Genomic DNA, 72,089 nt, shown 5'->3' on the forward strand with positions numbered 1-72,089 from the left:
GAGACCAACGCCTATAAATACTTGAAGACCCTCCAGAATTAAGAGTGCAGACAATTAGAAGCTCCATACTCTCTGTAAATTTGTAGACTTAGTTTTAGTTTGTACAACCTGTGCCAAGGTGTAAGACGATCGAAGGAACTGAAAACCACCACCACCGCCAGCTAGGGAGTGGAGAAAGTTATTCTTGAGAAAGATACTCTGTCCTCGGCTCTTTAACGTGATTGTACACAACAAGATTGCGCCAAATAACTATAAGAGATTGTATTCTTTGGCTTGACTCAGTCTCTTTCTTAATATCATTTTCATTTCATTTTGATTGAATATAGTTCTTTGTAAAGACTCATTGATCCTTTATAAAATTCATATATTTGATCATCACTTTTGCTATTGTTTATCTTCTGTTTATGTTGAAAGCATTAGTACTTCATGCATAATTCTATTCCAATGCCTAAACCAAATTGACAATTTGGTGAAAGCTTCTTTACTTAGTTGTTCGAAAGAATAGCTAAGTCGCATTAAGTAGAACGCCTAGTACAGCTAGAGATAGACTTACTGGTGTTTCTTACATTCTAGGTTAGACGCATGTACTCTAGAGATAGGCTTGTATGTTATTCGCATTGAGAAGTGTTGAATGATGTCTAACGCATGAACAGAAAGATAAGCAACCCATCCAATTTCATCCACAATACATTAGTTGTGTGCAATTATCTTTAACCGGTGCGTCCACCTACTTAAATTCCATTTTCACATGATCCTTCATTTTCCACTCAACTCTTTTGTATTGTCTTGCACGGGCATAGCATGTTAGTGTAAATAATACATTTTTCACATTTATTTAGGAAAAACCTCCTACTACAAGTACAATGCATAATCTGTGTTAGGGAAACTGAATTCCTGTGATCGACCCTGGACTTGCCAGGAACCTAGATTAGATTTATACTTGGGTTTAATCTAGGAAAACTTGAACGTTATTATAAGAAGTTGTGTGCCTTCTGTGCATAATACTAACGCCCCAACGCGTTGCATTCATTTAAACGTATCAAGGCAGAACGCAGCACTTAGACTTTAGTCTTCCAATCTATTTTACTTTATACACTTCTAAAGCATCTCACGATAGCAAGTGAACAGCAGCGCATATTGCTAGCCTCAGAGCAATTTGAAAAAGAGATGAGAGAAGAAGAAGAAGAAGAAAAGAAGAAAAAGGAGGAGAAGGAGAAACGGCAATGTGCAGCACATAAGAGAGAAAAAAAGAAAAGAAGTTGTGGAATGGAAAAGGGAAGAAGAAGAGCAGTGCAAGGAACGAGAACGCAAACAAAGACAACAGTCCTGCCTTGCATTAGCTCAAGATAAGGACAAAGAAAAAGTTGGAAGCAATGAACTTGCATCGACCAGAAGGCACCCATCAACAAAGAAAGAGAATGATGATATGATGATGGAGATGGGTTTCTTTCCTGCGTCAACGCCACTACCAGATTTGATTACAAGTGTTATGCTGGAGCATGGGTGGGAGACTTTCTGCCAATGCCCATCCATCATAATTCCTACGGTAGTGAGGGCCTTTTATCATGGTCGGCTCCATGACACCAAAGATGTGGTGATCATGAAAGGGTGGACAGTGTCATTCAGTACAAGGGGCATCAACGAATTATATAAGATGAAGGACATCCCGGATGCACCGGGTAACAAAATAATCGATGATCCCGATGAAGCACAAATGGAGGATGCGCTGAGAGAATTAACGCAATCGGGCACTCAGTGGTCGGTATCTTTGAAAGGCATTAAGACCCTTGCGTCCAACAAACTGCTTCCAGAGGCGCGTCTTTGGGTTTACTTGGTGAAACGGTGACTCATCCCAGCATCGCATGATAAAATAGTTTCAAGGGATCGAGTGATGGCCGCATATTGCATAGCGCGCGGTATTCCGATTGACATAGGCCAATTGATTGCGAAGCAAATTCGAGACTTTGTAGGCCGTGTGTGAGGCCAGTACTTCTTTCCTTGGACGATTTCGAGCTTATGCCTCTCTGTGGGTGTAGGCATTGACGAGGAGCCCATGCCAGAAGTCCACGATCTCATTCATGCGAAGATCTTGAGAATGCTTCTCAAAGACTCCCCTCTCTGTCCCGAGCTTCCACCTAAACGGCCCCTCATTGATCTGAATGCGCCGCAACAACCGAAACCAAAGAAACAGTGCAAAGATGATAAAGGCAAGGAAAAAGTCCAAGACCAATCAACACAAGACCAAATACCCTTGGACCCCTTACCTTTAATCATTCGCCTCCAAGCCCTCCAATGGAACCCCTTTCCCCCCTTTCGGAACACATTACCAATCTCCTCCTCACTCCCGATTCAACCAACGCATCCCTAGCAGCATCTTCACCTCATCCATCACCACCGCATTTTCTCCTCCATCGCCGCATGTTGACGACCCACACGGTTTGGGAGAAGGCACTTCCGCTCAACCTCAAACCGTTGCTGGTGAAACATCGCAGGCGCATCCCACCATCGCAACCCTTGCTGTTGAACTAGCAGAGATGCGGTCTCTTCTCTCTCAACAACAAAATTTATTTTGCTAGAAAATAACGGAGCTACAAGAGAGCAATGTAGAGTTGCAACACAGTCATGCGATGACACGACAGGTGTTGATTAATATTCAACGCAACATTTTCACCATCCACCTGAACCAGAGACAAATGGCAGAACGCAACCATGAATACTTTAACTTTTTAACAGCCTATTTACATGGTCCCATGGTGCTTCCCCATCTCCAGCAACTTCTTCATTTTGAAGAAGCGCCTCAAGTTCCTCTGCAAAATCCTCCTCCAGATCCCCCACCGTAACTCTAAATTTGGGGGTGTGCCACCATCTCCGCAATTCTGCAATTTTTCGTTTTCGGCCATTCTTTCTTTCATTCATTATTTTTTTTTATGTATAGAAGCTATTCCTTGATTTCTTTGTACATGCTTAAAATTTTGTGTTGCGATGATTGTAATTCTTTGTATACTTATTAAATTTTATACAACTGAGTGACTATTCTTTCCATATGCGTTAGCCTCTTTACTTATCATCCTTTGTCAATTATTGCATTAATTCTTGTCTTTTATTTTGCATTGTTAATTGCGCTGCCATGATGAGTAATATGCATACCCTTAGCAATATTTCTTATACATTGCACTTTCTGACTAACACTTGGACAATTCATCGCAATAGCGCTGTTTTACCTTTTCTATTTCAAGACTCTGCTCAAACCTTCTTTTCAAAATTTTGACTAAGTGTTTTGTCTTTTCTGTCCAAAACAACACAATGAGGACCTTGCGCATCTCTAAATTTGGGGGTGGGGAAGGTCTGAGCAGATGCGATCTAGGGGATGCGGTCATTATCAGGAAAATGCGTTCATTATTTATTATAAAAAAAAAACATAAAAACTCCAATGTCAACGCAAGGGGAAATCCCAACCTGATAAGAGTTAAGTCGTGAAAGAAACCTGCTCGTAGTTGGATGTTCGCATGTCACCCATGGGAGCAAGTCAAAACGAAGGTAGGTTTCCAAGATCGGTGCAATATGAAAAGAAAAAAAAAGAGAGAGAATAAGAAAATAAAAGAGACAACTCCTCTAACCAGCAAAAGTAAAACTTGGCTGAGAATCAAGAGTTGAAGTTGAGATTGGTACACAACCGTAGTTGGATGCTCCCATGACACCCGCGGGAGCAAGCTAAAACGAAGGGTGTAACCTGACCAACAGTCTCTAATAAGATAACGCAAACCAGGCCACCGCATAAAGACGCACCTGGTTGTTTTTGTAAGAAAAGGTAAACATTCTTCTCAAAACAAGAAGGGAATTTTGGGTAGAGGTTTGTTGTAGAAAAGAATAAAGTAGAGCATGCGATGAAATGTTAAAGGATAGAAGGAACTTGCGTTGTCAAGTAATTTTGTAGAGGTGGAGCATTCGGAGTAGCCGATCAACGCAAAGTTAGGAAAGGAATTAAGTGAACTTGCCTTAGTTGAAGATATGCTTGAGGACAAGCATATATCTAAATTTGGGGGTGTGATAACTTGTAGAAATACAAGTTATTTATGCTATTTTATTAAGATATTGCGACAAAAAGAAGGGAAATTTGCGTCGATAGTATAAGAATTGGCTGAGAAATATGAAAATTATAAAATGTCATGAACGCATCCACTAACCCCATTGCGATGGCGAAATAGAATGTTCCAGTCTCTGTTTTGCAAGAAATAGGTCACCGCATGCGTTAATGGCTCGAAGAAAAAATGTACAACGTATCTACATCACATGCGCCAATCGATCAAGAACAAAGAAATGAACAACGCAATGATGGTGCATGCGACGATTGATCAAGGGTTATAGAGATCAATGCATATCAACCACATGCAGTAATCAAAACATCAACACCGCATGCAGAGATCGATCAAAGATGTGAAGAGCAACGCGTTCGCGGGCGATTATGACAAGTGTACAGCTTTTTGTTGGACGATTCTGACAGATTGATCGTGGAGTAGAGAGGAATTTTCCATTATGCCATGGCAGGAATTATCAGAATTATACATGGGACCACCAATTCAAAGAGCCAAGGTTTTGTCTATAAATAACTTCCTTGAATTCATTGCAAAGGAAGCTATTCTGAAGAGTTTTATAGAGAAAATTCGGGAGAACGACGAGACAAGGCTGAAAAGTGAGTCTCCGAGCAAGGAATTCTTCTGGTTCCCGAAGCTGAAGCTCTATGCAAAAGGGTCACTTCTACCAGGAAAGCAAGCCTGAGAGGGAAGCTTTCATCTCCACTTCATCCAAACACCGACAAGCAAAAAGTCTCCGATCGGGATCTGTGTCAAGAAGTTAACATGTTTTCCGTATTTGTTTCTATTCTTTTAATTCATCTTCTGTGTTCATCTTCTTTAATCTCTCATTCACAATCATGTATCAAACGCTTATCTTTAGATTTAAATACTATTATCGTCATCATTATCATCTCTCTGTTCCTTTCCATACATTTATCATCCATTTTCTCCATCATGTGTTCTTAATTCCCTGGGTAAAAAGGAAGAATTAAGCGAGTGAGTTAATCTGTGTTAAGGTAATTGACTAAGTTTAGCTAAAGCATGCTTGATGGCATCTTCACTTGTGAGAGCAGAAGTGAAGATGTTATTCTGCCTATCGAGAGAGGGTTGGAAGAATGCGTTAACTAAAGCGAGAAGTATTTCCAAAGATGGAAACAACCTTGCGTTCATTACGTTCATCTCTGTTTCACCATAGACATATGGGAATGCGGCCGATCACTGAAAGGTGTAAGCCAAGGGAAAGCGGAACCTTAGTTATGTCCTTAACGAGATTGACAAACTTGCGATGTCCTTTTTCTCTACTCATCCTCTCTCTACCTCATTCACAAGACTTGCCATCGCATTCATTAGATTCTTTTGTACAACTTCACAGCCAGTCCTCAACCCTGTATCATAGTAGTTTAGACATTTACTTTATCAACGCATTTTATTTACAACGCATTTTATTTTCAACACAATTTACATTTCTGTCAAACCAAATTCTTTATTCTTTATAAAAACCAGTCGCATTTACCACATTAGTATCGCATCTAACGACAACAATCCCCGTGTTCAACCTTGGATCATTCTGAGAAACTTGCATTGGAATTATACTTGGTTTCAGCGCAAGGAAACTTGTGACACACACTACATCATCGCATACTACAAGCATATTATCATCAACGCATACACTTAGAACGTAGTATCGCAAAATATCTTTATCGCAAAACACTTAAGTGCATAGCACATCATTACATTCATTCATCAGAGCAATAGATAAAGATAGATTAATTGTTACCGTTACAGTGGCTTTTGTCCTAAACCTTTGAAGTGTCCTTGCGAAACTAGATGTCACACGGGGTTCATGTTAGTTTTACTAAACCTTATTGGATGTTGTATGTTTGTTTTTCAATGGGTATTTGCTTAAAACTTAACGTAGGTCAATGTGTTTTTGTTTTCATCAACTTGTTAGTATTTCCGTTTAATGCCTCAAATTTGACCAATTACATATAGTGGAAAGATTTGTGTAAAACGTATTTCGTGGTAAACGACCTCGAATTTTTCATGGTTGAGGAATGTCCTCAAGTCCCAACCCTTGATGCACCACAAAGTGTTCGCAATGCATATGAGTTTTGGATAAAGGCTAATTCATTGGCCCGACTTCACATTTTGGCTAGCATACCTGATGTTTTGGCCAAAAGGGTTGAGAACATGGACATTGCACGCGAGATCATGGACTCGTTGCAAGATTTGTTTAAACTTCAGTTCTTACTTTTCGAGCACAAAGGGATGGATGACAAAACCAATAGTGTCAGTTCTCAAGTTAAACTCAAGGAAGAGAAAGCAAGTGTTGTTGACTCTATTGAGGTTCATGGAAGAGAAGTGTTCTATGAAATGCAACTTGGAGCTTATTTAGGTTCTGATACAGATCCCACTACTCTCCAAAAGAGGAGGATGTCTAAAGACAGTAAATGTGATTTATATGTCTTGGAGACGTGTTTGGTAGAGAATGATGATTCTGCTTGGATCCTAGATTCGGGTGCTACCAACCATGTCAGTTCCTCTTACCAAGGATTCAGTTCTTGGGAAACGTTGCCATAGGGAGAGATGACTCTAGGAGTCGATAATGGTGAGGTTGTTTCAGCTGTTGTTGTAGGCAGACTGAAGTTATTTTTGGACAAGAAACATTATCTGTTACTGGATAATGTTTTCGTAGTTCCTCATATTAAGAGGAACTTAATCTCCATTTCTTGTCTCATGAATAAGAGTATATCGTCTCCTTTTTTAAGAATAAAGTGTTTATTTTCAAGAATGAAATGGAGATTGGTTTTGGTTCGATGGAAAGTAACTTATATGTACTAATGCCGTTAGTCATAAAAGCCTTGTTTAACACTGAAATGCTCAGTACAACAACACTAGTTAAAAGACCAACTAAAGAAAATGCCTATCTTTGGCATCTCAGGTTAGGTCACATCAACCTCAATAGGTTGAACAATTGGTGAAAAGTGGACTTCTAAAGAGTTTAGAAGAAAACTCCTTGCTGGTGTGTGAATCATGCCTCGAAGGCAAGTTGACCAAATGTCCTTTTACTAGCAAATGTTATAGAGCCAAGGACGCCTTAGAGCTTGTACATTCAGAGCTCTATGGTTTGATGAGTGTTAGGGCTCGAGGTGGGCATGAATATTTCATCTCTTTCATAGATGATTATTCAAGGTACGGGTATCTCTACCTACTGCAAGAGATGCGGCCTGCTTCATTATTCATCGGCTCATGCAAATGTTTGTCAATGCATCATCTTATGGTATCAAAATCTAGTGCCAGTCTCTCAAACAACAATTTGTTCCTTGCCTCCCAAATTTGTCAAGCAATGATAATAGCTTAGCCTATCTCTTGCACTGAACACCTCTCAAGGAGCCAATGCCAATGGTCTTGATTACTGTTGGGTTATACTATCTTTTCTAGGCCCAATTAATCAAGATCAATCCTGAGATGGTGAAGAAATGACTGAGGAAGGCTCTATTAAATCCTCGATGTGTAGATACTCCTTACTCGATGAGTTTCTACTCATTACTCGATGGAATTTTCCTTTTATCCTCGATGAGTTTTTGTTCTTCACTCGATGGAACTCGACTAGTGTTGATCGTTACTAGATCCTACTCGATGAGTATTAATCTTTACTCGAAGATGGAAATTCTTGACTCGATGCTACTCAATACTCTGAAAATGTTATGATTTGATAATAAGATCGTGTTTTTGTTGATTTGCAGAGAAACATATGAAGATTGAAAGAAGATAAATAGAATAAGAAGAAACACGTAGAATTACGTGGTTCGGCTAATAAGCCTACGTCCATGGGAAGATTCACTTTCTTTCTCACGATTCACTTTCTTTCTCACTTGAAGATTGCTTACAATAGTTGTTGTTTACAGAAAAATAGGAAGTACGATGTTCATTTTTTTGTGTTCTAATTAGTGGTATTTATAACACATACCATCTGACCGTTACAAGATAAAGTTAGTTATGTAAACTAAACTAGCTGAAGTGGTATTTGAGTCATGGTTTTCACAAATTCTCCACCTTGACTCTAATGCCTACAATCTTCTGATCTTCCCGATTCTGACCATTCTATTTACCCTGTGTCTGGAAGTTCGAAACCAACTTGTTCTAGACATTTGACCAATTTAAGTTTTGATATTGGTTTTGTCAACATGTATGTTGCGTTCTCTGATGTATGAACTTTTAAAATTTCTATTTCCCCTATCTCAACTTTGTCTCTGATGAAATGATACTTTATATCAATGTGTTTTGTTCTAGTGTGGTATTGTGGATTTTGGGATAAATGTATAGCACTTTGGTTGTCACAGTAGAGTCTTACCACTGTTTGACTTAATCCACAATCTTTTAGCAATCCCTTAAGCCACAATGCCTCTTTAATTGCTTCAGTTAATGCCATATACTCAGCTTTTGTTGTAGATAAAGCCATTGTAGGTTGTAATGTGGCTTTCCATCTGATTAGATTAGGACCATAAAGGAATAGATAGCCTGTTAGGGACCTTCTTTTGTCTAAATCACCAGTATAGTCAGCATCTACATCCATATAGTTCTAAGTTTGTTTCAAATGATTTTTGGTAGACTAGTCTTGAGTTTTTTGACCAAACTAAGTATCTTAGGATCCATTTAGTGGCCTCCCAGTGTCTCTTACCTGGATTAGACATATATCAACTAACAAGGCTAGTTGAGTATGAGAGATCAAGTCTAGTAGAAATCATTAAATACATTAGGCTTTCGACTGCCTGACTATAGGGTATAATAGACATCTGTTTTTGATGTTCTAAGTCAGAATCTTTAGGATTTGGTTGAGGATAACTTGAAGAGTTGAGCAATAGGCAAGCTTACAAGTTTAGCATCACTTAGGCTGAACCTTTTAAGGATCTTCTCACAATAGTTAAATTGGTTGATGCTTAAGATAGACCTCTTTCTGTTTCTTAAGATCTCAATCCCTAGAACTTTGCTTGCTTCTCCCCAGTCCTTCATGTCAAACTCTCTTTTAAAGAGGTTTTTAACATGAATTAAGTCTTCCTTGGACCTACCAACAAGTAACATATCATCCATATATATGGGTAAGCAAACCTTGTCCTTGAAGGAACTTGTATTTACATAAACATATATATATCAAAGGAACTTCTTTTGAATACAATGTGAGAGATATAATCATTGAACCTTCTATACTAGCACCCAGGTGATTGTTTTAGCCCATAGATTGACTTCTTGAGTAAGCAATAGAGATTCTCTTTTCCTTTAACTTCAAATCCCTTAGGTTGCAATATGTAGATTGTCTCTTCTAGATGTCCATGAAGGAAGGCAATTTTCACATCTAATTGATACAATTCTAAGTTATTTTGAGTAACCAAGGATAAGAGAAGTCTTATAGAAGTTTGTTTGACAACTTGAGAGAAAATCTGAGTAGTCTATTCCTTCCCTTTGTGTAAATGATGCGTTATTTTATGTGATGAAATTATGGAATGAGATGTGGTGATAGAAATGAGTTGAGAAACAAGTTTTCTTAGCGGAATCCAAGTATAAACCCCACTGAGTTTCCTGGTAAGTCCAGGGTCGAATCAGGGACTAGGGAAAACAGTATGCGGTGATAATTTCTAAGAAGACTTTGCGGTAACCAAATAAATCAAATAGTTGTTTGGGTTGTTGTTTGCGGTATAAAAACAAATGTATGTGGCGGATTTGAGAAAAGATCGATTATGTGGTAGATGCACTGAGTATGCGGAGGAACGGGTTGAGAAGGTTCTTAGCTAGCGTTTCCCAGGAATGCGTCAAACTATGCGATCATGATACACTCATGTGACAACAAGTCATTTTCCAATGCAAATGCGATGCTCCTAGTTCTAGGACGCATGTGTTGAATGCAAAAATATCCATAGAGCTTATTCCTAAGTCTCTACTCTTTTCCTATGTGATGATGCAAGATGCACACAAAGACAAGGTAACTACACAAAATCATATCCTATCTCTAGGATGCATGCGATGTGTTCATAGCAAACAGTGCTTATTCTTAAGCTCCTATCTCTTGATTATGCGTTCTAATCTGACTCTCCCGAGCCTAGATTCTAACCTAACTTTTCCAAGCCTAGATTCTGCCCTTAGACTACCCTCCCGAGTATCTCTAATGAACGAATGATGCATATATAATACAAGATAATTGCATGGAGTGAATATCCCCAGTTATGCTAGCTAAGTACTTCTCAACCCATTCGATAGATTTAGCTACTCATGCATAATAAACAGAGAATGAACAGATATAAAGAAGTAAGTTCCATTTCTATAGATGAGTTTAAGTACAAATTGACAATGGAAGATAAGGATAGAGAGCCTAGCAATAATCCCTTGCTTCCCAAGGCTTTTACACTGTCAACTCTATTCTGTTTAAAAGATATTTCTGCTTCCGCAGGAGTTGGCCCTCTCTTTGATCTCGACGCTTCCGGCACTCTCCCAAGTTCATTGGAACGATCTATCGACACAATCTCGCTTCTCTCGCTTCCACCTTAAATAAAAGAAAATCTAAGAGCAAGGCTAATCTGTCTAAGGGAAAATTCTCTAACTATCCGAACTCCTCTTCTGAAGATCGCCTTTGGTATTTATAGAGCTTCGGGGTGAAAGGCGTCTTCTCTCTTATGATTGCACTGATGGGATGGCTTTAATTCCCTGTCTGATGCGCCAAATATTTGTTACCAAAAAGCTCAGTGTACTTGCTATCGTTAGCGGTTTGTCAACTTAATTCAAACTCGACCGTCATCAGCTTTCTGTCCTATCGTGATTAATTATGCTTTTCACCCAGATGCGCCCACTAATTTATGCCGGCTCTATGCGGCAATCTTTCTTGAGCAGATGTTTACGAGTACAAATCACCGCAAAGCCTTGCGGTGACGCTGCGCTCGACCGTTGATTTCTTGTGATCGCATTTTCCACCTTGCGTCAACGCATATTCTGCACAAAAATACACAAGTTAACTGTTTCTATGCGATGAACACATGTGACTACAATGTTACGAACTTAATGCTTTTTGGATGCATTCTTACATATTTTATCAACGCGAACCTTCATTTTTTAATAACTTAGCACTGTAATAATGTGCATTTCTGCCCGTTATCACACCCCCAAATTTAAACAATACTTGTCCTCAAGCATAAGCTAAAGATTTCCTTGAAAGTCGACTGCAATCTCTTTTCCTGGATTTCTCCAGGATACTTCATTCAAATCTAACATACCAAAATTTCCTTAATTCTTGTTCAAGTCTCTTCTTAAAATATTTCTAAGACCTAGGAACCACAAGTTTAACCTTCAAAAAGGACTTTACTAGATTCCAGGACATCGCATGATTTATTTCAAAAAAACTTTTTCACTGGGGTGTTAATTGATTTTTATCCTTGCATATTTTTGACATTGTTAATTTTCTCTGACCTTGCACTGATCCAAGTGCCTCGCCTTCGTTTTGGCTTACTCCCATGTGTGTCATGCGAACATCCAACTACGAGCAAGGCACTCTTTCTCAGTCTAAACTCATACCTACTTGGCAGCAGAGTTGCGGTCATTTATTTATGTGTTGATCCTGGCGACTTACTTTCGTTTTGGCTTGCCTCCACGTGTGTCATGCAGACATTGATAACTTATAGAAATACAAGTTATTGTGGCTCAAAAGTTGGAACAATTAGGGTCTTTAATGATAAAATCTCATTATTTTTAGAAAAAACGCATGGAATTACTCGAACACTATCAAACTCATGCAAAAGAATGTTTATTGCTAAAATACTGCGACACTAACGCATGATATTGCAGGATCTCAAAAAAAGGTTAACGCGTGATTAAGAAAAGTGCCACAGGTAAAGTCTAACGCATGGGGCATGCGTCGGAGGGATTCAACGCAAGGAAGATTCATTGATTCAGGCTATTTGTGTCAAATCACCACTTGCAAGAATGGGCATCTGCGGTGGGCGACGTCTGAAAAGCATCTGAATGTCAGGCGGCTGACCAGGGTATGGAATTTAATGCTGCCCATCATCAAGTTGGAGAAGACCGACGCCTATAAATAGAAGAAATCCCACTAGATGGAAGGAGTTTTTTATCCGAGTTTTAGTCTTAGTTCGGAAGCTTGATCTTAGTTTAGAATCTTAGATCTTTAGAGCTGTGCTATGGTGCCGAGAAGAACAAGAGGGAAGAGAACCACCACCATCGCAAATCAAGAAGTAGAGGAAGCTGAGCTCGAGAGAGACATTTCTTCCAATTCATCCACAAGTGGTTGTACACGACTAGAATCGAGCCAAAGAGGACAAGAGATTGTACTCTGCGGCTTGACTCCTTTCATTTCAACTTACTTATCGCTTTCATCTTCTCATTTGATTAAGTATTGGTTTTGTAAAGACAATCAGTTTCTTTATAAATTCACATATTTGATCTATCATACTTTGCCATTGTTTATTTCTTGTTTATGTTGGATGCATCTATAACTTCATGCAAAATTCCATTTCGAATGCTTAAGCCAACTAAATCAATTGGTAAAAGCATCTTTAGCTTAAACTATTCGAGAGAGTAAGTAAGCCAGCATCAAGTTAGAAATGCTTAGTACATCTAGAGATAGACACACTGGTGTTTTATTGCATCCTGTGTTTGACGCATACATCCTAGAGATAGGTATTGTATGATATTCGCATTGAGAAGTGTCGAATAGAGTCTAACGCATAAATGGAGATAAACAAGTCATCTCATTCGCATCATATTCTTGTTTGTGTACATCCAACTTAGATCGACACATATCACTTGCATTAAACTCCATTTTCACACGACCCATCATTCTCTACTCGACCCTTTTGTATCTTCTTGCACACACACACACAACAGCTTAGTGTAAATAACTCACTTCTACATACACTTAGGATATCTCTACAACAGTTACAACGAAGGTCTGCGTTAGCTTTAATCTGAATCCCTGAGTTCGACCCTGGACTTACCAGGAACCTGAGTTAGATTTATACTTGGATCTGATTCAGGAAAACTTGAACGTCAATAGAGGAGTGTCATGTGTCCTGTTGCACATCACTAACGCATAAACACGTTACTAATGCATCATAAACGCATCAACGCATCATTCATATTTACACTTATTCATCCAATTATTTTATACAATACACTCCTAAGCTCGAATCACGAAATCAACGAACAAGTTTTTGGCGTCGTTGCCGGGGATTTAGCAAAAAAACTAACCAGAAATTTTGCTTGTATCTTTTGTAGGAAAACTTCAACTGAGAGAGTATTACGAGCTAAGCCAAAGCTTGTAAACGTTTATGAGCAGGGAAAGCACTCCTGAACTTGTATACGACCCCGAAGTTGAAAGGACCTTTCGACGAAGAAATCGATCTAATCGTCACCGTAGGTTAAGGCAACAACTGCTCAGACAACAAACCAGGCAACAACAAATGGCGGACGAACCGAATCAAAACTTAGCTCAACAGCTAGCCCACGCTATGCAAAATCCTATCATAATGGCAAACAGTAGTACGCGTCCCATGAGGGAGTATGCATCTCCTGTATTGTATGATTTCTCACCAGGGATCATATATCCAATGCCAGATGGGACAAGATTTGAGTTGAAATCTATGATGTTACAAATGCTCCAAATAGCTGGACAATTTGGGGGTGCTCAGGGAGAAGACCCTCACGCCCACATGAAACGTTTCCTGGAGACGTGCAACTCGTTTGTGATTCCTGGAATCACTCCAAAAGCTATCAGGCTATCTTTATTCCCATATTCTCTGCGTGATGATGCAAAGCAATGGGTAAGTCTGAAGCCTGGAGAGATCACGACCTAGGAAAAGTTGGTGGAGAAATTCATGCAGAAATTCTTCCCACCCACCACAAATGCAAGGAGGCGGAGAGTGATCATGAACTTCGAGCAGGAAGAATTTGAAACCTTGAGTGCCGCATGGGAGAGCTTCAAAGGATTAGTCAAGAATTGCCCCTCACAGATTACCATTAACTATCTAGATGGAGACCTTCTATAGCGGATTAAATAGAGCATCTCAAATGGTAGCCAACGCAGCTGCAATTGGCAGTATCATGGACAAATCTTATACTAAAGCTAAGGAAATACTGGATTACATAGCCAAGCATAATATGGAATGAGTGGATGACACTTAAGATGCAAAAGCAGAAAGGAAGAGGAGATCTCAGAATGTGAATTCTATTGACTCTAACGCAATAGCTACGCTCTCTGCACAAGTGGCTACTATGACAAACCTTTTGCAGAATATGTCACTGGGGAACGCATCAAACTCGCAAAAGGTAAATCAGGTAGAAACATTCGTATAGCCCATGGTTAGCTGTGTGGGCTATGAAGACCCCCACTCCTACTCTGATTGTCCACAAAATCCGTAATCGGTATGCTTTATTAAAAATAACCCATTCTTAAACACATATAATCCCAGATGAAGGAACCATCCAAATTTCTCTTGGGTAGGTAATCAACAGAAGCCACACCGCCTAGGGGTGAACCAGCAGCAAAGGTAAGGACCGCCGCCTGGATTCTAGCCAACGTAGCAGCCACACCAACAATCCTTTAATAGAGGAGGTTATGCGTCGAGTTCAACATCTTCACTTGAAAACCTAATCTGGAGATGCAGGTGGGGCAGATTGCCAGTGAGTTAAAGAATCGGCAGCCAGGAGTCTTGCCTAGCAACACGGAAACCCTAGGGAATAACAATCGAAAAGAGCAATGTCATGCGGTGACATTGTGAAGTGGCAAAGCTCTTGAAGAAAGAACCATGAACACAAGAACCAACAATCCTTCAAAAGAACTCAACACACGCCCAACGACGTTAGAAGATCAAGAAGAAAGGACGCCTGAATCCAGAAGCCATTCGGAGCCAAGCACGTCTAACGCAGGAAACCTACGGTGCAGCTGAACGCACCATTCCCTAGACGCTTGATGAAGAAGAATGATGAACAACAATTTAAGCATTTTCTTGAACTCCTGAGGCAACTGCACATCAATATTCAACTTGTAGAAGCCTTGGAACAAATGCCAAAATACGTCAAATTTTTTAAGGATATTTTGACAAAGAAAAGGAGAATTAGCGAGACAGAAGTAATTACACTAATGCAGGAGTGCAATGCGTTAGTTAGCAACAGACTACCCAAGAAATAGAAGGACCCGGGAAGCTTCACAGTCCCATGCTCAACTGGAGGGTTGGACGTGGGACATGTGTTGTGTGATCTGGGAGCAAGCATTAACCTCATGCCACTCTCAATCTTCAAGAAATTGGGAATTGTGAAGCACAACCCACTTTTGTAACTCTTCAACTCACTAACAAGACGATCACGTACCCTGAAGGAAAGATTGAAGATGTTCTAGTAAAAGTTGACAACTTCATATTCCCAGCAGATTTCATCATCCTAGACTATGAAGCAGACAGGGATGTACCAATTATTCTTGGACGACCCTTTCTAGCCACTGGGAAAGTGTTAATAGACGTGCACAAGGGAGAATTGACCATGCACGTAGACAATCAGGAAGTGAAGTTTAATGTGTTAAACGCATTAAAGTTCCCAGATAATGAAGAATGTCGACTGAACAAAATAGAGTTGTCTGAAGAGGAAGCGACCCAAGTTTGTGAAGTCCTCGCGTTGGAAGAAAACATGAAAGAACTCGAGCCGCCAAGTCTGAGTGAGCGACGGACAAAACCAACGAAAGAACCTAGACTTGAGATCATGCGATCATCTTGTCTTATGTATGCACCTATCACCCTTTAGAGATACTTGAGAGAGTAGTCTAAAGAAAGAACCTAGACTTGAGAGAGTTAGGTTAGAATCTAGGCTTGGGAAAGTCAGGTTAGAACCGCATAAGCAAGAGATAGAAACTTAGAGATAAGTTCTATTTTTCTATCATGCATCGCATGCACCCTAGAGATAGGATATGATAGTATGCGGTCACCTTGTGTATGTGTGCATCATTCATCATCACATAGACAAGAATAGAGACTTAGGAATAAGTCCTATCGACATCATCGTATATATCGCATGCGTCCTAGAAATAGGAACTATGGCATTTGCATTGGAAGATGATTTGTTGTTGTTGTGTGTGTAGCATGATCGCATAGCTTGAACGCAATCTTAGAAAATGTTAGCTAAATCCCTTCTCAACCTGTTCCCCGCATACTCATTATAACTTTCTCTGGTATCAACTCTTTCCTTAATTCCACCGCATAGGATTTATATTTTAAATAACATACCAACCAACTTATTGTTTTTGTTACCACAAAGGAATCATAACTTACTGACACATATTGTCTCAGTAGTCCCTGTGTTCGACCCTGGATTTACCAGGCAACCTAGTAGGATTTATACTTGGATTTTACTAGGAAAACTTACATGTGCAACGCATACACCACCATCGCAATATACATCATTATTTCATCATATTCACAATGCATCACTTATCGCCTACACGTTCTGTTCTTCCTCCTTCCTCTACCAAATTCACCAAAGACCACGCTTTGGGTTCTCACTCCGAGAATACCTGGGGCTTTTTTCTGGTGGTGTCGTCCCCACGGCATTCATGTTCGTGCAGTTGTTCAGGCATTGGTTGATCAGGTAGAGGTTTTCGCTGCATTGAGTTTCGAAGTTTGAAGAACGTCTTCAACTGGTATGGCATCTCTCTCCCTCGTGTATTTTGTTTAAAGCATGCCTTTAATTGACTGTTTGTTTGTATAACTGTGTGTTTGAATGTACATTGTGTATTTTGGTCACTGTGAAATTAGAGCAATCTGAACGCGCTCATGGAACTCTTCGGTAAGAGATCCTTCAAGGATAACATCAGAAAGCAAACATCTTACCCTTTCCATTATAGTTCTGTTTAACCTCTCAGCAACCCTATTTTGTTGAGGTGTGTACCTCACAGTCCTATGCCTAGTTATACCATTCTCACTACAGTATCTGTCAAAATCTTCATTACAAAATTCAAACCCATTGTTAGTTCTAAAGTATTTTAACCTTTTAGATGTTTGTGTTTCTATCATAGTTTTCCATTCTTTAAACTTCCTAAATACTTCGTCCTTAGTTTTAAGGAAGTATATCCAACTCTTCCTAGAAAAAATCATCTATTAAGGTTAGAAAATACCTTGAACCACTGAGACTTGGTGTAGGAGATGGTCCTCATAGGTCAGAATGAACATAGTCCAATATTTCTTTGGTGGTATACTGAGATTTTGTGAAGCTCTGTCTGGTAGCTTTCACTAAAATACAGTGTTCACAGAAGGAAAGATACTTACTGGTCTCTGTGGGTAGTATACCATGTTTAGACAGTGCTTGCATCCCTTTTGCACTGATATGGGATAGTCTTTTGTGCCATAAGTCTGCCTCTGTCAAGTTTGCTATTGAAATAGTGTAGGAATTAGTCATCATCTCTACTCCTCTTACTATATAGAGATCATTAACTTTTTCACCAACCAACACTACCTTAGAATCCTAAATCGCTTCTAGGACTCCATTCTTTCCTCTGCACTCACACCCACTGAAGTCAAGCATACCCAGAGATATCAAATTTCTTTCGAGTAAAGATACATGTCTTACATTTTTTAGAAGCTTGATTGATCCATCCTTTAGCTTTAAGGATACTGAACCAACCCCTTTGATTTTGCAAGCTTTATTGTTCCCCATGTACACAAATTCTCCATCCACATCCTTGTAGGTATTAAACCAAAGTCTAAAGGGTGTCATATGATGGATACAACCAGAGTCAAGTACCCAGTCATACTTCTCAAGAGGACTTATTTGGTTGGTTTTGTTTTTAGTAGAAGCTAAAACATCATAATAGAAATAGGACCCTTCAGCCACTGAGGCTTCTACATGTTATCCTTTCTGATCCTTCTCTTTTTCCTGATTTTTCCGTTTTAAGCTATAGCAATCCCTCATTAAGTGTCCTTTCTTCTTACAGTAATTACATCTCAGTTTGGTTTTTGGTTAATGCTCTTCACCATACTGTTTTTTAGTCCATTCAGAATGATTCTGCTTGTTTTTACCCTTGATAAATAGCCCTTTTGCACCAGGCCATTCCTTTTTTATTGTATGAAGCTCCAACTCCCTAGTTCTTAATGCTAAAATAATGGCATCAGTGGTGGCTGACTCTCTGCCATATTTCAAGGCATTCTTTATCTCCTTATAGGCTTGGGGTAGAGAGTTCAACAAAATAAAGGCTTCATTCTCATCGCCAATCTTTTCGCCAAGGCTCTTGAACGTAGAAACTATCCTTTTAAACTCATCTAGATTGTTTAATAGTATTTTAGCAGAATCCATCTTAAATGTGAAGAACTTTTCCCTTAAAAACATCTTGTTAGGTAGATCCTTAGTTGCTTAGAGACCTTCCAGCTTGACCCACATTTTGTAAGTCGTGTCTTGATCGATCACCTGTCTCAAGATGCATATCTTCCTTTTCTTGAGTTGTTAACATAGGTGGTTGAGTCGATGGGTCTAAAAAGGCTTTATGAGCTTTCTGTTGTCCAAGAATAACCTTGATTTTGACCTTCCATAGACCAAAATCACCCTTTCCATCAAACTTTTCTATCTCAAATCTAGCAACAACCATCACTGACTTAGAAAGAAGTCAAGAACAATTTTGTTGAGTATCTTGATGCTTCAAGAATGTTGATCTTGATGATCTTCAAACGCTCTGATACCAAATTTTGTTGGGTTATACTACCTTTTATAGGCCCAATTAATCAAGATCAATCCTGAGATGGTGAAGAAATGGCTGAGGAAGGCTCTGTTAAATCCTCGATGTGTAGATACTCATTACTCGATGAGTTTCTGCTCGTTACTCTATGGAATTTTCCTTCTATCCTCGATTTGGTTCTGTTCTTCGCTCGATGGAACTTGACAAGTGTTGATCGTTACTCGATCCTACTCGATGAGTATTAATCTTTACTCGAAGCAACTCGAAGATGGAAAATCTTGACTCGATGCTACTTGATACTCTGAAAACGTTATGATTTGATAACAAGTTCGTGTTTTCGTTGATTTGCAGAGAAACAAATGAAGATTGAAAGAAGATGAAGAGAAGAAGAAGAAACATATAGAGTTACATAGTTTGGCCAATAAGCCTACGTCCATGGGAATATATACTTTTTTTCTCACTTGAAGATTGCTTACAGCAATTGTTGTTTACAGAAAAATAGAAAGTACGATGGTCCTTTTTTTGTGTTCTGATCAGTGGTATTTATAACGCATACCATTTTACCATTACAAGATAAAGTTAGTTATGTAAACTAAACTAGCTGAAGTGGTATTTGAGTCACGGTTTTTTCAATTATTCCACATCGTCCTAACATCACATAGAGTATTAATATTAGTTTAAAGAAAGAAAAGCCATGGATCCCTTATAACTTGACATTTTCATATCAGATGGGTAGATGATTCCTAGTGCTTCCGACAAAAAGGACACTAATGATCAGTATGGATAGTTATAGTTATAAAAATAACAAAGCATAAAAAATGTAATCAAATTATTTTCTTTGATTGAAGTATAAAAAATGTAATTACATAAAAGAAATAATGGTTGAAAAAACCTAAACACTAAAATAATCTACACTCCAAACACAATATTATAACTAAAATTAAAATAGTTGCACCTTAAACAACTTTGAAAGGTTGGTTACTAACACTCCTATGCCAATTGAACTGTATTTTGACCCTAAGTCTACGTTTGGATTCAAGAAAGTTTAAGAAACGATTTTAAATCCTGTGATTTAAAATTTGAGAAATGATTTTAAATCAATTACTTTGTTTTAAACGAGAAATATTTGAAATGAATGTATTTAAAATTTTGTGTTTAGATGGTAACTGAAAATGAAAAAAAATTATGAATTTACTAATATAGGTTTTTAACTATGATGTGTTAATTGAAAATTAGAACTTGACAAGATTAATTAAGTAATTTACTTTCAAATCCGACGAAATCCTGTAAAATCTGAGCATTTTAGTCAAAAAAGTTTTTTTCTTTCGAATTTTAAAATCATTCAATTTCTTGTAATACCAAATAATTGACTTCATTTTTTAAATCTATTATAAATTGAAATTTCTCATAAGGAGCTATTTTTAATTATAAGAAAATTAATCAAAATATTTATAAATAATAACCCAAAAAAAAAAAAATGTTTTCCTCTACCGGTTTTGATTTGAGTTTGACTCGAAAAGAAAAGAAATATATATCTGAAAACTTTTTTCTCTTTCTCGAGAAGTCAGCCGTTCGTCCGTCAGCTACCGCGCACGTTTGACGCCGAGCCTAGCCAACCGCCGTCGATCGCTACGCCTCGTCGCCGGCTACCGATCGTCTCACCGTGCCGTTTCCGTCCGCCGCCGGTGAAGCCCCTCTTCCATTCGTCTCCATCATAGTTACCATTCGTTCAGCGCCTGCCAGCCACCCCCCGACGCTGTGCCGCTGCCTTCCCCTGAGTTCGCAGTCTTCAGTGCCGCCGTCGCCGGAATCAGTGTTTTGGGTGAGTTTTTGGGTGTTTTGGATTGTTTTTAAGTAGATCTTGATCACCAATTAGATTTTGGACTGAATATTGTTTTACTGTCCAGCAACGGAAACGGGTCGTTTGGACGTTTTTGGTAAATTCTAAGGCTTCGAAACCCTTTTGGATTGGTTTAATGTTGCTTGAAATAGAGTTTATAACCCTTTGTGGTTTGTGTTTAGGTTGGAATTTTGTTTTAAGTTTTGGGGTGGATTTGGATTAAGCCGACTTTTAGAATGAATTTATGTTTTGAATTGGGCCTAGAGGTTAGTTTAATTTTTGGTTCATGTTTAGGGTTGATTCAAGATTTCTCTAAGCCAGTAAAGGTTTTTTTTTTTAATAATTTAATAATTTAATAATTTTAATTGTTGTTATTATTATTATTATTTTTTTTTTGAGAAACATTATAAGAATTTCATTGATGGTATGAAATTACAAAAGGAAAAAATGCAGTGACTGATTACATAATGCTATTCCAATGTTTAATGAGAGAGGTAAGGTTGTAATCACAAAAAAGAGGGAGTGAATTTACTTCAAGTGAGCGATGTATACAAAAGGTGATCAAAGAAGTGAGTAAAATTAGACTCTTTATCTTCAAAGATACAATGATTCTGCTCATTCCAAATGAGCCAAAAGTAGGCTTTGGTGATAAAGGTCCAGAAGAACGCTTTCTTATCTTTGATCGGATGGCCCATAAGGGGTCGTTTGGGAAAACCACATGATAATTGAAGCATGCTAGAATTTTCTCCCAAAAAGATTGGGCATAATCACAAATAATCAATAGGTGCATAATGGACTCGCCACAATGTCGACATAAAACACACTAGTTAGGGGCCGAAGTTATCCAAGGAGCCTGTTTAATAAGAACATCCACAAGATAAATTTGTTTGTTACTAGTAAGTGACTCTATTATTGAAATGTCCTTGAGCCAAGTAAAGGGATAAATTTGTTTGTTACTAGTAAATGACTCTATATTGGAATGTCCTCGACCAAGGAAAATTGATGTGATAATGTCTGTGTAGTTGACTTGTTGATTAAGCAAGCCCTTTTATGTGATTGATTACGTCAGATGCAACCATGTATACTAATTTAGCATGAATTGTGATTTTATGTGGGATCCATATGTGTGTTACATGGAATTTCAAACTTGATAAACTTTATGTCTAGATTGACAAAGTTTTAGTTTGGAATGACACATGACACAACTAGTCTGGAACGATAGTTCTGGCCTGGATTGACACATGACACAATTTTGGTTGGTGTTGGCTATGTGTGTTAGATCCCATTAGTTTTAATAATTTTCAAACTCATGATTGTATGTGATTGCATAGTTCCACCTTATAGTGGGGATCTGATAGGACTCGGTTTATATATTCACAATTTGGGCTAAATAGCCAAAGAAGTCGAGGCTCACTCCCTTCTACAAGAGCTATTCTCAATAAAAAGCCAAAAAAGATGATCAACCCCCCTTCCCCCTCTTTTAAGGAAAGGAAAAAACCTAATCCTAATTACAAAAAGATCCCTGGTCCCCACATAATCCCCCATTCATACTCTCATTTAACAACTTTGCTCATTCATTAAGTATTCCATCATTTTCTCCATTATGCCCTTTACTATACTTATTCTTCTTTTGGACGTACACCTTCTTGATCGGGGGTCTATCACTACCCGCCCCTAAAGAATCACCTTGTCCTCAAGGTGAAAATCAGGGAATTGCTCAGCAATGAACGTGTCATTTTCCTAAGTAGCCTCTTCTGTAGACATGCCATCCCACTGGATTAAAACCTCAAGTGGGAGAGACCACAGTGGTGCCAACCTTTCGAATGCCCAACATTGCGACTGGTTGAGGGTGTAGGGATTCGTTGTGTTGCCATGTTTTGGGGGCGATGATCCTCGGTAGTACTGACCCCATTGCCTTCTGTAATTGAGACACATGGAAAATTGGGTGGATATTCACGTGAGCTGGTAGATCAAGCTTATATGCCATGGGACCGATTTGTGCACTGATCTGGAAAGGGCCGATGAAGTGAGGGGCCAGTTTTGGGTGTTTATGAATGAACAAAGTGCTTTGTCAATATGTCCTGAGCTTAATATATACCCACTCATTAACTTAAAATTCCACCTCACGTCGTTTGGCATCCACATACGATTTCATCCGTTGTTGTGTACGTTCAAGCGTGGCCTTTAAGTGTTTTAACATGTCGTCCCTTTCCTTCAAAAGAGCATTAACCTCACCAACTACTGCAGTTCTAGCTTCATATGAAATCAATGAGGGTATCGGTCGTCTGTATACTACCTCAAAGGGTGATTTTTTTTATGAAGTATGGTAGGATGTGTTGTAATTATATTTGGCCCAAGCTAACCATTTTGACCATTTAACCTGAGTGTCCATTGTAAAACACCATAGGTACGTCTCCAATCCTCGATCGACGACCTTTGTTTGGCCATCGGTTTGTGGGTGATACGAAGTGCTCTGTTTTAGTGTCCTCGTTAGCTTAAACAATTCTTCCCAAAATAAGCTCGTAAAGACCTCGTCTCCATTTGAAACGATGCTTCGAGGTTTTCCATGCAATCGAACTATCACTCGAAGAAATATTCCAGCCAATGTAGTTGCTGGGAAAGGGTGTCGTAGGGTGATGAAATGAGCATACTTTGATAACAATCTACCACAACCATTATTGAATTATGCCCTTCTGATCTTGGTAAGACATCAATAAAGTCCATGCTAATGTCAACCCAAATCATCTTAGGTATGGGTAAGGGTTGCAAAAGCCTTGCGGGTGCCAATGATAGATATTTAGCTTGCTGACAAACCAAGCAATCTCCCATGAAGGACCGTACATTTGCTTTCATCCCCTTCCAGAAAAACTCCTTCTTGAGATGTTGATACATTCTGACTGTCCCATTTTGTGCCCCCACTAAATTATTATGGAAATCTTGAAATACAAGAGGAATTGTAGGTGAAGTTGAAGGCAACACTATTATGTTTTTGTAAAGCAGTAAGTCCTCTTTCACGGATAGCCATTTTGGAAATGGTTCGCCGGCCATAATCGCCCCTTAATTGTCCTTAATTCCTCGTCTTGGTTGATTTGACTATGAAAAACTGTTGGATTAACATTGTCTACACAATTCAACGCTGCCAACTCTATGGCTGTTGGTACTCGAGACAAAGCATCAACAGCTGAATTCTCTAATCCCTTCTTGTATTCAATTACGACATAGTAGCCAATTAGCTTTGCCACCCATTTCTGGTATTCACCCGCGATTACCTATTATTCTAATAAGAATTTGAGACTCTCCTAGTTTGTGCGTACTGTAAGTCAATGCTCCAACAAGGTTGCCACTTCTGAACAACCAACATAATGGCAATTAATTCACGTCATAAACAACCTTCAACTGATGCGTTAGGGGTAGAGCATGACTGAAGAAAGCGAGTGGCCGACCTTGTTGCATTAGTATAGCTCGTACTCCCACGCTGGATGCATTCCCTCTCATGCGACAGCTTAAAAAAGACAAGTTTCTGTGGACTGCGGAGGCACAAAAGTCTTTTGAGGCTTTAAAGAAAGCCATGACCAAGATTTCTGTTTTAGGCCTTTCGGACTTCACACAACCGTTTGTGGTTGAGATGGATGTAATGGAACTGTAGTTAAGCACGAACTTTCGATAATACCCTATTAATCCAAGGAAGTCCCTCAATTGTTTTACTAACGTTGGAACTAGCCACGGGACCATAGCTTCAATCTTTGATGGGTCAATTGCCACCCCCTTAGCCGATATCACATGACCAAGGTATTCGATTCTCGAGGTTGCAAACGTACACTTTTTAAAATTGGCCACCAGTGGATTCTCAGTCGACTTGTAGCAACACAGACAGGTGATTTGTATGCTCATGAACAGAAGTGCTACATATCAAAATGTCATCAAAGAAAACCAATACAAATTTGCGCAAAAAAGGGTGTAAAATGTCATTCATCATCGATTGGAATGTGGAAGGAGCATTTCGAAGACCAAATGGCATTACCAAGACCTCGTAGTGCTCCTCATGCATTCTAAAGGATCCTGTTGTGCAACTCGTATTTGATGATAATAAGACTTAAGATCGATCTTCGAAAATATTACTGTCCCTTTGAGCTCATCAAGTAGTTCATCCACAACTGGAATAGGGTAGTTATCAGGGACTGTTGCTTGATTCAGTGCTCGGTAATCAATGCAGAACCTCCAACTACCATCTTTCTTCTTAACCAATAAAATCGGATTGGAGAAGGGGCTGGTACATGGTTGTATAATGCCTGCTGTCAAAGACCTGGCTTAAGGTAGAATCCTTGGCCACTTTCAAACTTGGTAATGGCAGCCGAATTGCTTTCTGGTTAGATCCATGGGAAGGATCTTCCCCCTCCAGTACCCATTTTCCAAGCCTATTCAGAATCACCATGTTTCCCAATGGTTCAGTTGCTGATCATTGGGACAACCGCTTAGCTTCTTGGTCCATTTCCTTCTGAAGACTGCTTAAAGATGAAGAAGTGCTGGCCTTTCAAGAGTTGATGGGGAAAATTGCAAGTAGAAGTCCTTCTCACTCTTTTGATAAAAGGGTATGGTCTATTTCAGCCACTGGTTTTTATACAGTTAGCTCCCTTAAAGTGCACCTCTCCCCTTTCCCCCCTTTGGATAAGTCCCTTTACTCGGCCATTTGAAAGACAAAAAGCCCTAGAAGAGTCAATATTCTCATATGGATTATGCTTTTCGGATAGCTGAATGTAGCTGAAGTTCTTCAAAGAAAGCAGCCAACAACCTCCCTTTCACCCTCAATCCACCCGTTTTGTCTCCAACACAATGAGGACTCCCTTCACTTCTTTTTCACCTGCCTTTATTCAGCTTGGTGCTGGAAAAAACTGCTGTGCTTCTTCAACTTTTCATGGATTATGTGCAACGACTTCAAAGGCAATGTGCTACAACTTCTAACTGGCCCTAATCTCCACAACCCCATCCGTCTTCTCTGGTGTAATGCAATAAAAGCCTTCTTGGCAGACCTTTGGTTTGAAAGAAATCAAAGGATTTTTCACAACAAAGCTCTTGGATGCCAAGACCGCCTTGATGCCGCCCGCCGTCAAGCTTCCTCTTGGTACATACTCTCCGAACCTTTCAAACCGGACATCTGTTTTCACTTATTCTAGTTCTTCCCCCCTAGTATCTTTGAACTCTTTAATTATTTCCCTCTGTTTTAGGCCACTGTTTTGGCTTGATTTTCGGTTATTGTTTCCTTGAGTTGTACTCTTTTTAGTGTCTTTTCTCCCCTCTGTGGTTACATTGGATGTGATGAGGGTGCTAAGGGGGTGTCAACCTAGTTGAGACGCCCGAGTGCACCTCCTGATCCTAAAAGAAGTCCTATATTTTCGTTTTTGCTCATTGTATAACCCTCTTATACTCTGAGCCTTGACTCTTCTCTATATATTAATATAATGACCCGTTTCCTTTAAAAAAAAAACATCTCCACCACCAGTCGCTCAATTTCGTCCTTCTGAAACTGAGGATATCGATATGGGTGAACATTGATCGGTCCCTCCCCCGGTTTTAGCTCAATAACATGGTCGTGATGTTGTGTCGGCGGTAGCCCCACAATTGGTTTAAACACCGATTGCTATTGTTGCAAAACTTCCTGAATTTCAGGATACTCGTTGATCAAATCACAAATAGGAAATTCTTCTTCGGGTAGAACCCCCACTGCATTTAACTCGAGGAGGATCCCTTCGCCTTCCTCCATCATATGTTTCATCATGGACTTCAAGGAAATTTGGGATTTTACCAAGCTTCAGTCTCCCTTCAGATGTACCTTCCATCCATCCACTTGGAAGTCCATCTCCAATGCGCTCCAGTCACATTCAACACGCCCCAAGGTCATAAGCCATTGGACGCTTAACACCACATCGGCACCTCAAAGGTATAGGAAAAAAGTTGTTGATTATAGTCAAATTTGGAAGATTAAGGATCAGACCTTTACAAATGTTGTTTGTTTGAACGGATTTTCCCATGTCGAGCATAATTCCGCAGCTGGAAGTCGGTGAGCGAGGAAGGTTGAATGTGCTAACTAGCTTTTCGTCAATAAAATTGTGGGATGCCCTATTGTCAATTAACACTACCACATCCTTGTCCCCTAAGGTGCCAATTTTACCCTTTTTGGAGAATCAAGCCCTGCTAAGGAATTCAGTGATAATTCAGCGACTTTCGCTTCCATGGGGTCTAGCACCATATTTTCTAATGTAGCCGGGGGTACTTCTTCAGTATCCTCTGTTCCTGTGCTTTCTTTGACTGCGATTTCTTCCTCTTCATCAGGATGGATTAACAGGTTCAACTCTCTCTTTTTGTAGTGGTGGCCCGAGTTGTATCGTTCTTCGCACCGGTAACAAAGCCCCTTGTCTCTGCGGCTTCGCATCTCACTATCAGACAATCGTTTATAGGTGTTGACAGGAAATGTTTTGTTGTTCACGTCTCGCAAGGGCACTGAATTTGAGGAGGCTGTTGTGTTGCGACTAGGGTCAAGAGAGATTGTCCGGGTTGTGGGTGTATTATTTGAATTGGTTTGACTCGATGTTGAATCCGTACCCGAAGTCGCTGTGGATACGGTTGCTTTGGTAGATGGGCTTGGACTTTTGCCTCCCCATTTCTTCTTTCGGGCTTCTTCTGTATCTTCGATCAATTGGGCCATCCTCATTTTTTCTCTAATGCCCACTAACTTAAACATCCGTATCTCGACTTGGATGTCCTCCTTCAGCCCACTAACAAATTGGCTTTCCGACGTCTCATCGAAAAAGTCTTTTAAGGGCCCCGAGAGTTGTTTGAACCGACATTGATAAGCTCTCACCGTCCCATCATGTTTCAGGGTCAAAAATTGGGCTCGACGATCATCTTCCTTCGCCGACAAGAAACAAATAGCATATGTCCTTTGAAATTCGCTTAACTTTCCATCAGAGTCCGTTCTTCTTCCTATTGGTGCCATTCCCGTGCTTCCCCTTCTAAGCACAAGGCTGCAGCCTCAATCTTGTCCTTCTCCTACAAGTGATTGACGACAAAGTACCGCTCCACTCGATGGAACCACCCAAGCAGATCGTCTCCGACCTCCCCCTTTGAAATTTGGAATCTCAAGTTTCCGTAACCGCATGTCGAACAATGGTACTTTCTTTTCTCTGTCGAACGAGCTTCCTTTCTTATTGCTTTCCTCACCTACTATCTGTTTTCCTTTTTCCGCCACCGTTCGTTCAAACGAGCCGGTGCTTCCACCATCACCCGTAGTATCCCTTTTTCTTGACCATGTTTCGAGCGCGAGCAACATTTTTTGTTCCATCATCTCGCCTAAAGTTTCGAATCAAGTTGCCATGAGGTTATTTGTCATTTGTTGCATCTCAGTAAACCACTGATCCATTCGAGCCTCCATTCCTACTTGTAGCAAGGTCAACGGTTCCTCAATTGCAGAAATATGAGCCTCCATTTTCTTCACTATTCCCAAGTGAACGTTGGCTCTGATACCAAAGTGATAGGACTCGGTTTATATATTCACAATTTGGGCTAAACTGCCAAGGAAGCCGAGGCTCCCTCCCTTCTACAAGCTCTTAGAGTTATTCTCAATAAAAATCCAAAAAAGATTATCATTTCCCCCATCCTATTTAAGGTAAGGAAAAAAACCTAATACAGAATGGTGAAATAATAGAAAGGTGAGAATAATCCTAATAACAGAAAGATCCCTGGTCCCCACATAATCACCCATTCATATTCTCATTTAACAACTTTGCTCATTCATTATGTATTACATCATTTTGTCCATTCTGCCCTTCTTTCAAACGTACACCTTCTTGATCGGGGTCTATCAGGATCTTACAGCGTATTTTTAAATAATCATCCTTTTCTTATTATGTTTTTTCTGCTCAATTTCATTTTTAAGTGATTTGATGTTTTGATGCAGGGCTTTGAGATAGATTGCACATTGTGAATTTTGAATGGTTCATTTCATTAACATTTTTAGGGACCTCGAACAAAAGTTTTGCTTTGACGTTCATTAAATTGTCTTGACAATCATTTATTTATTTAGAGAATTTTATTTTATGTCAAATTTGTCAACTAGTTATCGTTTTAAAATTACGTACATGTGGTAATCACTCCTTATTAGAGATCTCAGAAAGTCAGGTTGTTACACAAAGCTAGTGCAATAAATTTTGAATTGAAGCTCTCCGGGGTTTGATCAGAAAAAAATAGGGATGAGTGTTAACAAACTGGCATCCTCCACTCATTTCCACCCAATTCCATTGATGGTAAGAAACTCTCTTCAATGGATAAGCAACTCCACCTTACAATCAAACCTATCTTTCACACCAAAAGGACCATCCATTTGGGCCACAAATCTCATCAAATCATACTTCGAGAAAGGCTTAACCAAAGAAGCTTGTAACCTGTTTGATGAAATGCCTGAAAGAGATGTGGTCGCCTGGACTGCTATGATTGTTGGGTTTACCTCTTGCAATCACTACCCTCAAGCGTGGAGTGTGTTCTGTGAGATGTTGAGGAGTGAAATTCAGCCAAATGCCTTCACTATGTCTAGTGTTCTCAAGGCTTGCAAAGGCATGAAGGCTCTTTCATGTGGGGCTTTGGCTCATAGTCTTGTAATAAAGAATGGTATTGACAGGTCGATGTACGTGCAGAATGCTCTCTTGGACATGTATGCTGCTTCTTGTGCTACCATGGATGATGCATTGACTGTGTTTAATGATATACCTCTGAAGACTGCTGTATCATGGACTACTTTGATTGCAGGGTTGACTCACAGAGTTGATGGCTACAGTGGGCTTCAAGCTTTCAGGCAAATGTTACTGGTAACAATCTTATAGTTGTTCCAGCAATGTATTTTACATTTAGGAAGTCCCGTACTCGATTTCTCGAGCGCACTATACATAAGTTATACAGTTGTGTTGAGTTATTAATATTAGTTTATATAACAGGTCTGGTTGTGTCGATTTTAGGCCTTGTATGGTTCCTAAGCATTTAAGTTGTGTCTATTTAGGCCTTGTATTTTTAAACATTTGGCTAATAGGTTTCTGAACTTTTATAGTTATGTTTATTTAGTCTATCTATTTTTAAAAGTTCTAATGAGCTCTTAACTTTTCATGCTTGCAGCTTGTGTCTATTTAATCTTAGCACTTTAAAAAGTTTTTAATAGTTTCTTAACACTCATACGGCACGCTAACTGTGTATTAGTTAAGGATCATAGGTAGGTTAATTTCAAACATAATCCTAAAATAATACTGTCACCATGCCACACATGCGTTAAGCTAATTTAGTGATAAGAAATTATCAAATACTAAATTGAAAGTTTAAGAAAATATTAGACATGTTTGAAGTATAGGAACTAAATAGAAGACAACACAGAAAGTTCAGGACCAAAATTCCAATTTAACCTTAATATTATCACAATTTGTTTATCTTTATGTAATAATGAATGCTTTGGCCAACAGGAAGATGTTGAACCAAACTCATTCAGCTTTTCAATTGCGGTTAGAGCTTGTGCTTCAATCAGGTCGTATTCATGTGGAAAGCAAATACATGCAGCAGTCACCAAATATGGCCTCCATTGTGATGTTCCAGTAATGAATTCAATACTCGACATGTATTGCAGGTGTAATTATTTATGTGATGCAAAAAGATGCTTTTGTGAAATGACCCACAAGAACTTAATTACATGGAACACCTTGATAGCGGGATATGAAAGGTCAGATTCCAGTGAGTCTCTAAGTTTATTTTTACAAATGGGGTCTGAAGGCTATGAACCGAATTGCTTTACATTCACAAGTATTACAGCTGCTTGTGCCAATTTAGCGGTCTTAAGCTGTGGACAACAAGTTCATAGTGGAATTGTTCGTAGAGGATTTGACAAGAATGTAGCATTGATCAATGCACTTATCGACATGTACGCAAAGTGCGGAAACATAAATGATTCACACAAACTCTTCTGTGATATGCCTGAAAGAGATTTGGTTTCCTGGACTACCATGATGATTGGCTATGGGGCACATGGATATGGGAAAGAGGCCGTGAAGTTGTTCGATGAAATGGTTCAAAGTGGAATTCAACCTGATCGGATTGTATTCATGGCAGTCCTAAGTGGTTGCAGCCATGCTGGACTTTTGGACAAGGGACTAGGATATTTTAGATCTATGCTGGAGGTTTACAATCTAAACCCAGATCAAGAAATCTACGGGTGTGTGGTGGACTTGCTTGGCCGTGCTGGGAGAGTCGAGGAGGCTTTTCAACTTGTTGAGAGCATGCCATTTGAACCTGATGAGTCTGTTTGGGGTGCTCTTCTTGGAGCTTGTAAAGCGTATGAACTTTCCAATCTAGGGAATTTGGCAGCTCAAAGAGTATTGGATACAAAGCCAAACATGGCGGGGACTTACCTGCTGTTGTCCAATATATATGCAGCTGAAGGTAAATGGGGCGAGTTCGCCAAAATGAGGAAGCTGATGAAAGGGATGGTCAACAGGAAAGAAGCGGGTAAGAGTTGGATTGAAATCAGAAATGAAGTCTATAGTTTTGTGGTTGGAGATAAGACGGGCCCTCACATAGAGTGGGTGCACAAGGTTATCGAACTACTTATTTGGCATATGAAAGATGGGGATGTGACAGATTTGGATTACATAGTAGAATATCTAGAAGGGACTTAAACCAGAACATGATTACTGGGAAGACTTCATGAAACAATATGAAATTTGGAATATCATATGCTTCCTTTTCCAGAAACATCGTTGTCAACATGATTGAAACAAGAAGATGAAAATGATATTAGCAAATGAGGTAAGGATCCATCTTTGCCACGTTCTTAATAGAATTTGTTGGTCAGAACTTCATATTTTCTCACTTAGTAAAATATTCCGCATATTGGCTTTTGTTTCCTCGACATATGTAAACCTTTGTTTGTTTTCACTTGATGTTTTATATTGAGTGTAAATTATCATTTGAGTCATGTTGATTTTTGTAACTAAGTTCACAATAATAGGATGTGAGATTTACTTTTTAGTAAATTATTATAGGTAAAGTTGTTTGTTTTACAACAAGTTTAAACTTTTGATTTGTATGCATGTTTCCGTGTTTTATAGTGCTTGGGTCTCTTATTCTTGGTGGGACTTGCTTAGCATTGTGGTGATTTTCTTGACTAACTCTCTACGGGTGACTTTTAACGAATAAATCAGGTTCACTTGCTTGGTGTGGGTGCGGGTGATTTTTGGTGGCTAGTTTAACTAGTTTGAGAAGCAACCAAGAATTGGTATGTGTTACAAAATTTGAAGTTAGAAGGCTATGCGACTCTTAGGAGAGTATTTTTCCACTCACCAGGATTATGCTCTTTGTTATAGTATACATGTTTTGTGGTTCCTACACTTATAATGGTAACCACTTTAAGGTTGTTTTGAATTATTTTTCGGTCTTGAAGGGCGCTTAGGGAACTTTAGGATATATTTATAGTTTCAAAGGGTGGGTTACACATCTCTGTTAAAATTTTTTAGGTGATTTTGAGAACCAAAGCTTAAGCACTTTTAAGATAGTTTTGAGAGTCAAAATGACATTTGGGGGCTATTTGGGGGCCCAGCATGAGATGTTATATCCCCACATACTATATCATCTCAGTGTTTGGAGGCCCATTATCCTATCTCACCGATTTTAATTATTTGTAGGCCCATTTTCTGAACGTGTTTCGTATCTCACCGTCATTTTCCTTCCGTGTATCGTATATCATCTCCATGCTTAAACATACTCGATTATATTCGATCGTTCATACTCGATCAGAACTCCTCACATCCTATATCATCTTAGCGTCCCAAACAGCTCAGGTTGTTTGAGAGTCAAAGTGTGACTTAGACCCTTTTTAGGAACTTTTTACGTGGTTTTGATTGGCAAAATAGCACTTAAGCACTTTTTATGAGGTTTTGAGAGTCAAAATGTGATTTAAACTTTTTAGGTGGTTTTGAGAGTCAAAGGGTTATTTTAGACACTTTTTAGTTACTCCTTCAAAACTATGGATTAGTTTCCATTTGAAAACTAGTGATTTGATGGAAGTTACTCACACCTTGCAAAAATCATACTTGAACTTCCATGAAATACATCACAAATTTTGAACAATCATCACCACTCTAACTAATTAGAACTTCACGAGTAGCTGCAATAGCTTCTTGATTGTGTGCTAATTTTATAGACCTCATGATATCTCTATAATTTCTTATACAGTTTCTTCTAGTTTTTCTCCCTTCATTGTTCTATTCATAATTGTGTATATATCCATAGTTTGGAGAGCAAGGAAAGTTATGCTTAATGAATGTTCCTACAAATTTTTTGTGCAGCCGAATACTTGGACATTGGTTTCAACCACTACCACTTGAAGATGAAATATGGGGAGCATACTTGGTCCTAGCAAAATGAACCATCTAACCGTTTGCAAATGCATCGTTGATCATTGATATCCGAGCATCGGTATGTCTATGATTATTTTGAAGTTTGGTGAGAAGAAAGTCGTTAGATTTCCTATCTGTTGTTTAAAATGTCATAAACTGTTAGTTGAGTTCACTGTATTGAGTAAAATGACCAACTTTACTCCATTGAGTTTTCTCATTAAGAAAATTGTTAGGCCCTGTTCTGAAACATTTTAGGTGGTTTTGAGATTCAAAGTGATATTTAGGCATTTTTTAGGTGGACTTGTGAGTCAAAGTGTCGGTTTAGTATCTTTTTTAGGTTGTTTTGAGAGTCAAAGTGACATTTAGGTACTTTTTACGAACTTTTTAGGTTTTTGATAGTCAAAATGTTATTTTGGCACTGTTTAGGAGGGTTTGAGAGCGAAAGTGGCTCTTCTGTATTTTTTTTTATTAGGTTTTGACAGTCAAAGTGTCATTTACACGCTTTTTAGAAACTTTTTAGGTAATTGTGTCATTTCTAGGTCTTTTAGTGAAAAGGAACCTAAGCCCCAGCCAACTTGTCTAATTTTGCTTGAACAACATTCTTTATTTTGTTGCAATAATACTCTATTAATGAGTCTTTTTGATTGGTGTTTTACTTTTCTTTTGTTTGATAAAGAGTCTTTAAGGAAGTTCAAACTAGGAAATTATTCTGCTTTTTTTAGTCTTTTTTTTTTTTAATTGTTTAAATTGGAAGGTTGAATGTAAGATACTGATCATTTTTGCTTTTAAATATTAAAACAAAATAGCTCAAATTCTGGTAGTTTAGAAATATTAATTGATAATGAATTAGTTAATGATACTCTTAAATTTTTTATTATTCTATTGCTCGTGGAAGGTGATGCGTTTTTACTATGCGATGAATTGAATGCTATGTTTGTTGGCTTTTTGGCCCTTACTCTCAAATTAATTAATTAATCAATGTTTTGATGATAACAAACTCAATTTTTAATTACTGAAAATCTTAGTGTTTTAATATGTCCATAGCGTAAAGCTCGGAACAACGATTCCAACATTTCTTGAATCACTCAAATCGGAGCTAAAACGAAGACGATTTTTAAACTAACAAATTTTAAACCATCTTCCTCTCCAAATTTTAAACTAACAAATTTTACATTTTATAATTCTCCAAAATTCAAAAGTTTCATTATTGCTCTCTCTAAGTTCCCAATTTTTCTTTTCATCTTATTCTTGAGAAAGTGTTATTGTATTGTGAGGATAAATTTGTTGAGTGCTTAAATTTGTAAATCCACTCTAGTGAGAGTTGTATTGTGTTCTTCAAAAATTCCAACATTTGTAATGGTTTGATCCTAAATCGTGGAAATGATCGGGTTTGCTCTTGAACCCGTAAAAGGAGCGATAGTGTAACAGTTGGGCTCTAATCCGTGGAAAGAGTCGAAAAGATTTTATTCAAATTCCCAAGAGACACTTGGGGAGTGGAGTAGGTCGAGTTTAATCGAACTACTATAAAAATTTCTCTAACTCTTTCATTTTTATTTTTGCAATTAATTTAAGCAATTGTATGTTTTAGTTTGTTCTTATTTTTTTTGCTAAAATTTGATAGAATTAAATTATCACATTTTTTGTCATCTTACTTATTGCTTAATTTAAAATTTTCTTATTATTTATAAAAAAAAATGTATTAATTAGTTTAATTGGGTTAATTTAGAAAAAAAAAGTTTAATTAAACTCTATTCACCTTCGCTCTAGGGTTGCCATATCGATCTAACAATTGGGATCAGAGCGGGTTGCTCTTCTTGAAATATTTATTTCTTGATAAACTTAATTGTTTTTGAGCTATGACAACTTTAGATTTTATCCCTTTTACCGATAGTCAATCTATTACAAAGTCTCCTTTCTTTAATGGTACTAATTATAGTTATTGGAAAAATAGAATGAGATTTTTCTTGAGATTTTTCTTGTTTTCTATTGATTATGATTTATGGGATATTGTTGAGGAATGTTTTAAAATTCCAACAAAAGATGTTGATAGTGTTAGCACTATAAAACTCAAGGAAGAATGGTCAATAAATGAAAAGAAAACATGTTCTTTAAATGTAAAAGCTATTAATTGCTTATTTTGTGCTTTGAATGAAGTTGAGTATAATAGAGTGTCTTTTTGCAAAATCGCTAAAGAGATATGGGATAAATTAGACATTACTCATGAAGAAACTAGTTAAGTAAAAGAAACAAAAATTGATATATTAGTTTATCAATATGAAATGTTTAAAATTGATGAAAATGAAACTATTTTCGATATGTATTAGATTTACTAACATTGTCAATGCTTTAGAAGGACTTGAGAAAAAGTACTCAAATCTTGAGAAGATAAAGAAGATATTGTGGTCTTTGCCTAAACAATGGAAGCCTAAAGTCAATACCATTCAAGAGGCAAAGGATCTCAAATCTCTCTCCATTGATGAACTCATGGGCTCGTTGTTGACGCATGAGATAAAGATCAAGAAAAACATGGAGGATGAGAAGAAAAAGAAAAAAAAAAAAAGAGTATAGCTTTAAAGACCATCTCTTTAGAAGTTGATTCCCAAGATGAAGATAACCTTGATGAAGATGATGTTGCCTATCTTTCACGTAAGTATAAGAACTTCATCAAAAGAAAGAAGCAATTCAAGAAGCATCTCTCTAACCAAAAAGAGTCAAAAAGTGAAAAGAGCAAAAAGGATGAGGTAATATGCTATAAATGCAAGAAGTCGGGTCATATTAGAACCGATTTCCTTTTCTCAAATCATCCAAAAAAATCCAAGAAGAAAGCAAAGAAAGCTATTTGGGATGATAGCGATGAAAGCGAAAGTGGGAATACTAATGAAGAAGTGGCCAATTTTTGCTTCATGGCTCATAGTGACAAAAAGGATGAACAAAATGATGAGGTTTGTTTGAAAGCCTCTAAGAAAAACAAGTGGTACTTGGATAGTGGTTGCTCGAGGCACATGACAGGAGACACATCCAAGTTTGTCTCTCTCTCCAAAAAGGATGGAGGTCTTGTAACCTTTGGTGACAACAAGAAAGGTAAAATAATTGGTAAAGGTAATATAGGTAATGAATCTTCTATTTTAATTGAAAATGTACTTTTGGTTGATGGTTTGAAGCATTATTTACTTAGTATTAGTCAATTGTGTGATAAAGGTTTTAGAGTTATGTTTGATAAAAAGAATTGCATCATTGAAAATGCTAGTAATAGAAAAGTTATATTTGTTGGAAATAGAGATGAAATGTTTATACTATTGATTTGAATTATTGTCCTATTAATGATAAATGTTTATCGGCTTTGCATAATGATTCTTAGTTATGGCATAGAAGACTAGGACATGCTAGTATGCACTTAATTTCAAATATTTTCAAGAATTCTTTGGTTAGAGGTCTTCCCAAATTTAAATTTGAAAAAGACAAAGTTTGTGATACTTGTCAAATGGGTAAGCAAACTAATTTCTCTTTCAAATCTAAAAATGTAATCTCTACAACTAGACCCCTTCAACTATTACACATGGACTTATTTGGCCCTTCTAGAATTACTAGTTTTGGAGGGAACTATTATGCCTTTGTGATAGTTGATGATTTTTCAAGATTTACTTAGGTTTTTATGCTAAAACATAAGGATGATGCTTTGAAAAGTTTTTCTAGTTTTGCAAAAAGAGTTCAAAATGAAAAAGGTTTTTTGATTTCTAAAATTATGAGTGATCATGGAGGAGAATTTGATAGCAATGCTTTTGAAACTTTTTGTGAAGAAAATGGTTTTTCTCATAATTTCTCCGCTCCAAGAACTCCTCAACAAAACGGTGTAGTTGAAAGGAAAAATCGTACTTTGAAGAATTTGCTAGATCAATGTTGCATGAGTATGGTTTACCTATATACTTTTGGGCGAAGCCGTTAACACTGCTTGTTATGTTTTAAATAGAGTTTTAATTAGACCTTCTTTGGATAAAACTCCTTATGAACTTTGGCATAACAAAATTCCAAATATTGGGTATTTCAAAGTTTTTGGTTGCAAATGTTTTATTTTGAATAACAAAGAAAAACTTGGAAAATTTGATTCTAAGACGGATGTTGGTATTTTCCTTGGCTATTCCTTTACTAGTAAAGCTTATAGAGTTTTCAATAAAAGAACTTTAGTAATTGAGGAATCTATGCATGTAGTATTTGATGGATCTTGCAATGTTATTTCTAATGAGTGTATTTATAGTGATGTTTTAGAAGAAAATTTTGGAGATTTACTTATTAGTGACAAAGGCAAGGAAATTGTTTCAAGTAAGCAAGAGGTGAGCTTAATCGAAAAGAACAAAGTTGGTTCTTCATCCATGCCTAAAGAGTGGAGGTATGCTCCTTCCATCTCAAAGAATTAATTCTTGGTGATCTCGAACAAGGTGTGAAAACTCGTTCTTCTCTCAATATGTTTAATAATCTTGCTTTTGTTTCTCAAATTGAACCAAAAAATTTTAAAGATGCCGAAAATGATGAATTTTGGATTTTAGCTATGTAAGAAGAATTAAATCAATTTGAAAGGAATAAAGTTTGGGAGTTAGTCCCCAGGCCCTCTCATGCTTCTATAATTGGAACTAAATAGGTCTTTAGAAATAAAATGGATGAAAATGGAAATATCATTAGAAATAAAGCTGGACTTGTAGTTCAAGGTTATTGTCAAGAGGAAGGAATAGATTATGAAGAAATTTTTGCACCCGTTGCTAGATTAGAAGCTATTAGAATGTTGTTTGCTTTTGCTTCTTATAAGAATTTCATTTTGTATCAAATGGATGTGAAAAGTGCATTTTTAAATGGTTATATCATGGAGGAAGTTTATATAGAACAACCTCTGGGGTTTGAAAGTTTTGATTTTCCTAATCATGTCTATAAGTTGAAAAAGGCTCTTTGTGGCTTAAAACAAGCTCCAAGAGCTTGGTATGATAGACTTAGTAATTTCTTGCTTGAGAATGGATTTAAAATGGGTAAAATTGATACTACTCTTTTTATTAAGACTAAAGAAAATGATATTCTTTTAGTACAAATATATTTGGATGATATTATTTTTGGTTCTACTAATCCATCTTTGTGTGAAGAATTTTCTAAGTGTATGCATAGTGAATTTGAGATGAGTATGATGAGAGAACTTAGTTTCTTCCTTGGACTCCACATCAAACAACTCAAGGATGGTATTTTCATAAGTCAAGAAAAATACACAAGGGATTTGCTCAAAAGTTTCAAATTCAATGAAGGTAAAATTGCAAAAACTCCTATGAGCACATCCCCTAAGCTTGACAAGGATGAAAAAGGTAAGTGTGTGGATATAAAAACTTATAGAGGTATGATTGGATCTTTACTTTATTTAACCACTAGTAGACCCGATATTATGTTTAGTGTATGTCTTTGTGCTAGATTTCAATCTTGTCCTAAGGAATCACATTTACATGCCGTTAAAAGAATTTTTAAATATTTGTTTGGTACTATGGTATCCTAGAAATGTTGAATTTAATTTGGTAGGATATTCCGATGCGGATTTTGCGGGTAGTTTACTTGACCGTAAGAGTATTAGTGGGACTTGTCAATTTCTTGGTAGTTTACTTGACCGTAAGAGTATTAGTGGGACTTGTCATTTACGATGCCTCTTGATTTTATAATTTTACTTGTTAAATCTTTTAGAAGGCATTTTGATAGGGGGAGATATGGAAAGCATGTGTTAATATTCTTGGAGGGAGTTTAAATTTATGTTCATGTTTTTAAAGGAAACATTTATGTAGTTCTAAATTTTTCTTAATTATTCTTTTTGATGATTATAAAGGGAGAGAAGTTTAAGAAAAATATGCTATAAATTTGTTATGATTTTGATTGTATTAATTAGGGGGAGAATTTATTTTTTTTAGTAAATTTCAAGAATGATCTTTATGGTGATATGTTGAATTTTATTATGTGCTACATATGGTTTACATGTATTTCAAGCTATTTTTCTTGAATGGTTTGTCATCATCAAAAATGGGAGATTGTTGGCTTTTTGGCCCTTAATCTCAAATTAATTAATTAATCAATTTTGATGATAACAAACTCAATTATCATCAAAACATTGATTAATTAATTAATTAATTAATTAATTTGAGATTAAGGGTCATAAAGGCAACAGACCAAAGGTGACATGACCTGAATCCTGAGGGAGTTGTGAACTCCTGCCTATGAAGGCAGTCATTTGATTGGAGAGCTGGGCTCACAGCTACACAAGACTGAATTCACTCCTTCCTCAATGTCAGTGTTAGTAGATAAATTTCTCCCTTAAGGGCTTATTTCAGAGCTTGAACAATGTGGCATCACACCCTATCTTAGCCAGAGAGAGGTTTGGTTATAGTTGGATTATGACTTATTGTTCATTAGATGGATCAATAGTACTTAAGGAGTTAGATTTAACTACAAGGACAAAACGGTAATTTTGGCCCAATTATACTTACAGTAATTTGTGAAGGGTCATCACACAGTTGAATGTTTATATTTAATAGACATAGAAACATATCTGTAGTGCGAAGAGGGTAGCTGTCGGCCTTTTGTGGAATGACCAATAGTTAATGGGTGTTGAATAATTTAATCAAATGAGTTTAATTAAATATTCAAGTACCATTGGAGCTTCAATCTATAGGTCCATAAGGTCCCTTCTGTAGCTCAACAAGGATTGTTGAAAATTAATTTTGGGTTAATTTGAATTGTTCAAATTAATTGAGAGAATTAATTATATGTAATATAATTAATAATGTATTTGATACATTATAATATAAAGTTTATTTAAAGAGGAATTAAATTTAAATATGATTCAAATATTAATTATATGAATGAGATTCATATAATTAAATTTAGTATAAATGTAATTTATATTAAATACTACAAATGATCGAGAAAATTAAAACTATACGATATATTTTATTTGATATAATATAAAAACTATAGGTTATATGTTATATATGATATAATATATATATAATTGTTATTTAAATTTAAATTAATTTAAATTTAAATTTAAATTTAAAGGGTGGAAAAATAACTTTCCTCCCCTCAATTCTCTCATTAGATCGTGGTGAAGTGGTTCAGTTTTAGAGGCTCTCATTCTTCTTCACAGAATATCCATCGTTAGAAAAAACTCTCTGTAATTTTTTTCCCAGTCACTTCTCCTCTCTATCTCTACTCTCCCTCTCCCAAAACTCAGAGCCCACACCTCTTGAGAATTCTCTACCCAAAAGATAATACGGAGGAAAAATTTGTGGTGGTGTCCTCACTATCGTGTTCGTGATCAATTCGGAGAAGAAAAATCACACAAAGAAATTATTCTTCAAGGATACATATTTCTCCTAACCCTAATTCCTATTTCTCCTTCAATTGCATACTGTTAATTTCTGATTTTTTGCATATTTTTTTCTATGGGTTGATCCCCGCTTCCAGTACGAAACTTCACAGTTCCTTCAGAAATAACAGTCCTGCCCGCATCCTCTGCTGAACGGTTGGCTGAAAAATCCGTCACCAAGGTCAAGAAGGTTAAGGAAAGCTTCCAAGAGTTGAGAAAGGAAGCCAAAATCATCATTTCTACGACGGAGCTTCATCATGAACCACGCGATGAGGATGTCGAAAGAGTTGGGGCCTTAATGCAAGCAAGGCCTGATGAGTCAATGGACAGTGCTAAGTGTGCCGCACTAAAGTTTGAAAAAAAATGGAGGGAAGAAAGCGATGAGGAAAAGAGAGCCCGTAGGGAGAAGGCTCTACACATCAAGTGTAATTTGAAAAAAAATCAAAAAGAAAAAAAGGATCTTGGAGGAAGAGGAACAAAAGAAGAAGACGGTGGGCAAGGAGTAGCAGCCGACAAAGGAAGTGGCAAAGGCCACGAAGAAGGAAGTGGTGCCGAGAAAAGTGGCGTCAAAGAGGAAAGAAAAGGGCAAAACGCCCTGGTCGAGGAAGAGAAAGCGCCAAAGAAGAGACCACAAATCTAGCTTGAGATGTAATTTTTCCCAGAAAACGCACCATTGTCCACCTTTGTCATAGATGTGGTAGATGCGATAAGGTGGAGAGATTTTTGTGAGGGAGTTTGATAACTTGTAGAAATACAAGTTATTTATGCTGCCTTATTTAGATATTGCAGCCAAAAGAGAAGGAATATGCGTCGATTGTATGAAAATTAGCTCAGAAATACAATAAATATAAATTAACGCAATTACACCCACTAACATCATTAAGATGGTAGAAGAGGGTATTTCTACTCTGTTTTGCAGGAAACCAAGTCACCGCTTATGATCAAGGCTCAACGAGAAACTGAACAACACATCTCTGTTACATTGCACCCCTCAATCAACAATGAAGAGACGATTAATGCAATGACGGCGCAATGCGACAGTCCATCCTGAGCTAAATTTCAACCGCATACGGTAATAAAAATAACACCGCATGCGAGCAATCGATCGAAAGATGCAGCTGAGCAACGCAAACGCGGAGGATTGTGACACGTGTACAACTAACCATTGTACAGATTTGACGGTCTGATTGCATAACAGAAGAAATATCTATTCCTCTATCTTCGGAAATTTCATAACAAGAAGTGGGGTCCACAAGCCAAGAGTCAAAGCTTTTCACCTATAAATACCCCCATAGAATTCAGAGAAGATATACTTGATACGAGGGCTAATTGATGCTAGATCATTGAGAGAGAGGCTGAGCTGAGGACTGATCGGAAGAAATCCGGGAAGAGAAAAGATAAGGCCGAGAGGTGAGTCTCAGTGCGATTCTGCCAGATCCCCGTCGTGAAGCTCTGTGCTTAGATCCCTGCTACCGGTTGAGCAAGCATGAGAGGGAAGCTCATCCTTCCGCACGATCCATCCACGCTGGCAAGCAAATCTCCATCCAGATCGGCGCCAAGACGTTGGCGTTTATTTGTATTTGTTTCTAACTCTATTTCATCAATTGTATTTCATTCTCTTAATCTCTTCATTCACAAATCATGTATAAGACGTTAAATATATTGAATGTCTCAATCACTTTCATTTCCACTTTTCTTTTTATTTCCATTCTTCCATTAATCGTTTTCTCCATGGAGTTTTCTTAATACCTTGGTAAATAATATGGATTAACCGAGTAACTTAATCTGTGTTAAAGAAATAAATGCGGTTAGCTAAGGCATGCTAGACGACATCTTCACCTGTGAGAGCAGAAGTGAAAATGTCATTCTGATCTATCGAGAGAAGGTTAGAAGAATGCGTTAACGAAAGCAAGTAGTACTTGCAGAGATGGAAGCAACCTTGCGTTCATTACGTTCGTCCCTATTTTACCACAGAGATGTGGGAACGCGACCGATCACCGAGAGGTGTACACCAAGGGAAAAGTGGAACTATACTTATATCTTTAACGCAATTAAGGAACTTGCGATGTTTGTATTAATTATCTTCTCTGTTTCTGCTTCACACATAAGACTTGTCACCGCATTACACGATCTTTGTATAATCTTCACAGCCAGCCTTGACCTCAGTTTCTTGTATCATGAAACCTGTATCTTGTATCATCCTAGCTTAGATGTACTTTATCGCAATTTACTTTAACGCAATTTATGTTATTATCGCATTTTTACCATTTTACTTTACTTTATCGCATGTTTAATTACTTGTACACAAAACCCTTTTATAAATTGAAAAACCCCTGGTCGCATGTACCACAAACATAACGCAATAACCTTAAACGGTCCCTGTGTTCGACCTTGGATCACACTGAGAAACTTGCGGTGAAATTATACTTGGTTTCAACGCAAGGAAACTTGTGACAATGCACAACATACTACAAGAACAATCATTAATAACGCATATCTAGAAGTAGTATCACATATCATCGCATCAAATCTATGTCATCAAGTTTATGGCATGGACTTGCATCATATTATATAAATACGCGTTACAGAGCCAGAATGGTCAAGCGAGCAGTGGTTCATGAACTTTATGATGGGACACTGAATTTAGATAGATAAAGCAGATGTTGGTGATGTGACAATTGATTTCGGTGTCAAGAAAATCAATGACATATATATTTGGAGGACATCCCTAACACCAAGGAAATAGAATCATCGAAGAGCCAACTGCTGAAGAACATAATGATGCGTTGAAAGTGGTCACCCAACCAGGGACCAAATGGTCCACATCTGCTAAAAGAGTGAAGAATTTATCCCCATACAGCCTGACGCCTAAGGCAAATGTTCGGTTCTACTTCATAAAAAGAAAGTTGCTTTCTATGACGCATGACCACTCGGTTTCAAGGGATCGCATAATGGTGATCTACTACATAATGCAGCTGATTTCAATCAATGTTGGTCGCATTATTGCAAGGCGGATATGGACTTCGTTCTCGAAGACAAGGGGACAACTGTTCTTCCCATAACTGATTACAAGATTGGTTTAAAGAAGAAGAGGATGTGGAAGTGAAATGCATTCTCACGAGTTAGTCTCTCCGTCACCTCATGAGATTACTAGTGCAGCAAACCAAGAACTAGCTAAAGCGGCTACCCCAACAAGCTCAATCTTCTCCAGAGCCTATTCAACATAAAAAGCGAAAAGTGGTCATTTCGCCAAGCATTGATGAAAGGGTGATTGCATCACCCCAAGCTGAGAAGCCTCTCTCCCGCCGAAGGCAAACCTCCTCACCTAAGCCTAGGGCAGACTTTCCCCCACATCCAAATGAATTTGATGAATCTTTTCCATCATTATATAAGGAGTTCCTGAGATTAGGTATTGACCTAAATAAGCGCCCTCCATCGCTTGAAAAACCTTCATCCCTTGAAGAGCCACCTTTCCCCATTTTTTCCATCGTAAACTAATTACCAACACCTTTACCCTCCCTTAAATCCAAAAAAACCCTACTAAGCGTCCAACCAGCCATTTCTGTTGCTGATGACCCAAACTTACCAACTCGTACATTTGAAGTAGGCGGAGGACCAGGCATTGGTGAGGCTAGTGGACACAAAGTTGATGAAAGAAGCCAATACCATAACCTTAACATGTCTGAAGAAGAAGACCCAAAAGTTGACAAATGGTATAGATTCCTTCATGATGACCTCCATGAGCTTATCTTAGGAGGTCTCGATGAATTATTGCGACAATAGAATATGATCGCGTCTCAAATGAGTGACTTGATGTGGTAGAAACAAGAACTTGTTACCCAACACAACGAGTTAAGAGAATTTATCCAATGCCAAGTTCAAGAAGTTCAATGCCAACATATTGTTACCAAAAGCTTCATTCGCCAGCAAATGCAAAGGCAACACGAACAATTTCATTTCATGATTTAGTTTTTTCAAAATGTCGTGGCTCGCCTTGTGGTTGAACCAGCCATTCCCCTGCATCTCCAAGGTCCTTTATATTTCCCACGAGAAAACACACCATTGGAGCAAGATAACAATGATACGAGTGAAAATTAAATTTGGGGTTGTTTGCCTTTCAATTTTTGTCATCTTTTTATTTGTCATCGCAAACCTTTATAATTAATCTATGAATTCCATTTTAAGCGCCAACTTTTCTTGGCCTTTTCTTTTAGTTTGTCTCTTGCATATCTTTCTTGATCGTTAATAGTCTTCTGTATTTTGTTGCGTTCCACAAATGACCTCAATGATGATACTTTGTTACTAGCGCAATGATTAGTATGACTAGTGTTAGTACTAAGCTTTAGAACTTTTCCTTAGGAAACATTTTTTGAAATTAGTATGTGTGCAAGTTTTATCTCAAACTTCTTTTGCAATATCTTTTTAAAGCCATCGCATAATCCGATTCTCAGCAGTGAGGACTTTCCACCTTCTAAATTTGGAGGGGGGGTTGAGCTAAATGCATGGAAAATCAAGTTGTTTTTAAAATCTTCTGAAATATCCTTGTTAAAAAAAGTCAAAATGAAGGTAGGAATCGTGATCAATGCAAGAAATAATTGATCGCAACTCTACTGCTATGTTCAAAACTTTAAAGGCATGAGTTAAGTCTGAAAAGAGCACCTTGCTCGTAGTTGGATAGCCACATGACACCCGTGGGCGCAAGCCAAAACGAAGGTGAGATGCTCGGATCAGTACATGATCAAACCTAAATAAGTGCACCAAAGAGAATATTTCTTTTTATTAAATTTTAAAACCAAAAGCCGATTCCTGAAAACGGAATATAAGATAGCTTTGGAAATGAGCAAGATATTTTTAAAGAATAAGCTTGTCACATCTAAAGGCATGAAATATTTCTATAGGTAGAAGAATATAACTAAAGAAAGCATTAGTTAAGCAAATCTAGAGTTGGAGGCACTTTGAGAGTTCTAGGCAATGCGTCAAAGCGTTCAAGATTCATTAAGACTATAAATATATGCTTAAGGACAAGCATTGCTTTAAATTTGGGGGTGTGATAACTTGTAGAAATACAAGTTATTTGACCTCTTTTATCTAAAACAATTAGAAAAAAAACTCTGAAAATGCGACAACTTGATAAGGAATTCATAAAAATAATTATATCATGTGATCACACACGCACAAAGTTATTGCTTTAAGACAAGCATTGCTTGAGGTAAAATAATTATATCATGCGACAGCTTGAGGACAAGCATTGCTTTAAATTTGGGGGTGTGATAACTTATAGAAATACAAGTTATTTTACCTCTTTTATCTTCAATTAGAAAAAAAGTTTGAAAATGCGACAGCTTGATAAGGAATTCATAAAAATAATTATATCATGTGATCACACACGCACAAAGTCTCTCTATCTACGAAAGTTATAAAAATCGTGCTTTTTGGTGCAGGAAATCTACTTATGCGATCCCAAGGAATTCTCAACGCCAACATTGGAATCGCATAATTGAACAAGTTGGTAGCCATATGCGATAAAGGATGACATGACACATGGACGATGGAAGTCAAATCAAAGACCAAGTTAGGTAGCTGACAAGAAAGTTTCATGACGGAGCCAATAAACTTCTGACGTGGAGCAAGCGGTGCATTAGGGTATGGAATTTAATGCACCTTATCAGCATAATCATTAGTAAGAGAATAAAAAGTTGCTCCTTGACATCTATAAATACCCAACGAGATTTCCATGCAACGACAATCAAAACATTGGAGAAAAACTCTACCCAAATTCATACTTCAAAAACACTTCTCCTTCAAGCCCTCGTGAAATCTTAAATGAAAGCTTAGGATTCCTCTCTGTAAGTAAAAAGGGAACCTCACTTTCAATACACTCTTTGTGAAGCAGACATCCACAGGGTCGGAGAGAGCAAGGAATTGCATACCACGACTTGACTTTCTATCTCTATCTCTTTTCTTCTGCAGTTGTTATTTGCATTGTGTAAACATTGAAAGACTTCTTTTTCTTAATATGAATGCCTTTACAGTTTATCTCTTATCCATCTCCTCAATTTTTACCACGAGCATCTAATTTATTTATGGGTTGAGAAATATTGCACCTAACATGAACTAAGGCTTAATCATGCGTTCAACTTGTTTTATATATGTTTTATAAACTATTTGAATAAGTCGAAAGTGTTGGTTTACAGAAACATGCAGTGGAAGAAAACAAGATCCTTAAGTATTTTAATTCCTCAATTTTGACATCAAAATAAGCATGTTCATGGGGTATAAAGAGGTTTCATTATATACCTTGAAGATCCTCTTCAAACTCGAAATTCAGCTGCAATCTACTCTAACTGAAGTCGTGGACAACCATTAGAACTTCCTTACTATTCTCTAGGAGCCTTAGATTGAGTTGGGGAACTCAAAACAAGCTTGAACTTAGGAAAATTGGGTGAGAGGTTTTCTGGTTTTTCAACTTGTTGAAGAACAACTTCTTCAACTTTCAGAAACTTAGTAATTCGGCAAAATGCATGTCCTTTTCAGCTGAATCCCTTTTGTATTTTAAAACATCAACCCATTCTTTGAAGTCTTCATCCCATATAGACTCCACCTACTTGGTGGAATTAGTGGATTATGGTGATTAAGATGCTTTGAAGTTGAGTGGAAAAATCTCACTTTGTGGGTTTTTCCAAATTTCAAATTTTCCATTTTGAATTTTGAATTTCAATTTCAAAATCAAAAATCAATTTCCAATTTTAATTTTTAATTAAAATTAAAATTTTATTAATTTTACAAAAAATTAATTCAATAATTGATTTTTTTAATAAAATTAATCATTAATAATTAATTAAAATTTTAATTAATTTTATTAATTTAATATCAAATATTAATTTGTCACCAAATCTATCACCATGAATCCCTATTCATGAAATTAATATTTAAATCACATTTATATATTAATTGATTCTCCAATTACGTTTAATTCTAATATTAAACCTGTAATTATATCACATATAATTACTAATTCTCTTAATTCGAATTTGAACGTTTCAAATCAACTTATCGCGTTATTCTAAGGCTAATTAGTTTGTGAGCTAGTAGGAGGACCTAATAGACCTACAAATCATGGGCTCCAAAAATCTGAGATTAATTGGCTAAACTCTTTACACCGAATTAACCCTTATACGTTAACTACCAGGTCACTCCACTAAAGTCCAGTAATTGCACTCCCCTCACTATAGATATATTGTATCCACTCGATATAACCATAATTAGTAAGTTAACCCTTCACAGGTTGTTTGTAATAACGACTGAGTCGAATGATTGTTTTACCCTCGAGATTACCTCTTGTTCCTTAAGTTCCACTGATCCTCTAATGAACAATTTGTTCATGATCCAATCAACAAAAAAAAAAATTTTCTCGGACCAATGAGAGAGTGGGGCCTCTTGTTCAAGACCCGAAATCACTTAAGAGAACAACCTTTCTAGTATCCCTGAAAGCGGGTAGGAGTGAATTTCATCTTGCACCCTAAGTCCCCAGCTATTTACCCAGTCTTACCCTTGAAATGAGAGGCTTATTGAGCTGGCGCTATTGAGTCAACCCTCACCTATGAAAATCTAAGGATAATTCCAAATAAATAAGAGTTCATAATTAGCTCATGGTTAAGATTAAGTTACCTAGGTCATCGCTACAAATAGTCAGTCTTAAACATTAAAAAACGTTATAAAGTAAGAGTGACTTATTTTTTGGTCCGATCTTATGCAAACTCGTTGCACAGGATACCCCCACTCCTCATGTCACCATATCACTTCATTTATAGCACTTTACAACTTCTTGTAAGAACTAAGAGTGGGTCGCATCCGATAGTGTTACTAGAATAAGGCACCCAATCTTATTCGTATACTATAGATCATTTTGACTATTTACTCGAACCTGATCCACTTTTATGTCTTCACATAAAGTCCAAGTACTCATATGATAGTCATGGATCTTTTAGTTTATTGGATTTATTTCGAAAATGAAATAAGTAATTCATATGTTCAATAACAACTTTATTGATTTATAGAATAAGTTTATTGACAAATCACGAGTTTTAGGACATAAAACTCAACAAAATCCCACTTGGACTAAAACTCCAGTGGATTTTTACATATATATACAAATATATATACAATGTTAAGTAATGAGAGAATACATACAATAAACTAGGGCATTAGATACCCAGTACTTCTCTCGCGTGCCCCAGTTCTATCTATTTCGCAGTCTTAGTCCCACTAGGTGACCCTCGAACACTTTAGCCAAGAGGGCCTTTGTAAATGGATTAGCCAAGTTGTCTTCAGAGGCAATTTGCGTGACAATCACGTCTCCTCGATGTACATACTTAGCTTCTATGGTGAAGTCAACAATACAACTTTGCTTGATACTCCTTCACACTATAGCTCTTTTGTTTAGAGTGAATACTGACCCCGAAGTGGATTTCCTTGAATCTAAATCGGTTTGAAAGTCAAAATCAGTGTATCCAATAAGGATCAGATCCTTAGCACCATATACGAGCATATAGTCCCTCGTTCTTCGAAGATACTTAAGGATGTTTTTAATGACAGGCCAATGATCATATCCAAGATTGGACTAATATCTGCTGACAATTCCAACTACATAGCATATGTTGGGATGAGTACACAATATGGCATACATTAATCTCCCTACTCTTAATGCATATGGAATTCGTCTCACAACCTCAACCTCTTGAGGTGTCTTAGGACACTGTTCCTTAGACAGATGAATTCCATGCTTGAAATTTTATATCGAGACAACATCTTGTCTATATAAGATGCCTGATGCCTGAGACAAGGCTATTATTCTGTTCTTACGGTTCCAAACGATTCGGATCCCAAGAACATACTATGCTTCTCCCAAATCCTTCATTTGGAATTACGTGGCTAGCCATGTCTTAATGTCAGCTAGAAATTCTACTTCATTCCCAATGAGTAGAAAATCATCAACATATAGAACTAGAAATTCTACTTTATCCACATCACCCATTGCTTGTTTAAAAGTCAATGGATCCTCTAAGCCATCATCAGATATGACGACCTGAGTTTCAGTTAAACCCATGTACTGGTTAGGCTGTTGTATAACCCTCCCACTACATCAAAGCATTCTCAACTCTTGAGTGATGTGAAGTACCAGTTCCATCAACAACTCTTGTTGATCTATCTGTAGTTTCTTTGGTTATCTCACTTAATGCTAGCTTAATACGAAGTTGATAATTTTTAATATGGTCTTCCTCCAAGAATGTTGCATTTGTCGACACAAATACTTTATCTTCCTGAGGATCATAAAAATAACCACCTTTTGTCTCTTTGGGACAACCTATAAATAGGTATACCTTTGAATGGCATTCCAGCTTCTTTGGGTTTTGTATCAACACATGTGTTGGACAGCCCCAAATCCTGAAATGACGTAAACTACCTTTACATCCTCTCCATAACTCGTAAGGTGTTTCTGAAACACTTTTCGAGGGAACCATGTTCAATATATACGCCGCACTCCCTACTGCATGACCCAATAAAAAACTTGGCAACTAAGCATAACTTATCATAGAACGAACCATGTCTAATAGGGTTCTATTTCTCCTTTCTGCAACACCATTTTGTTAAGGTGTGTCAGGTGCTCTGAATTGTGACTAAATTTCGTGTTCTATCAAACAGTCCTAGAATTTTTTGTCCATGTACTCACTGCCTCAATCTGATCGAAGTATTTTAATCTTTTTACCTAATTGGTTCTCAACCTCTGCCTTACATTCTTTGAACTTTTCAAATGTATCAGACTTGTGATGTATTAGGTAAATGTAGTCATACCTTGAATAATCATCGATGAAGCTGATGAAATATTCATACCCTCCTCTAGCTTTAACATTCATGAACCACAAAGGTCTGAATGTACTAGCTCCAAGGGTTCTTTGGCTCTAAGACCTTTTCCAAAAAAAAAAGATCTTTTAGTTATTTTACCCTCAAGACAAGATTCACACGATGGTAATAAACTATCTTCTAACTAATTTAGATGACCATTTTTCACCAATCTCTCAATCCTGTTGAGATTTATGTGACCAAGTCTCAAGTGCCAAAAATAGGCATGGAGAAACTTTCCTTTTCTTATTTTGAGTCTCAGTTGTTATAAACATCTCTATGTTAAAACGGCTTTTACCTCAGTCGGTTTTAACATGTACAAGTTATTTTCCAATTTTGCGGAACAAATATTAATATCTTTCAAAGTAATGAACACTTCATTATTTTCAAAAGAAACTTTGTAATTTCGTTCTAGCAAACATGAGACAGATATTAAATTCCTTTTCATAGAAGGAATGCAATAAAAATTTTCAAGTAAAATGTACCTATCTCCTATAAATAACTTCATATCTCCCACTGCTTTAGCTGAAACACCCTCCTTGGTCCTTACCTTAAAGAACGCTTCGCCTTCTGTAAGTTGTCTCCAGGAACTTGTTTCCTGAGAGAAAATACAGATATGATTAGCGGCACCTGAGTCTATTATCCTAGTCTTTTTATCGTTTTCCACTAAGCATGTTTCAATGATTAGTAAATCGCATTTACTTTGTTGTTCGAATTTTGTATTCTCATCTATATTGTTTAAAACTTTAGATGAGTTGGGAGATAGATGACAATCCTCTGTTAAAACTTGTTTTGAATCATCATTTGCTAGTAATTTGCATGTTGAATTGTTAATACCGATAATTAAAGCGGAAGCGAGTATTTTAGAAGAATTCGACATGCTGAAATTTTAAACATATTCTTATTAGTAAATTGCAACTAAATCCAAATCAAGTTTTAGCAAAAAGTAATAATGTACCCATAATCATTATTTATTTGCAACGATACTATAGTGAGTCAGAAGGGACAGTCAAATACTCCTTCACTAAAGCAAGACATTCTTGACTAAATACTATCTCCAGAATAACTCTTATTCCTATAGTCATTTAGCTACCGTTTTTGGTCTAAAACTACTAACACTTAGTAATTCTGTAAGTGTAACCTTCCATTTTCAGACTTCAGAGGTCGGCCCTAACGATGCTACCGAATTGGAAGTCAAGATTTGGAATGGACTTAAGAAATCCTATCCATTTTTGGAGTTTGAGTTGTTCCGAATCATATATTACAACCCTCCGAGGGGAACTAGCAAGGATCGCTTAAAACTAACCAGCAGGCGCAACATAGGAATCTCACGATCCAAACTAATGGAAGAGACCGCAGGATGTGTTGACTCATATCCTTCATCCACTTACTATAAACCACTTCTCCTATTCACCTTGATCTTGACCCATACAAATACTTTCTGAATGGAGATCACCCCCAGGGTGACACGAAGTATCGTATGAATCTCACGGTGTGAACTTTCTAGGGATGTGAAAGTTGAAATTAATATATCGTATATTTGATTTTACATTGAACAACTTCCCCTCATTCACCTTGATATTGACTCATAAAAACACTTTCCGAATAGAGGTCGCTCCCAGGGTGACACGAAGCGTCGCATGAATCTCATGGTGTGAACCTCTTACGTCGTGAGAATTAAAATCAAAACATCACTTGATTTTACTATGAACAACTTCCCCATTCACCGTAATCTCAATTTATATAAACACTTTCCGAATGGAGGTCACTCCTAGGGTGACACAAAGTGAAACATGAATCTCGATTGTGAATTCTTAGGGACGCGAGAGCTAAAAACATCATATTGTATATGTTATTAATCTCTCGCTGAACCATTCTAATAACATATCATATACGTTATTAAATTCCCACTGAAGTATTTTAATAATATATCATATATGTTATTAAACTCCCATTGAAGTGTTCTAACATTTGTTTGGGTATAAAATTTACTCAAGTTTGTTCTAGCTAATTAAACAACCTAAGTCTAGTTATTTATCCATTTGTATTTAACCTATGATGTCTAGGTGATAAATCAGTTTTAAAACCTCACATCGCTCACGTATTGCTCACAAAGCTAGTTAACAACGCTCAATTATTCAGCCATAATCCCCAGGTAGGAGGTGTTCCATAGACCGTCAACATAAATACCCTAGCCTTAGATAGGATTATATACCGATTGAGTTTGTTACCCAAGTATTATAAGAAAACGACTTGTTTTAGCTATTAAAACAAATGGTTAACCTACGTGAGCATGCGACTTATCTTTGTTATGGATTTTAATGTCTAACCCTATTTTATAACAATTTATAAAACTTTAGACATGCTTTTGCAACCACAACATACATCAAATATCTCATGATTTAATATAACACTTATATTAAAACAATTGAAAATTTTAACATCTTATAACATACTTTCAATGCATGTAACATGCTTCCTATGGTGGGATTTTAAATCTACATGGTATACTATATGCACATACAAGATTTATTTAATTATAACATACATCACATGCATAAATAATTAAACACGAGCTGATACGGTTTTAGTTTTGGCATTTTCAAGCGAACAAAGGTCTAATTATTACAATAATAACCAAAACTGGCACCAAAACACTTCTGGACCGCTCGAACCACCCTGAATCAAACCTGAACCTCTCGAACCGAACCTTCAATGCTCAAAATTGGTTGAACCAGGCAAAAAACCATCGAGTACCATCAAGCATCGAGTACCATCAAGTAAATGCCATCGAGCATCGAGTATGCCATCGAGCATGAGAATCAAGTATGCCATTGAGCATCGAGTATGCCATCGAGCACAAGCATCAAGTATGCCATTGAGCATGAGTATCAAGTATGCCATCGAGAAAATGCCATCAAGCATCGTATATGTCATCATGCATCAAATATGCCAATGAGTATCGAGTATGAAGAACAAGGCAGTAGCTGAAAAACCAGTTTCTGCTACTTAACCTTCTTCACTTATTTCTTCAATTACAACCTAATTTCAACTCTAATGACTCCAACCGAATTACAAACACTTAATCACATATTAAGACCCATCAATCAAGAGCCAATTACAAGAATTACAACATAACTGAAAGAATTCAATGCCAAAACTCAGAAAAACTATATCAGTTCACCATTTTCAAACAACTTATGAAAAACACCCACCAAGCCAAAATTAACTTAAATTGAATGCTTAAATGATGCTCTGATATCAGTTGTTGGTTTACAGAAACATGCAATGGAAGAAAAAAGGATCTTTACGCATTCTAATTCCTCAATTTTGACATCAAAATAAGCATGTTCATGGGGTATCAAGAGGGTTTCATTGCATACCTTTGAAGATCCTTTTCAAACTCGAAATTTAGCTGTAATCTACTCCAATTGATGTCGTAGACCACCACTAGAGCTTCCCTGCTATTTTCTAGGAGCATTAGATTGAGTTGTGGAACTCAAAACAAGCTTGAACTTAGGAAAATTGGAGGAGAGATTTTCTGGTTTTTCAACTTGTTAAAGAATAACTTCTTCAACTTTCAGAAACTTAGCAATTCGGCAAAATGCATGTCCTTTTCAACTGAATCCCTTTTGTATTTTAAAACATCAACTATGCTTGGAAGGCTTAATCCCATGAAGACACCACCTACTTGGTGGAACCAGTGGATTATGGTGATTAAGGTGCCTTGAAGTTGAGTGGAAAAATCCCACTTTGTGGGTTTTTCCAAATTTCCAATTTTTTCCATTTTAAATTTTGAATTTCAATTTCAAAATCAAAATCAATTTTCAATTTTAATTATTTAATTAAAATTGAAATTTTTATTATTTTATAAAAATTAATTCAATAATTAATTTTTCTAATAAAATTAATCATTAATAATTAATTAAACAATTTAATTAATTTAATATCAAATATTAGTTTATCACCAAATCCATCACCATGAATCCCTATTTATGAAATTAATATTTAAATCATATTTATATATTAATTGATTCTCCAATTACGTTTAATTTCAAAATTAAACATGTAATTATATCACATATAATTATTAATTCCCTTAATTCAAATTTAAACGTTTCAAAGCAACTTATCACGCTATTCTAAGGCTAATCCATTTGTGAGCTAGTAGAGCGACCTAATAGACTTATAGATCATGGGCTCCAACGATCAGAGATTAATTGGCTAAACTCTTTACACCGAATTAACCCTCATTCGTTAACTAACGAGTCACCCCACTAAAGGCCAGTAGTTGCACTCCTCTCACTATAGATATATTGTGCCCACTCAATATAACCATAATTAGTAAATTAACCCTTCATAGGTTGTTCTTCATAACGACTTATTCAAATGATTATTTTACCTCAAGATTACCTCTTGTTTCTTAAGTTCCACTGATTCTCTAATGAACAATTTGTTCATGATCCAATCAACAAATAGAATTCTCTCAGCCCAATGAGAGGGTGGGGCTCCTTGTTCAAGACCCGAAATCAACACTGGAACAACCTCTCTACTATCCCTGAAAGCGGGTAGGAGTGAATTCCATCTTGCACCCTGTGTCCCCAGCTATCTACTCGGTCTTACCCTAAAATGGGAGGCTTATTGAGCTGACGCTGTTGAGCCAACCTTCACCTATGCAAATCTATGGATAATCCCAAAAAAACATGATTTCATAGTTAGTTCATGATTAAGGTTAAGTTATCTAGGTCGTCGTTATGAAATAGTCAGTCTTAAACAGTAAACGTTATAAAGTAAGAGTGACTTATTTCTTGGTTCGATCTTATGTAAACTTATTGCACAGGATGCCCCCACTCCTCATGTCACCATACGAACGATTCAGGATCACTTTGTTTGTAGCACTTTACAAGTCCTTGTAATAACTACAGAGTGGGTCGCATCCGATAGTGTTACCAGAATAAGACACCCAACCTTATTCGTATACTATAGATCATTTTGACTATTTACTTAAGCCTGGTCTACTTTTATGTCTCCACATAAAGGTCAAGTACTCATATAATAGTCATGGATCTTTTAGTTTATTGGATTTATTTCTAAAACGAAATAAGCAATTCATATATTCAATAACAAGTTTATCGATTTACATAATAAGTTTATTGTTTACAAACCACGAGTTTTAGGACATAAAACCCAACATAAAGATTATTGTGAGTAGATTACATTTAGGTTTGAAAAGAACAAGAATTTAGACCTCATAAAACAAGAAGAGAACATCTTTAGAAATTAAAAAAACATTTTTTGCATCAAATACTCATCGCATATATCCTAGAGATAGGATATTGTGGCTAAATACACTAAGAAGTGTAGGTCGTAATTTCTAAGTAGTTTGCTTGAATGCATGATTTATGCTTTTACTTAGGAGTGTTAGTGAATATTTTTCTCAACCCTACCTTCATTCATTCGAATCTTGTACTTATCGCATAGATTGTTTCACTCTCAAGTGCAATTTCCATCGCATTCATCACTCTTTATTTTAGCAATAGAATAGGATAAAAAATCATCGCATATTTAGCAAACAACTCGCAATAAGATCGAAACAATATTTGTCATCGCATATATAGAACACAATCCCTGAGTTCGACCTGGACTCACCAAGACTCTAGTTAGACTTATACTTGGATTTAACTAGGTAAAATAATGCGTTAATAAGACATAACATAGCATTTACTCCATAGCATATTTAAAACGCATCATCTTTCAAGGGTAAAAGCCCATTTGGAAGCCCTATTTCTTTGAGTAATTCTTTGGATTTCTCTTGGAATATCTCATCTCCATTGTACACTTATGATTTTCCTTTGATTTCTTCTCTCACAATAGACATTATTTTCCTTTTCTTTGTTTCTGAATTAGCTAAGGAAATGGATGGAATGAAGTGGGGATTCATATAGTCCTTTGCTTTATCTTTTTTTTTTCCTGTTAATTTTCATTAAAATTACCAAAATGCCATTGTCAAAGTCAAAAACTTAACAAGCTAAGTTTGGTATGGGCCCAATTACAGCCATAATTAGTTGGTCTCACAAAGCACCATTTACACCTCCCCATATAAAATTTCATATATATACATATACATACATACATTTACGCCTCTCCATATAAAATTTAATACACAGACATACAAACACACATATTAAGTGTAACCTAATCTCATGCTTTCTTACCTTTACATAAAAAAAGTAAAATTAAAAAAAAAAAAAAAAAAAACCATATATGTTTTCAAATAAAATATTAATCTAGGAGTTAAAATTATAATTGTGCTTAGTTTCAATTTGATTGATGTGATTTTGAATTTTTTGGCAAATTACAAATTTTTAATTGTAAAAATGAACCCTTAAACTTATTCAAGTGTTAAAATTGGATTGTCAAACTTATATAATTGTAGAAATTGTAATAATTGTATAAGTTTGAGAGTTCAATTTTTATCATTTTGGGATTCGATTTTAACACTTGTAGAAGTTTGATGATCTAATTTTTACAATTGAAAATTTGAGGGTTTAATTGCAATTATCAGTATACTTTTAGGATAGTTTTTACAATTTACTCTAGAAATTTTGATTTGGTCTCTACAATTTGATCCTATCTCCCAAAATGTCTGTTTTTATAGAGTATTAACATTTTTTTATGGAATACATTTTCTTCAAGCATAAAGTATGTATGAATGGTAAATTAGTTTGCCTGTATTAGAGTTTGAATTTGAGAAAAAAAAGTTTTGAGAGATGGATGTGTTTTGAGAGTTCCTAAGCTTAGATTATGTTAGAGTTTGATTAATTGAAACTTAAATGCATTCATTCCCATACGATCGACTAATTTAATTTTCACACACAATATTAGGTAGTAAACATCATTACTCGTCCTCAAAGAAAAATTGTTAGGAATCATCTATACCTAGTGATTGCCTAAAAAATTTAGGAGATCTAAAAAAAATTATCGTACTGCCATAATTATCATCATTCATTATTTACCATAAAAGATGATTTAAGAATGGTGTAGGAACTAACAAATAAAAAATATATTATTGAATAGCGTGTCAAATGTTGAATGAAAAGAATATGTGCAACTGTAAATTTTTCCGACTTGGAGAAAGAGTTATGCTTGTTGTGATAGGAAATCGAAACTTTTAAAACCACATAATGATGTGTAAATCAGTTGTAGGGATGGTAATTTTGTGTAACGTAGAAGAAGGTAAAAAAGTAAAAGGTATGACATCTAGGGGCTATTTCGGGTGCTGAGTTGAGATATAATGTCTGGAACTCATATGTCTGTGGAGTTCATATATCTATGAAGTTTATAAGTCTGTGTTTGGGGTGCAAAGTTAAGTTCATATGTCTGGGGTGTCTAATGCAATTTTTTTAGCTCTAATAATATGCTTTTATGATGACTATTTTTGTTTTGAAACTTTTTTATTAAAAAATTCTACCCATACCCACTACATTTCTTGCAGGAATATAGTTAAATAAAATGGGATACCAAAGAGAAATTGTTAGGATACTGATTCTTGAAAGACTTTATTAACGTAACGAGTTGGTTCAATCTTCCGGAATAGCAATTAGACGATGTGAATTCTTTATTAAAGATAAGAGTAAAACAGAGACTAAATGATCGCTTATCAAATTCCCAACGATCGTTTACAAAACTCTATACGATCGTAGTGTAACACTAGACGATTGCTCATAAAACACCCCGCGATCGCTTACAAGGTACTACACGATTGCTTACAAAATATTACACGATCGCTTAGTAGATTCTATACGATCGCCTACCAAATGTTATACGATCGCCTACCAAATGCTACACGATCGCTTAGTAGAAGTAGACGATGAGCGGCACACTACGATGAACTCTACATGACAGAGACTTCCAAACTCCCACTCTCTAGAGCTCTCCTTCCTCACTCCTGATTTCAGACTTTACTGCCCTCCCTTTCGGTTTCTTCCTTCTTTTTAAACCTCAACTTCTCCCAACAATATTGACAATAATCCTTAACCAATTCAACCACCGACTTCCCTTTTTCTCCTTTATTCTTTCTTTTTTTGGTATTGCAACATAATTGGAAGACCTATCATTACCTCCCCCCTCCATTTTTACCTTGTCCTCAAGATAAAGTTTTGTTTGTCCAACTACCTTTTTTACAGTCTTCTTCATTTTCTCTTAAGCCACCCTCAAATGCTTCTGAAGTACTCGTAGGGCCTCATCCCATATCTTCATCGTACATTTTAGACTAACCCCTGCCTTTGTCAGACTTGGATTTTCTTGCAGAGTAATCTTTCGACCCTCATGAACAAATGACATTGTTAGGTTTTGCCAATCGGCCTCTGTTTTCTCCCAAAGAGTGTAGCCATTGCATCCCCAAAATCACATCAACACTTTCCAACTCCAATGGTATGAAATTGTCACACACTCTCCAATCTCCCAGCCTCATTTCCACATTTTTGCATACTCCCTTTCCTTGCAGAGCAGTTCCAGATCCCAAAACTATTTCGTAATTGGTCGTGTCTATGATGTTCAACTGTAGACGATTAGCTAGACCCTACGATATGAAGTTATGTGTAGTCCACAGTCTATCAACACCACCACCAATTCTCCTTTTATATCTCCTTTAATCTTCATTGTTTGTGGGTACGTCAATCTCATAACTGAGTTCACAGACAGTTCAGCAATAGATGAAATTTCCTCATTCAGCGTCAGCATACGCAATTCTCACATCTCTTCTTTTGCTTCGTCGTCTTCATGCAACTTCTAACCCTCACCGAACGCCTGCACCACAAGCAATCTCAATTCTCTCAACTCTCGCCCTTTGCACCGATTTCCAACAGTGTACTTTTCATCGCACCGGAAACAGAGCCCTTTTTCTTTCTTCGACTGAAATTCAACATCTGTTAATCTTTTTGGTGGAATTTCTCTCCGGTTATCATTATTTGATCTTCCTCGCAAGGTGATGGTCCTCATCAGAAATGACTCTCCAATCTTCCCTCCCTCTTTCGGTTCACTTCCGCTTACTGATTTACTCACATTTTCAGTATTGAATTTTGAAGAGTTCGAATTTTGGAACTTACCTCCGTATGTTCGTGCTTGTCTCGCTTCGATCCGCGCATTTTCTCTATCTTCAATACGTTGTGTCAGCGACATCATTTGCGCTAACCTGGTGGGATCTTAGCATTCAACTTCCACCTTTATCCATGGCGCCAAACTGTTCATGAATGTCTCCTCAAGAACTTCGTTCAGTAGATGCGGTAGCGACGCTACTAACTTATCGAACAGATTTTGATATGCCTCCACCGTCATTTCTTGTTTGATAGCCAAGAACCTTCCACAGATCGATCCCTCTCTTAAAGATCAGAATCGCACTAACATCCTTTTCTTCAAGTTTTCCCAGTCTTTTAATGGCTCTCTGCCTTCCTTCGACTGGTACCAATTTAATGTGGAACCGTCGAAACTCACAACCGTCACCATCATCTTCTCAGATTCAGTCAACTTATGAATTTGAAAATAGTGGTCTTCTCTGAATAACCACGCGTCTGGATCGCTTTCGCTAAACACCGAGATTTCTACTTTCTTGAATTTGCTTCAGTCGCAAATCACATCTTCTCCGGCGGCTTTCATCGAACTATTTGCTTCACACACATTATGAGTATTCGATCATTCTACCTCTTCCATCACTTTTGACTTTCCCTTGGCCATTTCCGTAACATAAGAAATGAGCATTTGTTGATGTTTCTTTGCCTGCAATCCCAAACTCTCAACGCTCTTCGCTAACAATGCCAAATTCTCCTCTATGGTTGGCAATTTCTGTATTTCGACTCGGAATCCCAAGATCTCTTGTTTTAGTAATTCCAGTTTCTCCTCAAAACATTTCTAAACCATGCTTGCCCAGGTGATTGCTCTGATACCAATTTGTTAGGATACTGATTCTTGAAAGATTTTATTAATGTAACGAGTTGGTTCAATCTTCCAGAATAACAATTAGACGATGAACGAATTCTTTATTAAACGATTAAAGTAAAATAGAGACTAAACGATCGCTTATCAAATTCCCAACGATTGTTTACAAAACTCTATACGATCGCAATGTAACACTGGATGATCGCTCACAAAACACCCCGCGATCACTTACAAGATACTACACGATCACTTATAAAATATTACACGATTGCGAGATTCTATACGATCGCCTACCAAATGTTATACGATCGCCTACCAAATGCTACACGATCGCTTAGTAGAAGTAGACGATTAGCAACACACTACAATGAACTCTACACGATAGAGACTTCCGAACTCCCACTCTCGAGAGCTTTCCTTCCTCACTTCTGATTTCAGACTTCACTGCCCTCCCTTCCGGTTTCTTCCTTCTTTTTAAACCTCAACTTTTCCCGACAGCATTGATAATAATCCTTAATTGATTCAACTGCCGACTTCCCCTTTTCTCTTTTGTTCTTTCTTTTTTGATATTACAACATAATTGGAGACCTATCAGAAATCAAGACTTTTGATTCCTAATTTTTCTCCTTGAATTCATCATCATCTTCTTCTTTTTCTTCTTCTTTCTATTGTTCCTCTGTAATTTACTTTGTCATAATTTTTTTGAATTGAATCTCCCCCATCATCTTAGCAGCCAATTGAATGTCACCATATTTTTTCAAAAATTTCACTTTCTATTCTTCCAAATTTGGAGGATCATTAGAGAACAAATCTTCATTTTTCACTACTTTTATCATAAAATGTTCTAGAAAAAAAATCTCCATTTTATGGGGTTTTTTTTATGTGTTACATACTATTCAACTACATACATACTTTTCTAAATATTACTAACTTTCATTTAATTTAATTCATATGTAAATTAAATTAAATAGAAATATATTTTACACATTTTTATGAATAAATATTGTACTTATTGTAGAAAAAATACTATCATTTTTATAATCAACAACCCTATAGCATACATTAACAGTCAGTGGTCTTATAATATTCAAAAGTGGTTTTCAAAGTTGATTATCAAGGATAATTTTCTTTAGAGTTTGTAGTTGGAGGTGATTGTCGGAACCTGAAGTTGATCACATTAAGATGGTATTGGAGTTGGTAGCCGGAGTTTTTTGTCAAAGGTGGTTTACGGAGTCGGAAGTTGGTCGTTGGAGTTGGAGTTGGTCGCTTGAAGCTGATCGTCAAAGTTGATCATTAAAGATGATTTTCGCTGGAGTTTGCAGTCAGGGGTCGTTGTTAAAGCTCGAAGTTAGTCGCATGAAGTTGGTATTAGAATTGGTTGCGAGAGTTTCATCAGAGATGGTTGTCAAAGCTCGGAGTTGGTCGTAAGAGTTGTTCACTCGAAGGTGGTCATCGAAGGTGATTTTCATTGAAGTTTATAGTCAGGGGTAGTTTTCGGAGCCTATGAAGGTGGTTGTCAAATTTGGTCAACAAAATTTATTGTCAAAGATGGTTGTCGGAGCCCAAAATTTATTGTTGGAGCAGGTTCACCAGAGTTGTCATCGGAGGTGGTTATTAGAGCCCGCAGTTGGTTCCCGGAGTGTGGCAGTAATAATTGCTGACAGTGGCCAATGGCTTAAGCCATTAATAACATTGGAAGAAGGGAGAGTTGTGTTGAGTTGGTAAAATATACCAACTCAACTCTACCAACATTTAAAGTGTTGGGATGTTTGCCATAAAGCCTTGTAGTTATATGTTATTTGAAATAATGGTTGATTATTTTATATATGTAATAATCCATTACAAGGTTATTTTTGTAATTTAAACATGTATGTGATTCACATACAGGTGGATCATGTTTAAGTAAAGACTTAAATGGTTTGTAGTATATGAATAAGGTTGAGTGCCTTATCCTAGTGATACTACAAATACGACCCACTTTGTAATTGTTACAAAAGTTGTAAAGTGTTACATATGATCCTAATCGTTCATTTGGAGACATAGGAATGGCGGTATCCTTTGCAAATAGTTTGTATAAGACCAGATTGCGAAATGATTAATCTCTCTTTATAACACCGTTGATTGAGGAAATTAGCATTTCATATGATGACCATAGGTCACTCGACCTTAATCCTGAGTGAGTTATGAATTTCTGTCTATGGGGACAGTTCTTTTATCTGTGTGGATGAGAGTGACCAGATTTTCCGACTCAATAAGCATACCATTTTAGGAATTTATCCGAGTGGGGAGCTAAAAACATAACTACACAAGATGAATTCACTCCTTCTCATCTTTAGGGTAAGCAGATGAATTGTTCCCTTAAATACTGAATCCGAGTCTTGAACAATGAGGCTCTCCCTCTCATTGGCCCCAGAGAGTTTTGTTTATGGTAGTACCATAAATAAGTTGGTCATTAAAGGATCAATAGGACTACAAGTGATTACAGGGGTAAAATGATAATTTTATCCAATTGTAACTACAAATGATTCGTGAAGGGTCGACTTACTATTAATTGGCTATATTCACGGACGCGGAAACATATCTACAGTGCGAAAAGTGCAACTGTGGGTCTTCAATGGAGTGACCTACAAATGATGAATGTTTATTATTTGATTAAAGAGTTTAATTAACTAATACTGTATCATTGGAACTTCTAATTTGTAAGTCCATTAGGTCCCCTTTCTAACTCACTAAAGATAAAAACAAGTAGGAGTGTTCAAATAACTCGACAACTCAAACTACCTAGACTTTCCAACAAAAAATGTAAGGGTTGGGTTGGGTTAAATATTTTTTTTATTTTTGTTAGGTCGGGTTGGGTCGTGGGTCGGCTAAAAAAATTTAGGTTGACCCAACCCAACCTAAATTTTATATATATTAATAATATATATAGAAAGAGAGAAAAATTTTAACAAGTAAATAAATGTCAAACTATTTATAGAAATAGCAAAAAAAAAAAAAAAAAACATTGATAGACACTGATAGACTTCTATCAGCATCTATCAGTGATACGCTTCTATCAGTTTCTATCACTGATAAACACTGATAGACTTCTATCAGCCTCTATCAAATGTGATTAAAATTTTACTATTTTGTATAAATAGTTTCTTTTATTTTTATATTTTTTAAAAATCCCCATATATATATATATAGGCTTTTATTTTTATATTTTTTAAAAATCCCCATATATATGTATAACAAACCTGATTTTGGTTATTAATAATTTTATTATTTTGAATAGTTCATATCGTAAAGCTTAGAACAACGACTCTGACACATATTAAATCACCCGAATCGGAGTTCGGATGAAAATATATAGCAAAAAGTGAAGGAACTCTTATACAAGAGTACCTATTAGCGGAAGCTGATCTTTCTAATTCATTGTGACAGAATTTCTACATATACATTCACACATACAAATATGCATTAACAACACTAAATTACTGGCATGCTTAAAGGATAAATAAATAAGAGACCGAGAGAACATACTAGTTGAAGACTTTCTTCACTTGAAATCTCGTTCTCTCCGTGAACGAACTCCTCTCGCACTTGCTAAATCGGCAAGCAATCGTTCAGCACCTTCAGCCGTCTACCACAAACGGTTTCACACGAACACCAAGAAATGGGGACGACACCACCACTTGGAGCCCTCAGTATTCTCAGAGTGAGAATCCAAAGGGTAGGCTTTGTTCGAATTTGGTAAAGGTGAGGAGGAAAAACTATCGTGTACAAAAGATCAAGCAAGTGGGAGAATGGACAGACTATTCTATAATCGGGGTGCTTGATCGTTTAGGCAAGGTACACGATCGCGTAGTAAAAACTAGGCAATCGTCTATACGGTCGTTTAGTTAGCTTGGGCACTAAGCAATCTGTGTCCATCGGATATAACCAATCATGAGTACGATAACCCTTCACAGATGCTCATAAGTACAGCTAGACCAATTTTCCGTTTTGCCCCTATAGTTACATCTCACTCCTTAAGTACCACTGATCTCTCTAATGAACAATACAATATAGTCCTATTATGTGTGAACACCTTTTGGGCCATGAGAAGGTGTGGGGTGCCACATCGTTCAAGACCTGGAATCAGCCCTTAAGGGAGCTATCTATCTACTTGCCCCTACTTCGGGGAAGGAGTGAATTCCATCTTCTTTAGCTGAGTTCCCAGCTCCCAAATCTGACGAATCCCCAAAGTGGTAAGTTCGAGTCGTCGAATTGGCCACTCACACCCATGAAAATCAAAATACCGCCATCAATGGCAGGAGTTCCCAACTCACTCAGGATTGAGGTTATGTTACCTATGGTCATCCTAGTGAAGTGAAGTCTCTGTCATGAACGGTGTTATATAACGAGACGTTAACACTTCGTGGTCAGATCTTATACAAACTCTTTGTATAGGACACCCCCGCTCGCATGTCCCCTACACGAATGATCGGGATCAGACCATCTGTGACAAGTCACAACACTTGTAGCCATTCCACAAAGCGGGCCGCATCTGTAGCATTACCAGGATAAGGTTCTCTCCTATATCCATATACTATAGACCATTTTGGTTATCACTTAAGACATGATCCACTTGTATGTCACCACATACATGCTTAAGTTATATAAAGACAACCGGGGCTTTTAGTTTATTGGTTTGTGGTAAAGCAAATAAAACATCCAAATGTGCAAAGTCAAGAAGTGAAGCAAATATCCTATATTATACATCACAAGCGTTCGTACAAACTGTTTACAAACTATGGGACACGAGACTTTAGGGCATCATCCTCAACAAAAAGAAGTGTAATGGAAAAATACCCGAGATGGTGACATGGCGAATTAATAATCAAATAGACCAATTAGAGAGTTCCATTTGGAGCAATGGAGGAGTGATATGTGGTGAATTTTTTATTTTTGGATTGTTTAAAAAAAAGATGAATTCTTAAAAAAAAAATGAATTCACTATTATTTTATGTTTATGTCTAACAGCTAGTTTTTAACAAATTGTGGGCTCTTGTTTTTTGTTCGGTTTTAAAAGAAATGATTTTAGTATATTATTTTTTATTTCTGTCTAACGACTAGTTGAGTTTAAATCTTCACCATTCAATTTAACTTTTTCTACCAATCCAATGACCCAAATTAAAATCCACTTCTTACCTCACTTCCCTCTCTTTTTATACTTCATCTTCCCCAAAAATTGTTTTAACTTTTTGAAGGAAATCGATCACAAGGATTTCCATGAGCAGAGGAATAGATCATTCCAAATTACAATCATGTATGAACATTACAAATTACAGTCGTAAACAAAACAAATGGTTATGCATTCAATACAGAAATTACAACACAAAACTACAAATGATCAAGAAGAGAAATCTCTACGCGCATTTGTAGACTCGTCTCCATGCTCCTTGATCACGAATGCTTGAACACGGCAATTTCGAATGCTCGAACAAGACGACCGCTACACAGCACGAACACTGCACACTCGAACTCAGCGATCGCCTCGGTCACGAACACCCCAACATCACAAACGGCCTCCACAGACCCTCGATGGTGTCGAGTTGAGTATGACACCACCAAGAAGACTACCTTGGTATTCTCGATGTGAGAATTCAGATGGTGGGCTCTGTTTGGACTTGGTTTGAGGCAGAAGAATGGAGGAAACACCAATCGTGTAAATGATTGAGCATGTGAGAGATGGTTGAAACCTATCATATAGGTCGATGCCTAATCGTTTAGCAAAAGCTAAGCAATCGTCTAGCAAAAGCTAAGCGACCATTTAGCTCATCGCTTAGTTCCGTGTCTGTCACTTACAAAACACTACACGATCGTTTACCTTATTCAAGCTATCGCTTAGTAAATCATATTTACTTGACAACTTCCGTGAGATGTTTTTTTCGAGAGAATTCACAAAATCTCAAATTTCAACATTACTAAAATTAGGAAAACAATTTTCCTTTTATCTTACGGTTATCATGAACCACCAATAACCTCCCACTCAATTGATTATTAGAGAAAAAGATTTATTTATCCAATAATTAATATTATTATAAATATAAATGATAATCAACTTATCATACTATATTTATAACCTATAGTTTTAATATTTCATCTCATGAAACATATAAACCATAGTTCTTTTTCTATTCCATGGCACTTAATGTAAATCTCATTTACATTAATCCTCCATTAGATGTATCTCATACACCATACCGATCATATCATATACAATCAAATTACCTCTTGTCAATTTCAACATTTCAAATCAACACCAAGAACTGATCCTCAACTGAATCCATTGAGCTACCAAGGGGACCTTATAGACCTGTAACTCGAAGCTCTAATGGTCCATGAATAACTGACTAAACTCTTTAATCACGGGATCCACCATCCGTTAACTGGCAAGCACTCCACTAAAGACCGACAGCTGAACTTTCCTTACCACAGATATATTATGTGTCCATCTTAACCAATCAGAAGCGCGACAACCCTTCACAGATCGCTCATAAGTACAGTTGGGCCAATAATCGTTATGCTCCTGTAGTTACATCTAACTTCTTAAGTACCACTGATCCCTCTAATGAACATAAGTCATAGTCCTACTATGACTAAGTCCTCTCTTCCAAAGAGAAGTTGTGGCCACTATGTTCAAGCCTTGGAATCAGCCCTTAAGGGAGTAATCTCTCTATTTATCCCTACTTCGAGAAAGGAGTAAATTCCATATTGTGGATTGAGTTCCCAGCTCCCAAATCAGACAAGTCCTCAAAAAGGTAGGCATGTTGAGTTGGCAATCTGGTCATTCCCACCCATACTAATCAAAGGACCACCCTCAAAGGCAGGAGTTCTCAAAACACTCAGGATTAAGGTCGTGTCACCTATGGTCGTTTAGATGAGATGTGAGTCTCTAGTATCAATGGCATTCTATACAGAGTCTAATCATCTCATGGTCCGGGTCTTATATAAACTCTTTGTATAGGATACCCCCGCTCGCACGTCTCCACATGAATGGTTAGGATCTACCATTTGTAGTAGTTTACAACACTTGCAAACCTCTACAAACTGGACCGTATCTGTAGTGTCACCAAGATCAGGTATCCCACCTTAATCTTTATACTACAGACCTATTTAGGTTATCACTTAAGGCATGATCCACTTGTATGTCACATATACATGCTTAAGTTCACATAAGATAACCAAGGAGCTTTGTTTATTGGATATGAGTAAATGCCAAAATGAAATAACATTTATTTTATTCATCAAACAATGTGTATCATTATAAACAACGAGACTCCGAAAGAATTAGGACACCAATCCCAACACTTTTCATATTTTACAATCCTCAAAATTAGTAAAAAGATCGCCATTGTTACTCTATCTACAAGCTTCCAATTTTCTTTCTTTTCATCTTATTCTTGAGAGAAATTTCTATTATATTGTGAGGATTAAAGTGTATTATGAGCTCAAACTTGTAAATTCACTCTTTTTAGAGAGTTTTTAATGTGTGATTTAAAGCAAAAGCATTGTAACGGTTGGATCCTAACCTGTGGAAAGGATTAGGTTTGCTTTTAAACCCATAAAAGGAGCAATTTGGCTCTCATCCGTGGAAAGAGTCAAAGGATAATTTTTTAATCGAAATCCTAAGAGATGCTTGGGAAAGGGGATGTAGGTTGTGTTTGATCGAACCACTATAAAAATCAAGGTGTCTTCTTCTATAAGTCTTTCTTAGTTATTTTTGCACTTAATTTTAATTGCTTGCTCTTGTTGGTTGATATTGATCGAATAGATTATTACATATTTTTTCTATCAATATTGTTATTTAAAAGTTTTAATGAAAACCTATTCTCCCCCCCCCCCCCAAGGATTGTCATACCGGTCCAACAATTGGTATTAGAGCGAGGTTGCTCTCTTGAAATTTAATTTTTCTTGATAAACTTTATTGTTAGAGTATTATGGCAAACCTAATAGCAAATGGAATTGTTGAAGGGCAATATATTCCTAGACCACCTTATTTTGATGGTTCAAATTAAGCATATTAGAAAGTTAGAATGAAAAATGATTTGCAATCTGTTGACTATAATTTATGGTTAATTATTGCTAAAGGTCCTTATGTACTCATGAAAAAGGTTGATAATGTTGATAAGCCTAAATTAGAAGAAGAGTATGGTGAAAATGAAATGAAAAAAATATTCCACTCAAGAAATTTGGAATATTCTTGAAATTACTCATGAAGGAACAAATCAAGTTAAAGAGTCTTAGATTAGCATGCTTGTTCATAATTATGAATTATTTAAAATAGATGCTATTGAGTCTATAACGGATATGTTTACTAGGTTTACTAACATTATCAATGCTTTGAAGGGACTTGGTAAAGTCTATACAACATTAAAAAATGTTAAGAAAATTATTAAGTCTCTACCTAAGACTTGGGAAGCAAAGGTGACGGCAATCCAAGAAGCAAAAGATCTCACCAAACTTCCATTGGAGGAACTGATTTGTTCACCCATGACCTATGTGATCACTATGAATGAGCACTTGGAGGATGAATCCAAAAAGAAGAAGAGTGTTGCATTAAAGACCATCTCCATGGAAGTTGACTCTGAAGATAAGAATGCCCTTGATGAAGATGATGTCGCCTATCTCTCACGTAAGTACAAAAAGTTCATCAAGAGGAAGAAGCAATTCAATAAACACCTATCAACCCAAAAAGAGTCAAAAGGTGAGAATAGAAAAAGGGATGAGGTGATTTATTATGAATGTAAAAAGCCAGGTCATATAAAAACAGAGTGTCCATTCCTCAAATCATCTAAGAAATCCAAGAAGAAGACAATGAAGACTACTTGGGATGATAGTGGTGAAAGTGAAAGTGGAGGTGATGGTGAAGAAGTGGCACACCTTGATCTTATGGCTCATAGTGAAAAAGATGATGAACTTAATGATGAGGTAACTCTAGAACCCCCTTCTTATGATGAATTGTTTGAAGCTGTTGAAAGTATGCAAAATAACTTAGAAAAACTTAATTCAAAATATGTTGTGCTTAAGAAGAAATACGACACTTTGACTAGAGAAAATAAGTATTTACTTGATGAAATTTATTGCTTGAAAGAGAATAAGCATGTTGTGCAAATTGGTGAAATAAATGCCTCTTGTGATGGACATATTTGTGATTGTGATGAGAAAAATGCATTGCTTGATAAAGTTAGATTTCTTTAGCATGATGGTTATGAAAAGGATAATTTGATTAAATAACTTAAAGAAAAAGAATTAAATGTCTTGCAAGAACTTTATAAAGCTAAAGAGTTTATTAAAAAGTTGACAATAGGTGCTCAAAAATTGGACAAAATAATTGAAGTAGGCAAGCCTTTTGGTAATAAGAGAGGTTTAGGCTATATTGATGAATATTCTACTTCTTCAAGTTCTAAAACTATATTTGTTAAAGAATCTTCTACTGTATTTAATATGCTTAATGTTGTGTCTAATAATGCTAAATCTAGTTTTGTGCCTATATGTCATAATTGTGATGTTGAAGGTCATATTAGACCTAAGTGCTTTAAATTGAAGTATGGTCACACTACTTCAAGAAGAAACTTTTCTCAAAGAGAAAAGTTTTACAATACTTCAAGAAAGAATTTCTCCAAGAAGAGTAAAGTGCATAAATTTGTTGTTAGAGATAAATCCTTGCATAATGTTGTTTGTTTTTCTTATGGCAAGTATGGGCATAAATCTCATTCTTGTTACTTGTTTAGTTCCAATGCTTTTAATGCTAATGCAAAAATGAAATGGATCCCAAAGTTTGTAAATACTAACACTATTTGACCCAAACAAATGTGGGTACTAAATAATCAAATTTGAATTTTTTTTTTTTTTTTTTTTTTTTTTGTAGGTTTGTTTGAAAGTCTTCAAGAAAATGAGTGATACTTGGATAGTAGTTGCTCAAGGCACATAACCAGAGACCGATCTAAGTTTATTTCTTTCTCCAAAAAGGATGGAGGCGTGGTAACTTTTGGTGACAACAAGAAAGGTAAAATTATTGGTAAAGGTAATATAGGTAATGAATCTTCTATTTCGATTGAAAATGTGTTTTTAGTTGATGGTTTAAAGCATGATTTACTTAGTGTTAGTCAATTGTGTGATAAAGGATTTAGAATTGTGTTTAATAAAAAGAATTGCATCATTGAAAATGCTTGTGATAGAAAAGTCTTTTTGGAAATAGGAATGAAAATGTGTATACCCTTGATTTGAATGACATTATTGAGAAATATCTTTCCATGTTGCAAGATGATTCTTAGTAGTGACATAGACGACTAGGACATGCTAGCATGCACTTAATTTCAAATATTTCCAAAAATTCTTTGGTTAGAGGTATTCCTAAATTTAAATTTGAAAAAGATAAAAAAATTTATGCTTGTCAAATAGGTAAGCAATCTAAGTCTTCTTTCAAATTTTAAAATGTGATCTCTAGTACTAGACCCCTACAGCTATTACACAAGAACTTATCTGGCCCTTCTAGAATTGCTAATTTTAGAGGAAATTATTATGCATTTGTGATAGTTGATGATTTTTCTAGATTTATTTGGGTTTTGATGATAAAACATAAGGATGCTGCTTTGAAAAGTTTTATTAGTTTTTCTAAAAAGAGTTCAAAATGAAAAGGGATTTTTTACTTCTAAAATTAGGAGTGGTCATAAAGGAGAATTTGGTAATGATGCTTTTAAAGCTTTTAGCGAAGAAAATGGTTTTTCTCATAAATTTCCGTCTCCAAGAACTCCTCGACAAAATGGTGTGGTTAGAAAAATTATACTTTGCGAGAATTTGCTAGGTCAATGTTGAATGAGTATGGTCTACCTAAATATTTTTCGGTGGAAGCCGTTAATATCACTTGCTATGTTTTAAATAGAGTTTTAATTAGACTATATTTAGATAAAACTCCTTATGAGCTTTGGTATGGAAAAAATCAAAATATTAAGCATTTCAAAGTTTTTGGTTGCAAATGTTTTATTTTGAATAACAAAGAAAAGATTGAAAATTCTGATTCTGAGATGGATGTTGGTATTTTCCTAGGATATTCCTCTACTATTAAAGCTTTAGAGTTTTCAATAAGAGAGATTTAGTTATTAAGGAATCTATGCATGTTGTGTTTGATGAATCATGTAATAATTTGTTGGGTTTTATGTCCTAAAACTCGTGGTTTGTAAACAATAAACTTATTCTGAAATTCAGAAAGTTGTTATTGAATATATGAATTGCTTATTTCGTTTTTAGAAATAAATCCAATAAACTAAAAGATCCATGGCCATTATAAGTACTTGAACTTGTGAAGACATAAAAGTGGATCAGGTTCGAGTAAAAAGTTAAAATGGTGTATAGTATATGAAAAGGTTGGGTGCCTTATTCTGGTAACACTATTGGATGCGGCCCATTCTGTAGTTGTTACAAGGAGTTGTAAAGTGCTACAAACGAAGTGATCCTAATTCGTACATGTGATGACATGAGGAATGGAGGCATCCTATGCAATGAGTTTGCACAAGATCGAACCACAAAATAAGTCACTTTTACTTTGTAACGTTGTTTACTATTTAAGGTTGACTATTTCAAAACAATGACCTAGGTAACTTGACATTAATCTTGAGCTAACTATGAACACCTGTTTATTTGGGATTATCCTTAGATTTGCATACGTGAGGATTGGCTCAACAGCGCCGGTTCAATAAGCCTCCCATTTCAAGGGTGAGACCGGGTAGATAGCTGGGGACATAGGGTGCAAGATAGAACTCACTCCTACCCGCTTTCAGGGATAGTAGAGAGGTTGTTCCCTTAAGTG

At 36.6% G+C, this 72,089-nt stretch overlaps 1 protein-coding gene across 4 annotated transcripts; it reads left to right on the plus strand.

The window, feature by feature from the left end:
- The first annotated feature begins 20,316 nt into the window (after positions 1-20,316).
- On the plus strand, positions 20,317-33,697 carry PGN (Tetratricopeptide repeat (TPR)-like superfamily protein). Of its 4 annotated transcripts, none has more exons than XM_039023475.2 (4): positions 20,317-20,605; positions 28,788-29,478; positions 30,118-31,453; positions 32,992-33,697. In XM_039023475.2, the coding sequence occupies exons 2-3, from the start codon at positions 28,867-28,869 to the stop codon at positions 31,321-31,323; spliced, it is 1,818 nt and encodes a 605-aa protein (XP_038879403.1). In that variant the 5' UTR covers positions 20,317-20,605; positions 28,788-28,866; the 3' UTR covers positions 31,324-31,453; positions 32,992-33,697. The 4 variants fall into 4 exon arrangements, with proteins under 4 accessions (XP_038879403.1, XP_090167302.1, XP_038879404.1 ...); XM_039023476.2 differs by lacking the exon at positions 20,317-20,605 and adding an exon at positions 31,849-31,922 and having other exon boundaries at positions 28,720-29,478; XM_039023477.2 differs by lacking the exon at positions 20,317-20,605 and having other exon boundaries at positions 28,720-29,478; positions 30,118-30,179; positions 30,279-31,453.
- Positions 33,698-72,089: the final 38,392 nt, after the last annotated feature.

This window comes from Benincasa hispida, chromosome 2 (assembly GCF_027475165.1).
Source record: "Benincasa hispida cultivar pf3 chromosome 2, pf3_genome.v1.1, whole genome shotgun sequence".
Classification (NCBI taxonomy): Eukaryota; Viridiplantae; Streptophyta; class Magnoliopsida; order Cucurbitales; family Cucurbitaceae; genus Benincasa; species Benincasa hispida.

Bases quoted from the DNA above. Each gene is read 5' to 3' on its own strand.
- PGN (XM_039023475.2), top strand. From the start codon at position 28,867: ATGAGTGTTAACAAACTGGCATCCTCCACTCATTTCCACCCAATTCCA. The intron at 29,479-30,117 runs GTAACAATCTTA...TTTGGCCAACAG, and splicing joins CTTTCAGGCAAATGTTACTG to GAAGATGTTGAACCAAACTC.